Here is a 71312-nt window from a genome sequence, read left to right on the forward strand (position 1 = left end):
ACCTGGGCAACCATCCTCTCCCTGCATCCTCTGCACAGATTTTTATGAAAAAAATAAGTCATTTTGTATTTTTGCCTCTTCAGAAATGGCAGTAAAACTCACCCTTAGCAAATGTGTGTTCTCTGTCAGGCTGGGTACTAGGTAATCTGACGCTTAGTGGATCATTGAAAAGTCTCAGAAGCTCAGCCAGTGACAGGAGGCGAGATGCCAGCAGGGAGACATCTGGTCCCAGTTCTGTGAGACTGGAGTGCAGGGCATCAAAAATGTTTGTGCAGAAGGGATCTGACAGAGCAGCAGCCCACTGCCATCTGCCCACCGAACTTTCCAGGACCCCAAAGACAGAACGACTAAGCCCCGGGCTCACCTCCAGTGACCCTCCTCTCCACTAGTCAACTTCCAAGTTAGCAACATGATCACAAAACAGCATCTTCTTTTTTCCATCTTGTAGAGGAAGATGAAATACCCTCAGGTATCTACCGCTTGCTTCTTCTAAACACTTACTAAGCACCCGTTATATGCCAGGCTGCACCTGTTTGCTTTCACTGCGTAACAGTTCACCCCCAAACAGAAGCATGTAGTATTTCTCAGGATTCTGCAGGCCCAGGTGAAAATTGAGGATCCTGATGAAAGGACAGTGGGAGGCACAGAGATGGGAGTGGCCATTTCTTCCTGCTCAGGGAAGGCTCTGAAAAGAGAAGCACTTGATGGAGGCCTCAGACCTCAGCTCTGACATGGGGTAGAAGCTCATCAGATGAAAGGGTGAGGGGAAGAGAGGTCATTGGAAGAAAGAGAAATAGCAGGTAAAGTCAGAGCAGCATGAAACAGCAGGGTGAGATGGGGGAACCATCCAGAAATCAGTGTGAGTAGAACCCAGGGTGAGGCAAGGGAGGGAGGAGATGGCAGGAGAGGTTGGAAAAGTCAGACCTAGAAGGATGGTCAGCAGCACCAGGGTTGTCTTTGCTGAACCAAGGGAAAGGCAGTGGAGAAGAGGAGATATTTCCGAAAGCTATTTTGAAGTAGCTTGAAAATTGGATGTAAAAGTCATCCCAGAGAGAGTCAATCTCAAGAGAGAAAGAATGGCGAGTGCCAGGCTTTGGCCCGTGTGAGCGGGTGGACAGCAGTACCAGCAGGACCAGGACTGGGGAGGGGACTCTAGAAGGACGACAGGAGTAATGATGATGATCTTGTGCCTCAGCGACACCAGGGAACGCCTGTGCGGCGGGTGGTTGTAAACATTGGTTTGGACTCAAAAAGAGGGTTCTGGGCTGGAGAATTCAATTTGCAAGCTGTCAGCATATGCAGCGCTCTGGGATCTGATATTAAAAAGAATACATCTTAAACATGGCTCATCCCAGCTGGAAAAAAAGGAAAAGAAAAGAAATTTCTTTTAAAAAAAAAAAAAAAAAGGACAATCATTTTCAAATTCTTTTCTCTCCCAACAAAGGAATCAGCTAAGGGTTTGTTTCAAAACCAAACAAAAACGGTGAAGTGATGGGCTTGCTACATGAACGCAATGGGTAATTCACGAGGCTCTGAAAAATACAGCTGCAGTTTTGCCAATCGTTTCCTGTGCCTGTGTAAACAGTACCATATTCTCTGAAGCTTTCTCCCCTCCTTCAAAAAGGTAAACTGTGCTTTGCCAATAAGTAGGGGCAGAACAAGTATTCAGTCTCCAAACTCTTTCTGGTAAGACTGTTCTTTCAGAAGAGTTTTCAGGTAGTAAACAGATGGTGTCCCACTTTGGTTACTGCTAAGCTGCGGAACTCGTTAGGAACATGGGAAGTCCAAGGGGCCAAGTGTAGTTAGCTGTTACCACTTACGTAGCTGAGGAAGACCGAAGAGCAGAAGGAAGATGGATCTGGCGACAGAGTTCATGCGGTGGCATGGCTCTGCCTGGTAGGAACTGGGTGCTGCTGTTTGGGGAGCATTTTGCTACAACATCAAAAAGAAAAACAAAAATAACCTGCTGTCCTGTAAATTTAGGGAGTACTGGACACTGAATCAATCCCCTTGTAGAGAACCACAATAGTGAAGAAACTTAGTTACCTTTATTTTGTCAGTGTTTCCCCAAGTTTATTTGGCCAAGGAAACTTGGTTTCACGGAGCTCTTAATATGATCTGACGATCTTAATGAAACATGAAAATGCATCTTAGGAAACCCCATCTCCAGGGCCTCCTGCCACTGGCTCTGCAGAGTCCCCCAAGCTTCCCACTCCGTCTTCCTACCAAAGCAGACATAGATTTGTACCAAGAGGCGGCGCCTTCTCCCATCCTCATAAACCCGGGGACAGCATCTCAGCTCCCAGCGTCTCTCTCAATTTAAATTCTGCATTTGAGTGGTCAAAACAGCTGCCTCCCCTCCCCCAAACCTGCCCAGCTCTGGGAGGGATCCCTCTCGAAGAGGAAATCCACCATTTCCTGTCCAAGCAGCGCCTCTGGCAAAGTGGGCCTTTGACCTGCTGAACTGGGGGGTCTGTCTTTGGGATTTTTCCAGGACAGAGGTAAAACTCCTCTTAGAAAAGGTTCTTTGTCCTGGAGCAGCGCGCCTTGAGGGACAAATCAAAAACAGTCAGATTTTTGTAGCCTTTTTATTTTTCTATTTTATTCTATATATTAGGTCAATAAGAAGTGCTCTTTTAAAAACGAAATCTAGTTCAGGAAAAGGAAGAATGTTTATGACAGCTTCTTTTCTTTCAGATATTATATCCTATTTTAGATCAGGAAATGCAACATCTGCATCTACTCTTAAGGGTTCTCTTTTTATTTCCTCATCACCAGAGATTTTCTTCTTTGGCTAAAATGTCAGACGCTATAAATTTGAATGCACCTTTGAACTAACTTTGTGTAAGATGAGACCGGGGTGCTGAGGGAAAGTACTTAAGAAAAATGAGAAAGATGGAGGAATTGAAAAGGGGGTATAAATTGGCATCAGTTCAGCTATGACAAATAAACAAAGAAATTAGCAAATAAACCATTGCATTGACCTCATTAGGAGATTCCAGGTGCTGGAGAAGTAGGAAGAAAGAGGGGTGTCTGAGTGAATCAGAGAATGGGTCCGATGGGGTGCAGGGTCCTGCAAATACTATGTATTAAATACTATCTGAAGAGCTGACTTTGCACTTTCATTCAAAACATATAAGATAGTTAGACTGCAGCATTCTCATTGCATCATTTCCCCCATGTGTGTAGTGGAGGCTGAGAAATCACCTTCAATCTTTCTTCTTAGGTCTTTGACTTATTCCTTCTTCCTACACTATATCATCCATCCTGTGCTCAGACCCAAAGGCTTCCTCCCAGGCCTGCATGGATGTCCCAACCCATGGGAGACCCCAGGTGCCATGGTGGAGGAAGGAAGTTGACTGAGTTATTCAATGGAGGAAGACTTTCTCAAGGCATATACAAGTGCATAGGGTTTATATCAATCAGTTAGTATTGCTCTGGACTGCAAGTAACCAATCAGGTGCCTTGAATAAATAAGAAACCTAGAGGGAGGCGGCTGTTGGTTTTGGTCTAGTACCTTAACCAAGTTCAAGTTGATGTCTGCAATTTTTATAAGCTTTCCCCAGTGATCATAAGATGATTGCTGTGCTCTAGACATCACATCTACATTCAATCTTTCTTTTAGTATCTAAGAAAGAGAAAGAAGTGGGTCTGGTGATGTCTTTCCTTTTTACCAGGAAGGAGAAATGCTTCTCAGCAGCTCCCAGCAAGCTTTGACTTATAACTCAGTAGCCAAAACATGTGACGTAGCTTCAAGGGGGCCTGGAAAGGGGGTATTGAGGTTTCCCAGCCTCTAGAATGGAGGCAACAAGAAGATTGAGTAGGTCTATGAGCTCAACCAATGATAAGCATCTGCCACAGGATTATTATCCATTCATTTTATTATTACTGGATGCTTATTCCTGCAATAGATCAAGCACCCATCATGAAGCTAGTAAGGCCACATTCTGCTCATCACTTGACCACTTACAGTTGAGCTATGGTGTGAGTGAGGTAACAGTAGGCAATAACTTTGCTCCCATTTAAAATAAAAGCTTTTAAATTAGCTGGAAAAAAAAATTTTAGGACCACTCATGTCTTCCAAAAACTCTCAAGTTTCTTTGGTTTACATCAAAGTCCTATCTAATTTGCTCCCAAGAGGAAACCTACCACAATAGTAAAGTTGTATATTTCCACAGGGATTTTCCCTAAACTGTTAATGAGTTGTGACTTCCTTATATGTGCATGCAGACGAGACTGGTGCTCTCCAAGCAGGTAGACAGAATTTGAACCAGATGGTTCAAGGAAAGGAAACTGGATTAGCAGATCATTTCAAACACCTCCATGTGTTGACTGAAATCCATAAGGGGAATGACAAAACATGTACCTTATTTTCTCAACAAACTGTGCACCATATTGAATGTTAAAGATTAAATTGAGGGAGGGGTAGAGCAAGCTCTGGTTTTTCTTTCTTTGTCACTAGAACCGTAAGCCTGGTTTTGCCTGATTAATGTATCCGGAGGGGGCAGGGAAGAAAAAGAAACGCATGGCTGGTTCATAAACTCTTACCACTGAGGGACCCTGTGGTAATCCTATAGCAAGAGCCTTTGAGTAAATCGGAGGTGGCAAGGGTGCGTCTAATTTCCATGAGTTCCTGTATGGAAAGCAAATCCCATTTTGCTTGATTTTCCAGTTTAAACAATAAACCATGAAAGTCTCTCATCCCCACCCTTAAGCCAACTTCATTGAAACAGGGGTTGATGCAAATTAAGGCACTTTCCAGTATTCAGGCTCCCAGTTTAATTAAAGCCCAATTTGGTCAAGGAGTAAACTGGTATTTATACATCAGGAGAAAATCTGGTTCCAGTAATTAAAGGGATTTTCTAAATCTTGTCCCCCATGTTCGAACACCCTTTTTAATAGTTAATTAAAGACTCCTTAACCATCCTTTGAAGGAAATTTGAAAAAAGAAAAGATTAGGGACCTGCCACAAAGACATTACTGAAAACAAGGACTGAAATTCTTTGTTAGTCCCTTTAAGGGAAACTAAGGTCTTCATTTACCTAAAATACTGTATGTGGACTTTTTTTTTCTTTTAACAAGAGGAGGTACTTAGTTACCTCTGTAAATAAGTACAAGCTGGGTAGCCACGTGAATTTCACGGCTGTTCCACAAGCATAAGCCAGTTTGCAAGTCACCTGCACACCACCGCAGTGAGGGTAGGTTGGGAGCACAGATGTCTTCTTCCTCTGGTTTCCTAAGGTATGACTGGTGCCAAAATGGCAAATGCCATAGACAAGCCCCCCACTCCCACCCAGTTGCAGGAAAGGCCAACATCCTCCCTTGGCAATTCTGCGTGCTGTCCCTATTCAAAATGCATTTAAACTAGTTAGCTAGATCATTCAGTGAACATTTAACCAGCCCCGTGCTAGGTGCTGGGAGGTACACAGTTGAATGCAATATAGTTCTTGCTGCTCAGAGACTGGACCCTGATTAAGAAGACAAACACTTGTCCAGGTAATGCTAATCCAAGTCGTACAGACATGGAAGATGTACTAGAGGTACAAACGAAGGACATCGTGATAATGGGGCAAAGGGAGAGAGACACTGAATGGCAACCCCTCCTGGAGGGTATTAAGCACTCCCCTGACAGGTAGGAGAAGCAGATACCTGGAGAATAATATTCCCAGACAGAGAGAACAAGGATGCAGTGGCAGGAAGGAGCAATGCACAGTCAAGAAAGAGCGTGGAGACCCCTGGGGCTGGAGCAAAGGGCTCCCGGTGTCGGGGGCTGGCAGGAGGGAAGACATGAGGTCAGCAAAGGCCAGATTGTAGAGGGGCTTTCCTACCTGGCCAAGAAGTTCATTTCATTCTGTACAAAAGCGGGTAGAGGGGATGGAAGTAACTGGGTCGAAGACAAAAAGAGACTTAGGCAAGAAACTGGTTCAGTTGTTTTCACTCAAGTCTATGGCAGCAGCGCCCAATAGTGCGCTCAAAGGCAAGAGGTCTTCAGAAAGGGGTACTTACATCCCTAAGGATCCACAAAGGCTTTCCAGGCGGTACATATACTAACTGGATTATTTGAAGGGAATCGATTTCTAGATCCTCAACTCCTATATTTTTCCTAAAACTGCCTGATAACCAGAATCACACTTGAAAAAAAAAAAAAAAGTCATGCCCCTGCCTATGCCAGATCTTCCAGTGGTGGGCTAAGATTCATCAAGGCACCTTAAACGTATAGGCTTCCTGTCTTTCCTTGTCCTCTTGGTTCTTTCTGTTAAGGATGAAACTTGACCCTTGAGGGAGGTTCTGAATTCAGAATGATCAATGCAGTATAGATTAGGGACATTGATCATTCAAATGTTCTTAGAATCTCCTCTAGAATTATCAACCTTTTAAAGATAAAACCCACAGGTTTAAATTCTTTCCAATTCAAACAGCATTTCAGGAAGTTACTTAAAATTTCTTTCATCAAAGCTGTCATAAAACATTTATTTTAATTACAGTAAGTTCTCATCTTATTTCATATCATAATATGCTTAACATTTTCTACCTCCTGCCAACAAGGTGGGAACTTTTTAAATCCAGGATGAAAAAGTTTAGATGTTAATGTAAATGTTTCCAAGAGAGTACCTAGTTTTTGAAAAACCTTTTGGGTGTACCCAGAAAAATGAGTTTTAAGAAACCCAATTTCCCCGGGATGTCAATACAAGTTGGGAAGGGAAACCAAGCTAGGGGGGAGGTTGGTCTCTGTGGTAAATGAAGTTTGAGAGGTGCTGAGTTACAGGGGAACAGGCCTCAGAAACTTTTAACAGGCTAATAGTGCTAGGATTCTCTCGAGAAAGAGCTATAGTGTTCAGTTTTTCCCAAGCTCTGACCGTAGGAGAGACGCAGCAGCAAGGGGTAACTTGAGAGCATTTTACACCTCATCCCAATGATCTCCATCTCTCCAGCTTCCCCCAGCTATGCCCCATAACACATAAACTAAGTAAATACAGCATCTTACTAGAAACACGAGCTTCAGGCAACAGTGTGCTGGAGCCTGTTAGCATGGGCTCACACCAGCAGTTTGGGCATAATTGGCAACACAAATGTCCTCCGAGAAAAAAGATCCAGAGCAGTAGGTCCAGAAGTAAACAACTGAAGCAACTGTGGAGATAACGCCAGACCTCTAAGACGTCTATGTACTTCCCTTATGAGATCCAGATGTGCAAGTCAGATATTTATCTACTGAATTATCTGCAAACTTGCTTCAGCTCTTAACATCGTTTCGTATGAATCTGTTCATAGAATACTTAGATCATTCCTGATTGGGACCTTACTAGTGACAGATTTCTCCTACCACAAAGTGTGCAGAAAGAAACCAGTTAGCTAGAGGCATGGACCAGAAGTGGAGACAGACCAGGATAGAGGACATCAACCTATATCATCAATTCATGCTAGAGATCAAATCCAGTCCTCTGTGTCTAATTCCATGGTATGTCTTTCCAGAATGCTAACAAATACTGTCTTTGCTCGTCTTAGACAAGACTCAAAAAGTGTAGTTGGTTGTCCATCAAACACCCCCCAAACACCTCCAATTTAGTTTATTCACTGGATAAAAAGGTGTCTTTTCAATTCCAAGATTAATAAAATTTCTTGTTGATATCAGTTCGACAAGATTAACCTATTGATTGACTGAATCTTCGACCTTTAAACTGAGTATTTTGCCTTTGTGTCTGATGATGACATGTCAGTGTGCCAAATGGACAGGCCATCTGGCAAGAGCTGCCCTGCGAGATAAGGAAGAAAGGCAGGCTCCTTACAGCAGGGGTGCTCAGTGTCAAACTGCGTTGAATGCCGTGACAATGAAAGCTTCTCCAACAAAAAGTGTCCTTCAGATGCCAGCTTCATATCTCCCCGTCACATCTGTGCTGTCTCTGTGCGAGGACGAGTGATTCTGACCTGGCCTCCCCTCACCCTCAGAGTCCCCACAGCACAGTGCAAAGGATGTGGGTAATTCTCTAATACAGGGCCAGCAACACCGAATTTGAGAGATAAAGTGAAGGCCCTTTCCAACCTCCAGTCATAAAAATAAATAAGCAACAGCGATGTAATAGACAGCATGAGAAAAATGGTCAAGAACATTGCAATAACTCTGTATGGGGACAGACGGTTACTAGACTTACCACGGTGATCATTTCACAACGTCTACAAATGTCAAATCACGGCTTAGTACACCGGAAACCAACATGTCAACTATTTTTCAATTTTAAAAAGATGCAATTGTCTCTGAACTTTCTTTTCTCACAACATATCTTTACATTACTTTGTAGTTTGTATTGTCCAAGCCATCTGTTCTGTCTGCCTGACCAAGAGCTCCTTGAGAGCATGTGCTATGTGGCCTTTCTTCCAGCTGTATCCTCCAAGCCAGCTCTGGGCCAGACACAAAGTGGGCACTGAATGAATGCTTGTTAATGAATAAGTGGAAGGTGGAATGAACGAATAATGAAGGTGGGGAAGGAATTTGAGATTTCATTCCCTGTCTTCTGGATGAAGCCAACTGTTAAATCAAAGAACCATCCTAACAGCATCTTTTGGTCACACTGGCTATGATGACCTGTCTGCACCACAGCATGACAAGCAATGACTGACATTTCTAGGTCTTAGAAACTTGTTCTGCTCTACATTCTCTGAATAATTGGACTGAAATGTATAGCCCATTCAAATATTGAGCTATTCTAGGCTTAGCTGCACTTTGTATATTTTGACATTTAACCTCCCTTCCTTCCAGATACTAAATACTGTTAAGTCTCGTCTGATGATCTCTGCTTTCCTTAAATGAGCATCTCTCCCCTCTTTATCTTCTCTGTCGCTTCTTGAATGCACAAATACTTCCTATCTTTACAGCCTGATATTGTTCTAATTCAATTCCTTCTTTGGAAAAAATTTTATCTTTTTGGTTTCCTTTATTTTCTATAATTTGTTTCCCAAGGCCTCAGGTCTAAGAGCTGTCCTTGACCCCTGAACTTACACTGAGTTCCCACCACCACCTCCTCAGCTGGCCGTCCTGGTCCTATCTCTAAAACATTCCTAGAGTTGCTCCTTGCTGAGAAGGAAACCCATGTGCACACCTAATCTCAACTTATCTTGGAGGTTCCATTTTTTCCATATATGGTCCACATACCTCCCTATTGTCTGCCAGTCTGCAGATGAAGATCCTGTGTCTGTTCCAAGTCCAAGACGTGCACACATCACTTTCCTGATTGTCCTCATCTCCTCGGACATTTGGGACTTGTCTAGGCGAGCGTCCATCTTCAAATCTGAGACCGCTCAAATCATTTCTTTAGAACCAGGGATCCCATGTGGAGACTCGTGTTTTGTTTGGTTTTCCCCCTCCGGCTCTGCTACTGACATGATAAAAAGCTAGAGACAAGGTATAGTACTTGGCTCTCTCAGGGAGTATAAAGCAGGGATTTAAGATACTTGGCATTCATCCACTTTGGAGCATAGCGCTAAGGACAGATGAATGAGCCTATAACCACAGTGAAGAATTTATTGTAATGGATCTCGATTAGCAGTGCTCTAACTTTACTGGTGATGTGAATGGAGCTCATGATTATATCAGAAATGCATCAGCAGGCGTGGGAGCCCAGGAAGGCTCTACTGTCACTTGCTTTAAGAATTATCTGCCTGCTGTGCTCCCTCCCTTATCTAAACCCCGCAGAGTTTTTTTTTAGCAAGTATCAAACTGCCCAGCGATCAGTTTTTATCTTGCCATTTTCTGTGGATTAGCTTTGTCCCAATGAGATGATAAAATCCATGTTTGGTCTTTCTCCTGAAACTCTGCAATACCAGCTTCAGGACAGGACATGTAAATTCTCAGTAACACTTTTTGATTGGCAGTATAATTTCATCCTGATTATTCTCTTTATCACAGTGAATAAAGGACAGCTTATGACTTCTAATGAGGTTGAAAAACTACTATGTTCAATGCCTTTTTAAAAATATATCTCTGAAAAAGGAGATGTTCCACGCCCTCCCAAATCCCGGAACACCGTCCCCAACCATCCTTGGTACTCACAGCCGAATTTCCCCAGAGATTTCCCTGCTCCAGCCTGACTCCTGCTCTCAGGAGTTGATGCTGAGTGGGAGCGCCTCTCTTTTCAACTCATCCACGTTTCCCGGTCACATTCCTCTCCAGCCTCCTCCGTTTTATAGGTAAACCCTGAAAATGCCACATTTATCAGAGATGATAGGCCAGGAGCCAAAATACTCCCCCAGCCCCAGTCCCAGCCCCAGCCCCAAGTATAGCTATAGTGGCCTGGTGGTCTCGCTTCCCTTGTCTGCTACTAAAGAAAAGGAGGAATTCGCATTCACAGAGCACCTGTGTGGGTCAGGGACTCCTCTACTACAGGTGGGGAAGTGATGACAAATGTGTAACGACCCGTCTGGTGGAGGGAGCCCTGATTTGAAGCACTGGCTGATGGTCCTGGTGTAATTAACAGCACGTTAGCCAATTTCAAGCTATGAACATGACACCACTGAAAGTAAAAGAGGTGTGCGCGTCTGCTCTGGCGAGCAGGGGAGAGCAATACGGGGAAGGGTGTAAGGAATAAGGGTAAGTTGCTCTGCCACTCAAAACGGTCTTTCCCAGCGTGTCTGTGAAACCACCTCACAGAGACAAAAAAGCTTTGGCTTTTTTTTTTTTTTGGTATCTCATTTTTAAAATTTGCCTTGGCTCCCTTGTTATACACAGAAGACCAACTATTTACCCAGAAGGGTAGCAAAATATGCTGGCCCAAAATATGCCACCCTCCAGCCAGGTTCATTACAGAAGGAGGGCTGCCCCAGCTTGCAAAAGACATTTTTCTCCAATTTCCACAATGCAAAGCATGCAGGGTAGTTTTAATAAAAGGCACTTAATAAAAAATAAATAATACCTTAAGACCATTCATGCAGACACTTCCTGACAATCCCTGGAAGTGCCTGCCGACTAGCCCGTAAGCTAATTATCCTGTAAATTTCCTTTTCTTCCCCATTGTGGAGGTGAGATCTAATTTGAAAGATTAAAATCTTTGCATGATTACGGTATCTGGTAATTGTTAAGCTCTGTAGTTACATGCTCAGTAGCTACCAACTCAGTGCAGAGAATTACAAGGCGATTTGTGCCTGTGAGATAAGTTCCAAGAATTTTGCTTTTACAGAAGGCAAGGACGTCGAGGTGGCAGAATAACAGACATACTAAATGGAGTAATTTATTGTGAACTTCAGGAAAGAGGGACTTAGGGATCTCTGATTCATAGACAGGCCAAGTCGCAGAATGCCTTCCTGTGCGTGCATTTCTGAGGTTGTGCTGAACTTTACTTACATAAAAGCACAGCTCAAATGGGTAAAGTTATCCGAGGAGTATTGAGTCTAATCTTCTGGAGGGCTTCCAAATGTCTGCTAGCCTCATAGCAGAGGAACCAAGCAAACCACTATTTATCCCTTCCAAGCACAAAAAGCCAAGACCAAACTTTTCGAACTCAATACTAGAGTGATAACAGGAGATTGTGTATATGTGTGCATATTGTAAAATCAGAATTTTAAAGAAAAAGAAGAGAAAAGAATAAGGCTCTTAGTGTTTATCTTTCCAACCTCACCACTATTTGATTTTGTGCCAACCATTCTTTCTCTGCTTTAGTAGATCACACCGGAAAATTCATTCATTAAGCAAATATTTATTCAGCACCTGGTGCATACCAAGCTCCTGTTCTTGGCACCGGGGGCATGCTGATAATAAAACAGATAAGGACTCTGCTCTCATGGACTCAGTCCAGCAGGAAAGAAAGATTTACTAATACGTGCAAGTATTCGTTTCAATTACTTATCCTTACAGGCAATACTCAGAAGTCCTGGGAGAGAAAGGGGCAGCCCACCATGGAATGTGCAGGGTCTCTCGAGCCTAGCTTGGGGGTTAAGGAAAGCAGCTGTGAGGAAGTGGTGCTTAACGTGAGACCTTAAGGACGAGTAGGCATTATTAGCTTGGAGAAAGGGGAAGGGCAGAGACAATCTTTTCTCCCGTCAAGTAACGTATAGGGAACTTTCAAACCCATTGTCTTTGAAAGTCTTTCTCTCTCCAAACCTTCAAGATCCCCAACCCAGTTTGTTTGTTGTAGGTAAGATTTTTAAAGATTTTTTGACTTTTAACTGGTGATGTTACTGATAGCTGCAGGCATAATTCTAAAAGAACCGGAAATATCAGATGTGACGAAACCGGGCCTTTATGTAGACAGGCAGTAGTGAGTCAGTAGATATTAACTCCAAATGGCCCGGGAGTGGCCTGCTCTAGCATCCATTCTGTGGAGTATCCAGCAGTCAGGCTTCGCTCGTAAAGAGAAAGGGACAGACACAGGGACAGCCAAAGAAGGAGGGGCTGGCGGACAGGGGCAGAGTCAAGCTGAGCTCACACAGGACAGGCTGAATGATGGCTCACGGCTTGGTCCACAGGACTATCTCTGGCAACCAAAAAGAAAAACACAGAATAAAATCCTTTCCTTGGAGGCTCACATGTGCAGAACGATAAACCTAACGTGATGACTGTCAACTTTATGCCTCATGTTTTATCATAATGTGTCAGCTTAGCCCATGTCAACGTCTAGAATTTTTTGAAAATGCACCCAACTTCCTTTAAAGGTAGAATTTTTCATCTGATACCAGAATAGGAGCCTCACCATTTACTTCTTTTGGTCTATAGTCGTAACCTGTTACTATTGATGGTTTTTATATTTATAGCCTTGGATGTTGTTTCTGGTTTTTAAAGAAAATGAGAAAAGTTGAAAAAAAGGAAATGCATGCTCCATCACTCAAATCATCATTCAAATAAAAATCATAGTTTACATTTGGGTATTTCTTTCCAATCTTTTTTCTCTTACATCATTTTTGGGTGGTACTTTTTCTTCTCGTTAATATAATCAAGCTAATGTCCCACGTATGACTCTGAGAACTGCTTAATTTTTATTTAGCATTCTATCATAAACATTTTCCTCTGTTATGACCTAACTTTTATAAACATGAGGTGTAATGGTTGCACAACGTTCCATCGAGTGGATGTACCACTGTTTCATTCACCAGTCTCCTCCTGTTGGGCGTTCAGGGCTTCCATAAGCCTTTTAACCTCACACTTTTTCAATAAGGAGGATTACTTCCATAGCAAGGGCCCTTTGGGTGTGTCATAATTGGCTCAAAGTTATAAACTTCTAAAGATCCCTAAAATTTATAGTCCAGACTGCATCTTTAATGATGTCGTTTTATCCTCCCACTGACCATGTATGAAGGCACTGTCCTGTGCTTGTCAGTTTTCTCTCTCTCTCTCTCTTAAATTTTACTAATTTGTTAGGCAAAAAAAAAAAGAAAAGAAAAGAAAAGAAATCATGCATGACCTCTTGCCTTAATTTGCATCTCTGTGTTTGGACATTTTCCCATATTTTGTATTAGTTGTAGTTTTCTCTTTGATAGGTTGTCCATTTGTGGTTTTTGTCCACTTTCAATTAGCCCTTTTTTATGCTTTGTGGGGAAAAAAACTGCTCAGTTTTTGCCTTAAGTATTTTTAACATATAGAACCTTTTCATTTTTGTGATGCTGTTTCTCAACTATGACCATAACAGAAAATGCAATTTTCATTTGTGGTACTATTTAAACACAGTTCACTTTTTTTTTTTTTTTTCAAATTAATCCAACTACTCTGAGACTGATTCTAGAATGTATCTTTTTACTAGGCTTATGTCTTTTCTTGCTTATGTTCTTATAGCCTGCCTCTTTACTTTTTTTTAAGTTTTTTGGGGGGCAGGAGTGGTAATTAGGTTTATCTATTTTTAATTTAAAGGAAGTACTGGGAATTGAACCCAGGGCCTCATACATGGTAAGCATGTGCTCTACCACTGAGCTATACCCTCCCCACATCCTTACTTTAATGTATACATGTACTCACATACACATAATGTGCAGGCAGAGATAAAAAAAAGAGGAGATAAACTATAATTTGCTCTTTTTTTGTTTTAGTCATCAGCCCAATAAGATATTTGGCTAAGGTTAAAAGTCAATTATAAATGATATTCCTGTCCTTAGAAGCACAGAAAATTGAGAATTGAATGCAGAAAAAAATTAAGTACTGAGAACCTTTTATTTTTAAAATAAAGCAAGCATGTAATTTATTTTTAGAAAAATAACTATTTGAAAAAAAATCACTTTTTTTTTAGAATCCTTGTTTGAAATTACCTTCAGATTAGTTTCTGAGCCTCCTTTGTTTTTATTGCAAATGATATTACCCAGATTGATTACAATTCTTTTGACTTAACCTACTTTGGGAGGGTTCCAATGGTAAAGTCTCCCTCATCTCCAGGACTAGAGAGGTCCCACAATGCCTCTGTCCACATCAGTCCATGTTTCTAAGAATCTAAGTGCAAATCTGAAAACCAAAGTAGGGAGGAGGTCTTGGGTAATGAAATGTCCTTGGAATCAGCATAATGCACTTAATGGTGCCTCCTATGAAGGAGTCTGGGTCCACCTGCACGTGCTGGTTGTGGTTGGGGTCTCCAAGAGCAGTTGTGCTGTGCACAAACTGTACTGCTGAATGTGATGTCCCTGCTTCTCAAGAGGGCATTTGAAAAATCCATTTTGCTTCCTTACCTGAAGCTCAAATACTCAGAATTGCTTTTATTATTTTTTTCAAAAACTAAGAAACGTTGCATAAAATCGAGCTCAAATTGAAATGAGAAAGGCGGCACCATATCAGATTTAACAATCAACTGTGTGCAAGTAATTTTGAGCACTGCTTTTTCTGATGAGATGTGAACGAGTCAAGCCTACAAAGGTGCAATAGCACAATTTAGAACATTACCACTCTGTGATCCTTGGAGTGTAGGACGGGGCTTATGTCAACATACTCTTGTTCGAAAATTCCTCAGACGCTCACTTTCAGAGGCAGAATCAGCAATGTGGTCGATTATCCATTTAAAAAACACCCTTGGGCATCTCAGCAACAATGAACTAACGTCTTTGGTAGATCAACAATTGTTCAGTCTAATTACAAGAAGAAACCCAGCGCAACAGAAAAGTTATCAGCAAAAACATAAAAAGATACATGCCAGCTGTTTCTGGCAGCCCGTTGAAGAGGGGACAGAGCAAGCAATAAGAAATGTTTGCCATATGTTGGGAGATGAGTGGTAATGGAAAATATTCATAAACAAATGACTAACACTTGTCTGTATGTTACTCAGGTGCGCAGATAAAACACATCCCTCACCTTGCCTGGACTCTTCTGGATGCAAGTTACCCTAAGGTTCAGGCAGTCATTTCCAGAGTCTTGTAATTCCTTATGCTGACGGCGCCATCACTGGTGTCAGCAGTTTTGCTGTATAAGCACGTTAAGTTTAAACCTTAACATCGGAATTAGCATAAAACATCCTGTGAGAAATAATTCACGTTAGAGACTTTCCTTTTCAATTTCAACTGGAGTTGCTATTGTCTTGTACTTCAGATCAACTTAGAAATCTTTCCTCTTCTCTCTAATCCCATTTCCTTGGTCCTTGGCCTGACGTTCCTCATCCTCCCCTCCAGGCAGGCTGCTTCCGCTGTGTTTGCTGGGCCGGCTGTTTGGTGTAGGACGAAAGGAAGAATCAGAGTCTGCCCCAGTAAGGGTCAAATCCAGCACATGGGAAAATAACCATTTCCCTGGCTTGTATTTAAGCCGGCATGATAGATTTATTTCTCCTGAAATTCACCTTTCCCACAGCAAGAGGCAGGTGAGCAGCCACGGCAGGCAATACAAAATCCAGCTAAGGGATGGGAGCCCGCGACGCACACAGCCCTTCCTGGATGTTAGCCATCCGTAAACCAGATTGTGGCTTTGACCATCTACTGGGGGTTCAAACACTTGAGAGCTGCATCCCCAAGCTTTGTGGGAGAGCCCAGGCGGTCAGCACTCAAGGCTGTGGGAGCCCAGGAGTGACTCTGGTTTTGCCCATGTGAGCACATAGCCATGCTCTGTAATTTGGACGACTTTGCTGAAATAGGGACCCCCCCCCACCCAGAAGCTGCCACATCTCTTGCTGACAAAATCTTGAGAAAACAGGTATATTTAGGCTAGAAGCAGAAGGTTGACCAACTTAGTTTTCAAAGGAAGGGATAGTACCCTTTGGGGAAGTTTGGAAATGTGTGGGAGTATTTTTGATTATTGCAGTGATTGGGAGGCACCACTAGCATTTAAGTGGGTGGAACCAGAGGTGGTAAACACCTTGCTGAGTGTGAGACATGGTCCACGTGACAGAGAATTTTCCCATACCCCACCCTAAATTTCATATGAATGTCCAATTATATAAGTGAAAAACTTGATAAAGATCTGACTCCATATAACACATAAACACAAACTATTTCTTCACAGACTTAATATACATTGAATTTTTCTAGACTGTAACCACCATGTGCAAATACCTGTTTTGCTTGGAATTTTACCAAGAACTGATCACCCTTTCAGTACGTCTGTGATGACGATGTATCAGCCTGCATATGTAACTGCTGCATTCAAGTATAGATCCAAATACACTTACTGGGACCTTATTTCAAAATGCCAAATACAAAGCTGGCAATACTCAGCTGAGTATTCTTTTCTCTTAAACCCCAACTAATTCATTAGAAATAGTTGTCTCATGGTTACCAAAGGGGAAAGGGTGGGAGGATAAATTAGGAGCTTGGGATTAACAGATATGCACTGCTATATATAAAATAGATAAACAACAAGGAGTTACTGTATAGTACAGGGAATTCAGTATCTTGTAATAACCTATAATGGAAAAGAATCTGAAAAAAATATGTGTATAACTGAATCACTTTGCTGTACCCCTGAAGCTAACACAACTTTGTAAAGCAACTATACATCAATTTAAAAAAAAAAAAAAAAAAAAAAAAAACCTCACTAAGGTGAGGGTATAGCTCAGCGGTGGAGCACATGCCTAGCGTGCACAAGGTTCTGGGTTCAATCCCCAGTACCTCTGTTTAAAAATATAAACAAATAAACCTAAAATTACCTCCCCACATTGAGGGAAAAAAGAAAACAATTTTTGAAAACTGAGTAGTTGATAAACAACAGTTGGAAAGATAAGATTAAAAAAAGAAGTAGTTGTAAGTATGGAATTACTTCAGAGTATCTTTTAGTCTAGTTATGCCAAAAATACATACGCTTTTATTATAAGTTACTTTCCTATTTTTTTCCTTCTTATTACAGGATGCACTAGACCCTGTGTGCCCCACCCCAGCCCCCGTTCCAGGGTTTCTTCTGCTGCAGGAGTGTGGACTGCTGCCAGCCCACTGCTGAGCGCCCCTACCCTCTCCCTGCAACCCTCCCATATCCAGAGGGCTGCCAATGCCAAGGTCCCACCCTGTGGCTCCTGCGGAGGAGCTGTCTGCGTCCACTGACTGGTCGCTGGGGGGTAACAAGGCTCTGCTTTGGTGCAGTTCTGCAGGGTCACCCCAGCTCCAGAGCTCCCATGGGATTTCCTCAACACACACACACACACACACACACACACACACACACACACACACAGCCCAATGTCTGTCTCTGCCCAACCCTGCTGCCTTCTCTGTCCCACCCGGGCTGTTTCTGGGAGCGTGTCCCACATACCTCCCGCCCTCTGCTGCTGTCTCAGGTTCTTTGCTGGGGATCTGAACTGTGACACAGCCCCAACACTACAGTGGTACTAGGACATGTGGTGGTAGGTCATCTGGCAAGTTTTAGACAGTAAAGGGGGAAATGACAAAATATTTGTAATGAGGAAAAAAAGAAGCACTGAGTCTGATGGACAGGAGAACCTCTGGACTAGGTCATCTCTTCAGGGTCCCTCTGAGACAGGAGGGAAAGGGGCAGGGCACAACCAACAAAGGAATGACACAGCAATTGAAATTAGGACAAAAACTGGTTAAAACCCAACTGGGCCCAAGATGGCGGGAGCGCTGGCTCCCCCAGTAGACCTTGAGCCTCATTACGCTCACTGTGATACATCAGCATGCTAAGTGGCACTCCCACAGGCACCATGACAGTTTCCAGGCCGACCACAAAAGGCCAGAAAGTGGGCAGTGGCCCAGTTCCTGGGAGTCCCTGCCCCTTCTCCCAAGTACCCGGAATAACCCTCCCACTTGTTAGCATACGAAGTTACTGAGCCTACAAAAACCATCAACCCCGCACCTCGGGGTCGCCCTCTCTCTCGCCTTCTGAGAGGCCTGCACTCTGTCTGCAGAGTGTGTATCTACTTTTACTTTAAACCAAACACTTCCCTGTGCATCGTGGCCTCTCTGACCTTCTCAGACAGCCTGCACTGTCTGCGGAGTGTGTATCTCTCTGAATAAATCTACTTTCACTTCACTATGTCTCACTCTTGAACACTTTACTGTGCAAAGCCAAGGACCCTCACTTGATGGGGTGCGTCCCAGGGACTCGCCCAAGACCTGGGACACGGCCATCCCCTCTCGCCTGGTTTTCCTACACCTCCACCTTAAGACCCACTCCTTTAGGGCAGGAACACAGCTTGCCCCAAATGGGCTGCAAGTAACCAAGACTCAGAATGATGCCGTATGTAACCCTTTCTCACACACTTGAATTAAGTAAGTGGTCCTGTGCAGCATCACTTCACATTAGCACTTTTCTTCCCCAGGTTACCCACCTAACAGGCCCTGTATCTCTCGGTGAGCACTCGCTGTCCATGATGTGACCAGCAGACCCCAGCCGCGCGTGCCCTTCCCGCATTCCTGAGGCCTCACGTGCCCGTGGCCAAGGGCCTCTTTGGCTCTAGGACAGACCCTAGGCGCCTCAGGAAATAATAAACTGGCTCAGTAGCAACAGGCGCTTTGTCCTCTGAGGCTTTTTTAGAAGAAATACAGTTTTAATTTAATTCTTAATATCCTAGTATTGTAGTTCTCCTTTACCTGTCAACTGAAAAAGAGTCACAGAGCCAGAGGAGAGCTGGAGGGCGTGCGTGTGTGTGTGTGCATGTCTGCGGATGCTCTGCGTCTGCATGGGAGACAGTGCCTGCTGGCCTCGGGGGCGGAGGGGAGGCCAGTCCAAGAGCAAGACCACTGAGCTCTACGTCTGCTCTTCTGGTCTAATTTACCCATCAGGCTGCCCCAAACCAACAATTCAAAATCCTTTGAAAGAACTAAATTTTTCCTCGTGTCACACAAGTATTCCTTTATAATCAGTCAAGCCAGAATGAAGCTAATTTACCCGGTTCTGAGACTCCATTCACATCGCCTGCTGACACAATACCTCAGGAGCCACAGGGTCACTGACTGTCTCAGTGGCTGGACGTTCCACACAGAAACACAGCCCCGTGTTCCTCAATGCTGGCGTGCTGCCTGCGGGCTGTCTGGGTGTGGGGGCCATCTAGTCGCTCAGTATGTCTTCCTTACCTCCTTCACCTGTAGTACTGGACTGCGGGTCAGAGCTTCCACCTCAGGTTCCTCTCAGGGGTGTGGCGATGATTAAAGCAGTAATGGTTTTCAAGTGCAGAGACATTCCAGATGCAAGACCGGCATCATGAGACCCACGCGGCTCCTAGTGACCTAGGCTGATGCCATTGCAAGCTAGGAAAATACGATGAAGCCAGGCTTCCCTATTACAGCAGCAATGCCACTGTGCCTTAGGGCCTGCCTCAATATAAAAAGAAGCCCTAGTGCCCACGGAAGAAGGCATCAGAGGGAGAAAGAAACACTTTCATTTACTCAACTTCCATTTCATCAGTCAACAAATGTGTACAATTCTATTCTAGTCATTTATCCCAAGGCTAAAAGTAGTTAAAAAAATAAATGGCACATCTATTTGTTCATCATGTCGTCTATACTTCAGAGAGAGCATCTATTAAAATATCCATGTTGCTGTTAAAGACAGGAAGATGGCGTAAGGTCCGCCAATTAACCTGGGTAAATGCTTTGCACATTCATCATCTCCTCTTGCATTTACGATCGGCAGACCATGCTGTTACACGTCTGCTCTGCTTCCCAGTCCATCAGCTCTTAGCTGAACATCTTACATCCTGTGACAATATTGATTGACATAGATCCCAGCACATGACGGTAAGAGGTTCCGCAGGGCCAAAGCGACAGACCACAATGGGGTATTAAATGCACTGCAAAGAGATCAAGGAAAGTCGTTCGGAGGTCTGAGCTGTTGGCCAACAGACTATACTTCTGCAAAGTAATGCTGATGAGAGATTGTATTAAGAAGTTCTGTCCATAGCCAAGCCACTGAGAATGTATGTTCTGATTCCATTCATTCAAAATGCTTGAAGTTCCAGGTCTAAACTGGCAAAGGAAACCCAGAAAGAACAGTTAGAAGTGAAGTACAAGTGCTTATTAGGCAGCTTGGACTGAGGAGGCCTGCAGCACGTGAAAGAGAAAAGAATAAGGTCTCAGCCAGAAAGAGAAACAAAAATGCCATATGGTATCACCTATATGTAGAATCTAACAACAACAACAAAACCACAAATGAACTTATTTACAAAACAGAAACAGACCCACAGAGATAGACAACAAACTTATGGTCACCAGGGGGAAAATGAGGTGGGAAGGAATAAATTGCGAGTTTGAGATTTGCAGAGACTAACTACTATACATAAAACAGATAAATGACAAGTTTCTACTGTAGCACAGGGAACTATATTCAGTATCTTGCAGTAACCTATAATGGAAAAGAATATGAAAATGAATATATGTCTGTATATGTATGACTGAAACATTATGCTGTGCACCAGAAACTGACACAATGTTGTAAACTGACCATACTTCAATAAAAAGAAAAAAAAAAAAGAACAGAACAGAACAAGTCCTGTTTCTGGTTGGACATGTCTGCTGATTGAATGATATGGAGAGCTCAGCCAGGGTGTCTACAATGGTCCTAATGTCCTGATGCCCAACCAGCTTCCAGAGGAAAAGAGAACAAGATTAGAAAAATATTCCCATGGAAAGAACTCAATGACATATTAAAAGAAAAATGCAGGGAGCAGATTAATTCACATGACTGCATATGATTGATCCTCCCGGCTCCACCCCCATGACCAAATTCATCAGAATCCAAGCAAGAACGGGATTATGGGTCAGCTACATTTGGGCCACAAAACTTCAGGGGCCATCATGGGAAGTCTCCCCATCAAGGATAACACCTTCTCTGTGAAAAGGTGTGTCCCAGATGCCAAACAATTCTTGCTTATTAGCTTTTACCCTAGTCATTCTCAAAGGCTTTCAAAATTGTGTTACACAATGGCTTAACTGAGGCTCTTCCTTGATTCATCTTTCTCAAAAGCGGAATGGTTTTAAAAAATCACTTCCCAGTAGCAAGCTAGCATGTTTTCATCATCTTTCATCCAGGCCTTCGGTGCACCTCTGTGGACCCTTGCACCCACCACAGGAGCCACAGAAAGCCCCACATCTCACCTCCAAAAATATTTTTCTCAAATTCCCTGGGAAATATTCCCATCTGGAACTATGACGATCAGGTTAAATAACAAGCTGAATCTTTATTACTATTTAAATCAGTCTAGTGTGAGGCATCGCACCCTACCTGGGACAGCCTAGATTACTTAGATATTTTCATTTTGGTCAGAAGTTTGAGATCGTTTTCGTCAGTTCTCCGGGCAACTTTCTCTAGTTTTAAAAAACGTAGTCTTCATCATCTGTCATTTCTCCTTCAGTTAAACTCAAAGGAAGAACTGGCGACAAGGCCTGTGGCTGCCGGGGATCCTGTTTTGTCCCCTCGATGGCATTTCCAGAGGGTGAAGGACAGCATGCGGAGGGGACTCAGCTTCCTCTCCTGCTGTTAACATTTCAGCAGAAGGGGCTTTTCTCAGTGGAAGTCATTCAAGGACTCTCCAATTACAAATAAGTTTACTACGGAAACAGGGAGGCCCCAACCTTTTTTTTCCCTGTGACTAATATAGTTTCCTCTCCTCCTTCCTTAAGACTTTGAAGTGAATCACAGAGACGAACTGAAGGCTAAAAACAATGTGTCAGCTTTTTCATGAGCTTTAATTGTCACCGCAGAAAATTAAGCACAGGCCGCGAGTCGGGATTCCAGGTTGACTAGAAACCCCAGACTGGTAATAGCTCTGATCCCAGGCTATTGTGAAAGCTTTGCCTTTGGAGTAAAGAGAGAAAACCCACATAGAGCCCTGAAAGGGAACTTTCAGCTTTTGGGTGGAGCCCCATTTGAGACCACCTTCATTCACCCCTACCCTGTCCAGTTTGCCCCAGGCGCCCTGAGGCGGGACAGGAACGCAGCTCACACCACCTGTGTCTCCAGCTGTCCTCAGGCCTGGCCGGTGGCATCGAGATACCTGCATCCATCAGTGGTCCTTTGGTTGTCTCCCAATTCTATGCATCAGCACTGGAAAACTGACCTTGAAGAAAGACACTTGCTAGGGGGTCAGGGTGTTTCGTAAACTGAAGGTGACCGGCGTGGGCTTCCTGCTGCTTCCTAAGCTGGAAGGTCCTTGCAGGCACATTCCATCAACCTGCTGTTCCTGAGGAACATTCTAGTAATTTGAGGGGAAAAAAATAGGAGGAGAAATAACTGTGGAACTCAGTGTGCTGGGCATCTATTTCATAACAATGCTCAAAGGTCTCTGGTGGAAAATCTTGAATAGACAGAATAGGCCTGCTTTTAAAACCCATCAGAAGGGAGTGGGCCATGGTGCAGTTATAGCACATTCGATGGCTCTCAAATCCTTTTATTTAACACCCCCAGATAAAAGGAGTAGTTTCTTCTCCAAGAAACCAAGGCTGCTTCTTCCTCAGAGAATAAGCTCTTAGAGCTGGTAGGACATTAGCAAATGGCCCATCTGAGCTAGAAGGAAAATAATGGTTTGGTTTTGTTAAATGGAGACGTGCCATTACCTTGAAGGCTTTGCTGTTGACGGCCCCTGGATGATGGCTGCTGTTACTAACCAGAGTGTTCTAATTGGACATTAGCTCACTTACGGGGCAGAGTGAGGAAGAGTGTTTGCCCAGGTGACTTGTAACAAAATGAAATAAGCAGATGTTATGCATCCTGCAACTACCGCCCAGTTTCCAGGAGTTGTTAGATGCGGAGATGCTCTGTAGATCCTGCCTAAAATTGCAGCTTCGTTGTGAGCAGAGCACTCGTATCACTCTGCTCAGGCAGCTCGTTGCCAAATGCTACGATGGTTTCAAAAACATTCAGGCATCTCCCCAAAAATGAAAGAGTAAGTGAAGAAGCTACCCCTCTGGAAGTGAGATACCAAAAGCTGGGCCACTGGGGTGATCTCGCCCCTTTTCGAAAGCTTCCCTCACCTGCTCCTAGGCCTGCCTGGCCCACACGCAATCCCAGGGCCCCGGGGTGAGAGAACAGGGAGGGGTGATTTCAGTCTTAGTCTTCAGCTGTAACCCTCCTGAGACAGTCGGGTCCTCCAAGAAGCAGACGTCAAGACGGGATGAGACCAGCAGGAGATGTACAGGAGCAAGGCCTCTGTACCAGAGGAGGCAGGGAGAGCCTTCAGACCACATATCAGGTCTGACCCCTGTGAAGCACGGCAGGAAGAAGAGAAAACGCTTTTCTAAACACACATTTCCCACTGATGGTGGGGCTCCTGTGTTGGGCACCAGCTTCTCTGTCTACTCATCTCTCTTTCCTTTCTGGCAGGCTCTGTCCAGTGCCATAGGTTACGCAGACGGGTGCTATGCCCATCACGGACTCACTGACGCCCCTCCAGGCCCACCTGTGAACTAGGGTGTCCATGTGTGACCCAAACCCCAGGAGGGGGGGATGGACAGCTCTTCTCCACTCTCTGGTTCTCCCACTCTGCTCTCTACCGAGGGCTCCTGCCTGGCCCCTGGTTTCTAGGTGCAGTTACAGCCACCCCTTCCGACCTCGAGGTTCTAAAGAGCACCTGCAAGCTTTCTCCAAGATGCAAAGGGAGGAGTCCTGCTCATCCCCTGTTCTCAGAGGCGGGAAAGGATCGGCTAACGACAGCTCACCACCCAGCCTGAGTAACTCACTGAATGTTGAAGGTCTGAGCACAGGAAGTGCCAATCCGAAGCCTCAGGATTCTGCCCTTGGAGGCAGTTGTGTTAGAGCAGGCAGGTAGCTAGATATGAGCATAGAAAGGGGGGTACAGGCCAAATACAGGAAACCCCACATCCTGTGAACAACGGGGTTCCTTGGGCAGACAGAGAAAAAGGCAAGAACCTCCAGATTGATAAGAAATCACACATTTTTGGATGACAAGTGTCCTGGAAGCAGGCAAAGAAAGGTGGGAAAAGGCAGGAATCTCCAGTGTAACCTTTTGCTCAGTGTGCCCTCATTACAATGGAATTAGCCTTGCAGATTACAAGTACCCATCATGCAATGACACGTACTTCTGACACTTCCGATCCAGACTGAATAAGGACAAAAATCCCTCCTCCCTTCGGGAAGGTGGAGCTGGGACAGAGATCAGGGAATACAACCCCGAACCTTTCCCTCCCTAATGAATATTCTGCCCATTCATTTTTACACCGAATGCAACCAACTTGCCATAGAAACTCAGGGCAGCTGCTCACTTGAAGCTGCCTGCTCTCCCCTTGAGAGCATCCTATCTATAGCTTAATAAATGTCACTTTACTTTCTTGACCTCTGTGTCTCCTCTCTAAATTCTTTCTGCGATGAGACAAGAACCTAATTACCCGTTACTTGCCTCCATCATGCCTCAGTACCCCCACCCCATTCTCCACACCCAGGGACCCCCAGGCTCCAAAGTGCCTCCTCACAGAGACCTTGAAGAGCCCGGCCCTAGCGCAGGCCAGCAAGGCCAGCCTAGTGTCACCCGAGAGAGGAGCAGTCTGCTTCCCCCCGGCTATCTTCAATCAGCTCTACTAGAGCTTTTTTAAAGAGCCATTGTTTTTACCAAATGGTCTGGTTTATCTCTGAACATTTCTACATTTCCACCTGGGATTATTATCCCTCCCTTCTCTGTTTTTGAAAAAAATTTTTTCCAGCAAATAAACCAATGAATGATGAAATGAATTTCTAGTCCTATGGGCATTTGTACACCCATACTGTCATTTACAAAGTTACTTTCTGCTCCAGAGAAATACCTGAAAATGGAAATTAAAATATGTTACAGCACTTAAATTTCAAACACGAGGTCTTGTGGAGAAAAAAAAAACTAGCAGAAAAAAAAAATCTCTGAATCAGCATTGACACTGTGAGTAGAGGTATTCACGTGTAGATATTTGCCAAAATACACACTGTCATTAACCTGTGATTGCGTCGGTTCTGACAGTGTGGATTGTAAGTTCGCAGCTAGAACAGGGGACGTATCCTCCCAGCGGCGATATTATAATTGATGGTTAGTTCCGTGGTTACCCATCATGGCTCGTTTCCTGATCCTCCACTGGGCCAGCCTTACCCTGAGTCCTGGGACAATGAACGCAAGCATGGGAGGAAGAGCTTTCTCTCTTTCCCGTGCATGGCGTCCACCCATGGTAACAGTTTTATATATATATAAACAGTTTTTATATATATATATATATATATATATATATATATATATGCACACATTATACTTGATTAGATTAAACAATTTATTTGATATCCTTAAAAGACTCCTTTTGTTTCTTTTTATTTGGGAGTATTTAATGAACTTTATTTTTTTAGAGCAATTGTAGGTTCCCAGCAAACTTGGGTACAAAATGCAGAGTTCCCACAGACACGCTGACCCTCACACAACACACCATCTCCCCTCTATCAGCATCTCCACGAGAGTGGTCCATTAATTACAACCTGTGCCTGTTAGGAACGTACATTGACACACCATTATCACCCGAAGTCCACAGTTTGTGTTCGAATTCACTCAGTGTATGTTCTATGGATTTGGACAAACGTCTAATGACACGTATCGACCATCATAGCATCATATGGAATAGTTTCGGGACCCTAAAACTCTTCTGTGCTCTGCCCGTTCATCTCTCCTTCCCTCCTAACTATAACATTTTGAAGTAAAATATTACCTTTCTCATTCTTCTCCCACTCCCACTGGCTGCTAGCACACCCCCAGGCCTCCCAGCTCCCGTGTTCCCCAGGGAATGTCGTGGTACGAGCCCCACTCAGGCAAGCACCCTTCCAGGGTTCCCTGAGGAAGCTTCTCAGCACTCCCAACCCCTGCCCACCCTTCAGCAGGGCCTGATTCATACAAAGGGTTGAATGACTAACAGCTCCCAAAATGGAGCTTAGGTCTTTCCATTTTGAAAAAGGGTGCTGACTGACCCCCATCTCTTGAATAGATGCACCCTCACAAAGTACCAGGAAGGGATGTGAGGTGGCCCAGCATCCACCAGAGACCTCTCTCCAGGGCTATCTTCTGCTTTTTCCTCTTTCTCCCTTCCTTCCTTTCAGAGCAGACACATGATCGCAAAATTCCAAGATCTGTTCTCTCAAAATGGTACTCCTGGCAGCAATGCCTTGGCCAGAACTCCGTGTTTGCAATTTAGAGCTTGTAAATATACTAGTCAGACCCTAGTCAGAGAGAGAGACATTTGAGTTCTCACTTTGCAAGTGCCTAGTTTGTGTCTACTGATTTCATCTTCTTTGTAGTTACAATATTAGCATGTCTCGTGAAGAAAAAAGTACTCTCAGCATTTCTAGGATCTCCCGTAAACACTCCCAGCACCATCTCAAAACGGTGTAAAAGCACTTTTCGTAACACGCCCAATCATCTGATAACACAAGAAAGGGATTTGTGACAGACTTTGCTGAACTTCCAACTGCCTTTCCTCGATGCAGTCGCCCATCTTTGTGCAGATAAAGATTATGGTTGCCAAGGAAACGGGAGCAAAGAGAGAAAGACAGAAACTTTGTCTCATTTGGTTTCCCTCAGACTCACAAAGCAAGCTGGGCTGTAAGCAGAGCTGGACGAGATTATGGTAGATTTATAATTTACTTAGTCAAATTGCTTTTAATTCGTAGTCATGCCTCAATGTACATTTTTTTTCTCCTCTGAAAGTTAGGTCTCTGCACTTAGTTGTCCAACGTCTGGCAAATAACAGAGCTTTGAAATTCATTGTCTATGATTAAACTCAAATGCAGGACAGATGGCTTGTCTGAGTATGTGTCAGACAGGCAAAGCACTTAAGATTTGTGACAGGCAAGACCAGGAATTAACTGCTAAGTTTTTGCATTTATTCATACATTCATGTGCACCATGAATACAGCTATAAAACTTACTTAAGGGTTCTCACTTTATTCAAAATATTCCCAAACAAAGCAATTGCTCTCCTTTGGCAAACCAGACGCCCTAATCTCAACCCCATTAACTCAAAATCCATTTCTCTCCTACTCCATGTATTGTGTACCCTTCAGTTTGCTCTGAAATTCAAGCATGAAAATAACACCCAACTTGCCCAGAACCCAAACTCTTTGTTCCCACTTCATTTGTATGAAACTTTTAATTGAAATACTGTATTTTTTTTTTATTGGACGAACATTTGTCTGTCAAAATAAACAAAGACTGAGCCAATGAGAACAGGCAAGGGCTGTTTGGTCAGAGCTTGCTCTAGCGGAGGAGCTGCTGCTGTCACGTGCGTTTTGACAGAGACGCCAAGGCAGGCACAGAAGTGGGAAAGTTTTAGAGAGGAGAAAAGGGAAGGTTTCGGATATTCCCTCATCAGAGGCTGGTAGCCTGGGGAAGCTGGAGGCTGGATAACCAGAAGCAGGCATCCCAGGTGATGGTTAGCAGGGGCTTACTTGATTTTTTTGGGGTGGTTCTAAACTGGAAGCAGGAACAAAACTTAAGGAAGCTGGAAGTTGTTAATCAAATCTTGACTGTTTGGGCCAATTGTCACACAGGTTATTGTTTGGCTTCCAGGACCAGTTGCTAGAGATAGTGATCTGACTTCCTGCAAATATGACTTGTAGATTGCAGGCTGACATCCTGGGCTGCTTGCTGCAGATTGTGGACCAGAGTTCTATTTTCATTATGCTCCAGCCATTGTCCATTTGTATATTCAATTGCTCAGGCCATAAACATCGGAGGAGCAAGAAAGGACACAGAGAAAAGGAGACAGCTTAGTGAATTCTCAAGTGTAACAAGCACCCAGGGGCCCCATTTATTTTAAAATTCTCCACAGTCACAATTTCAGAACCCTGTGGTCAAGGATCGTTTTGAGTTGCTGTGGAGTTTCGTTCCCTGCACTCCTTTGGTCCTTGTGTCCAGGGCTGGGACTCACAGCTGAACCTCCTCAGCCCTTCTCAAGAAGTCAAGTCTCCCCAGATGCGGTGGACATGGGCAGCTGTGGGTTCCCCACAGTCAGGCTCAGCCCTGAGGATCACCTTCCTCCCCATTCCTGGACAGGTCGGAGAATATGCCTTGAAATCCAGGCTTCACCACTCCCTTGGGCAAATTAGAGAATCTCGCAAAACCTGCTTCATCTACAAAATGAGGCTAATAATGGTGCCTCTTCTCACAGGGTTGATGGGTGGATGAATTAAGGCAGTGGACAGGTAAGCCTTCAACATGAGCCCTCACACAGAATAGGCACTCCCATTTAGATTTACTGGATGTTTAAAATGTTAGAAAATGACAGCTAAAAGTCAGTGAGAACCTACTATGTGCCAGGCACAGGGCTCATTGCTTAAATGTATGGTATTATGCAATGTTTCTATTAGAGACAATCATCCTTATTTTAGAGAAGGAACTGAGGCTTAGAGATATTAGAAACTCTCTGTTCTCACCTGCATTTGTCATGAGAGCTAAGAGATTAAAGCATGTGCAGCATGTCCTCTGCGCAGGGCTCAGCTCATCGTAATCACTCAGTCAGTGGGGCTCCTACTGAAGATGACCCTTGGATAATCCACTGCAGCAGACCCTCAGTAGCAATCACCCATCCAAAGTCTGCTCTCCTTTTCATCCTTACTAACATCACATTTTTGTGCAGAGTGGCATCATGCTTGATAAAAGTACTCCTCTTATCAGGCTCCCTTATTACTTTGGAAGTTCATGTGACCTAATTCTGGCCAATGAGAGATAAGTGTAAGTGTCCTAGGTGGCCTTTTGGGAAAATGATTACTGTCCCAAGAAAAAGGAGGTCTCATCTGACACATACGTTTTCCCCTTGTCTGTCCCCATCTTTGCTGCCTAGGAAGCATATGTAAGGTCATGAGGTACAGCTGCCATCCTGTACGCGTGAGGACCAAAGGTCCATGCCCAGGACGGCAAGGCAGAAAGAAGAGCCCCAGACCCCTGATGGCCTTGTAGGGATAATGTCCCAGCCTCCAAATGGTTCCACCACTGTGGTTAAGCCAGCATGGACAGATTTCTGTTACCATGCAGCGGAAGGCCATCTCAGTTAATACAGCCACCGTTTGGAGTGCTGTGAATGTCTGAATGAACTGCAATTTCCAAACGAATGAAAACAAAGAATTTGAAGTGTCTTCTTTAATCTGTTTCCACATCCCAACTGAGAGGACAAAGAAAAAGAACTCCAGAGAATGGAACGTTGGTTTCCAGTCCTCTCTACATGAATTATCCTCAACCCTTCTGAGCATGGACACCAAGGCTTTTTCCTCAACATCCAACTCCCATGTGTCCGCTCCCAACTGCTAAGTCTCCCCTCTTCCCTGTCACCTGGTGTCATATATGGTGTCACCAGGAGGGTTTCCACAGGTCATTGGCACCGTGCGCTCAGAGACCCGAGGACATTCACCAGTCATTTGTCCTCAAGGCTTGGCTCTGGACCAGCCTCACCCAGCACGGGACTGAATAATCCTTCTGTAAAACCTGAGGCATCTGCTCTGGCATTCTAGTCAAGGTCTAAGGGCAGAAATTGCATTCTGCCTAGTTGTCAGCTCTCCTAGAGTTCTAATTAGGTAGGACTTACTTTCTCTCCAAGGAAGGTGATGCCCACATGGCTCTGCACATTAAAACAAGGGGTCCAACCCAAGTGATAGAGGAGCGTTGCATTGTGACAGGAAGCCATCATGAGGTGAGGGTGAGCGGCTTCCCCTGGCCCCGCGATGAGCCAGCTGGGATGGCGGCTTTCAGCTTGGGAGCAGCTGAGTGTACCGGAGGGGTTAAGCTTGTGGTTTCCTGTGCCATTTCAGAGAAATAACATGCATGTATTTCCACTTACTTTCAAGGATTTCTAAGGTGATGTCAGACGAGAAGAGGACTGAACTCCAGCCCCTTCTCTCACAGCTTTCCCATCAAAATATAGCCCACATGAGGAACACAAAAACTCAATTCCTGCTGTATATTACATACGCTGTCTCAACACTGCATGGGACATGACTGTTCATATTCTAAGCCATCAATAACCCTCATGGAAGTACTTTGCTTTGCTTAAATATTCTAAAAGGCCAAAATTTTAAATGATTTAATGTGCAAAATTGCCTTCATAAAAGTGTGGGACTAAATGGTGAAGCAGAGGACATCCAGAAAAATCTGAAATGATCCTCCTTTTGATTAAACTAGAAAAAGCACAAGTTTTCAACACGTAAAATCAGGTTTTAGTCAAATAAAGACCCGGACACACGATGAAGAGAAAATCTCTAATAATTTATTTGACCTTCAGTTTCACATTGTGAAAAAAAAAATAACAGTTTTACAAAACCTCAAAAACATAGTAGCAAACAAGTACATATGAACACGAACACTTCACTTCTTCAACTTACACAGAGGTTTGTACGTGAACCACATACTCAATAGCCAAGAGAAGGATGTTATTCAGCTCTAATCATTCTCATTCAGACAGGTGTCAAGCCCAGAGAAAAGGGGGCTACACAATTATACCAGAAGTGGAAGGCTGCCCTTTGTTGTCCGTTTCCACGGCAACCAGTCCACAGAATAAGAAGAACCTTCTCTGTCTTATGCCAAGGTTTTTTGTGTGCACTGTGCTGTGAATTGTATTTGCTTCAAAGTGTGGGACGTTTCACAGGGTGAGAATGGTCAAGTAGTGAGCCCAAATGCCTACATCAATTCAAAGAGCAGGAGTCCAGAAAGTTCCCTGCAGGCTGGGGGCCCACCCTGACCACAGCTCCCTCTAGCTCACACACAGCAATTAATAGAGGATTCAAGGACAGACCACAACTTTGAAACAGCTGCAGAAAATTCACCCTGCTTTCAGAAGCCACCCAGTGACACCCCCATCCTGGCAGATTTGCATCATAAACTACACAAAGCTGTAACTGCTCCAATACGGCGACACCGACTATGCCACCAGGGTACGATCAGACATTTGCATTGCTTAGAACACATCTAGGAGCAAGGGACTGACTGCTGGAAAGTATTGTGATTTTTTGATTCCAACGGCTTATTTATTTTGGTCCAACTATAGCCCATTTATGCATGGCACAGACGAATGCTTACAATTAATTGAAAGTATTCAGGTGAAGAGAAATGTGAAGGATCTATCTGTCGTAAGACACTGCAAACACACGATGTAAAAGGTTACTGGTCTTAAACTCTATTTTCTAAAATACAGTAATGTGAGAAACAGCAACAAAAGCAGCGCGAGTTGCAAATTCTGGGCTTCCCCAGACACCTTAGAGGAATAACCTATTTGATTCTACCACTAATGCCTACCACAGCACATGTTTAGTAAACAAGCACTCGAAGGAGCAAAGAATGTATTCACAACTCTCCCGGAAAGCCTCTCAGCAGGGGCCACTGCTTACAATTCTTTGGTGTTTAGGGGCCATACGTGTCACTTTTGTGCACCAAAGACTTCTTTTAGAGACTTACCTAAGGGGGAAGCACTAAAGTATACATTATACCAATGGGAATATTGCCTTGGAGAGCTTTTAGCACTTGCTAAATCGTACAGCAGGAATAGAGAACAACGAATCCAGGTCAAGCAAATCTGGTGAGTGAATTAATTTCCATCTGTGAGGGGTAACTGGTTATGGCAAAGCATTCTCATCGGGTAAATAAATAGATAAATAAATAAACTTTGAACAATGCCTTTACCTGTGCCCTATATACAGAACGATCCCATAGAATTTTCCAGGATTTCAGGATATTACACAAAGAAAAAAAAAGCTGCAAAATGATTTGGTCCTTTCCAAATTTCAGTAGCTGAGATTGAAGTAAGCGAATCAGACAGAAGGGAGAGGGCAGAAAGCACCCTTTCCTTGCCCCACGAGCCATCGGCATGACCAGAGCCCACGAAACCTCACTAAAAGTTGGTGAGTCTAAGAAAAATGACCTTCATGCTTTCTTTAACTCTAGGATGTAACTTAAGTTTCCGTCTTGTAATCCTTCCCTGTCTTGACATTTACAAAATCCCTCCCCCCAACCCACCGCCCTGCCCCACCCGCCCTCCAGTTATACTCCTAATTGTAACTCCAAAGTTTTCACTTTTGTGCAGCCAAGCACATCACAACAGCCACAAAATTGTGCAAAACGTACCACCGTTCACACGGGTCCAAACACACAAGGACGACTGTAAAGCACTGTTTCAGCATGCAGGCCTCGAACAATAAATAGCTAAACCTAGAACAGATTTCTTATCAGCCAAGGGAAAGTTGAAAGTCACTCATAAATAGCAAAGAACATCTACCGAACAGCTACCAACAATGTCCCCATTGTTCACGAACAGTCCTGGGGCCCCTCAGAGATCAGCGGCGAGTCCAGGGGTCCTCACTCTGCAGCAGCCCAGCCAGGTCCCCTCCTGGCCCCACAGCTGGGCTTTCAATCTCTAACAGCAGCTGGTGTGGAGGCTTGGAGCCTTGCTCCTCAAAGAGTGGTGACAACCATTTCAAATTTTAACACATAAATGGCGGAGCCCATGGACATCAGATGCTGAATATGCTACAGCGAGGGAAAAGGTCGGGCTTTTCTCTCCCTTGGAGGGGCTGATTAACGCTGACATTAATCCACAATTACAAGACAAGGACTAGATCACAGGTTCGTTCATTCATATTTAAACCCTGTGCTACTTGCACAGAAAACCCCTCCCCCCCCTCCCCTACCCCCATCCTTCATGTCCAGTTAGAGCATTTACAAGGTGCCGCGGATGGTACTCAAGAAGCAACTTCGTTTTCTTCTTCTTTTCTTTCTCTTCATTACATTTGGCCTCTCCAGAGTTGAAGTCTCACCTGGTCTCACTGAGGAATGGAGTCAGCTAAAATAGAGGAAAAGGAAAATTTTTTGTTAGCTGTCTCAGATCTAAAAAAAACAAAAAACGAACAAAAACAAACACTCATAACAGTCGATATTGCTTCTAAAGGTCTTAATTACATATCCTGTAGGTACCGTGCATAGATATTTAAAGGACTTGCCCTAAATGCACACACACATGCATTCACACATCCAGATGGCTCCACAAAAACAGTGGTATGCAAAGAAAGACCTTCACTTCTTTCCTAAACATGTATATGTTCAAATTCAAACCTATGCATCTAGTGTTGTTACGAGTTGCCATCTTCTGCCTCCAACATTCGTAATTTCTCTCCACGGTTAACCAGAGCCACTATAAAGTGATCACCAGAGTGTCACAAGAGATTCCTGTGCCAACCCCTCTTTTTTGGCCCCTTTACCATAAAGGATTCCAAATTAAATTTATTCACCATATAGAAGGCAGACATATTAATCCTCTTACTTAAATGCATCTCTGCTATTCATCTTGGCAGAAAATCAGTCTCGCTTCCTTTCACATGACAGCAGACCAGGCGTCATCAGCCCCAGGCTGGAGTTCATTCTCCAAGTTCATCGGTCCACACTTGGGAGACACCGGCTGGGGTGTGCAGTGCTTGTTAGCAATCGAATCTACTGACGTCCAACATGAAAATACATTCAAGGTGCCCACGTTTCATGGGAGCTGGCATTTCCTCACACTACCCAGCCTTTCCATTTGGTTAAGTCTAATTTTATAGAGGGATATTTTGCAGAGGGCTTTTGGCTTTCAAATACTCACCCTATCTGTTCTTGGAGCACATTTCCAGCCCTAGACTCTGCAGCCCCAATGCCTTAACTCTCAGTACAGACAAAGGGAATTCGGGAGGGGCCACCCATCACTTGCACTGAATTCCTCTTGCCCTAGTGTGTTCAGAAGTCTGATTCATTTCATTGGTTGTTTCTTTTGGCAGTTCCGTAACAGTGATTCAAGCTTTCAAGGCATTCCTTAGACTACCTTGTCACCCCTCACCCCCACCTCCTTGTAACCAATACATCAATATTAGGCCAGAAGAATGTATCTTGTAATAACATGAAATTTCAAGATGTTGCATATTCAAACAGGAAGAAAAAAAAGACCCAAAACAAAAAACACCTCTAAAAAGGGAGGAAACAAAGCAAACCAAAATCCAAATGGTGTCAGGCTGGGGCCACACAGCACCATGAAACTGGAGCGTAATCCAAACTAATTTCCTTTTTGTCCCTCCCGCCCACCAACAGAGCAGCAGGAGACACTTAAAACCTCCTTGGTGGATGAGCTTTTAGACCCAGGGAAGCTTCTTGTTAGCACTGTATTAACCCATTTAGCACCTACATTTGGAGAGCAAAGCGAAGTCTGCGGAGGTCTTTGCAGCTTACGACTGATACGCACACAGCACCTCTTAACTCACTCCGTCCAGCTTAAGAGTTTTAACACTATCTTGTGTATAAGAAACTTCAGAAATTTAAACCAGCATTTTCCCCATCGGAAACTGCAGGAGTGGCTCTGATCAGGCCCACCCCGCCTTTCAAAAAGGCGAACCTGGCCCGTGTCGAATTTCCTTGTTCTGTGCCTGGCTCTCGGGCCAATGGCACCAAGGGCAGAGAGGATGTTGTTTCGAATACAACCTAACACTTTTATTTGCTCCATTTCCGTGTGTGATTAGGTTCAAATACCCAGGAGAGGGTGAATTCAAGTGTTTGCGAACATACTCACTCTGGGCTGAAAAAGGAGGTACCAAAAATGATGTAGAAAGATAACAAGCAGATAATAGTCAAAGAAACCTCATTTTCCCATGACACACAAAGCTAATTCCACTGCAAGCGAAGGTCTAAATTGAAGGGAGAAGAGAAAACTAATACAAGCATTGAACACTTAATATGTGCCTGTCATGGATTAGGGGATCTCATTCCTTTCTTTTTTGTCCCCTCATTTATCAATTTACCCAAGTCTGAACTGGGACAGATCTGAAGGAAAGCATAACTCAAATCACTTATTTGACCAAGAAGAGCTCTCACGTGCAGAGTGGTCCAGATTCTACAGCTTAGCGCTACAACCAGAATGCACACATGGCGTCGTCACTCCTTCTGCCTCACGCTCCTTACCCGGCTCTAAGGATGCCAGCCAGGTACCACTGTGATGTACCGCCAGCATCACTGGCAATTTTTAAGGCTCTCCTATGCAAATATAGTCGGTTCTGGACTAACACCCAATTTAGTGTGCTGTTAATTGATGCTTTTGCCTGGAAGGTTCTTTAAACCTGCTTGAGAGTTGAGTAATGCATTCATATCGCAAATGAAATAAGCTCTTTCAGAGCATTTGTTTATTTAGGATTACTGAGATGCCAGCAAGGCTGCAAAAACCAGTTTGGCGTGGGACACTGTGAGCCCCACTTGCTCCCCAGAGGATGGTTCTGACAGTTCCTGCTCCTTTGCAGGAGTTTCATTCCAGGTAAACATTGCATTTCTAAGAGATGTACTAACTGGAAGAGGCTGGAAGAGGTAACTGAGGAAATGAAAGAAACATGTGAAAGGGAGGCCAGTTTTACTGGTGTTTCTAAATGAGCTGTAACAGAGGAGGAAAGAAAAGACAAATGAGTCAAAACCCCTCTTTGCTTAGCTTACAACGACCCCTAGGTTTCCTGTTTTCTCTTTGAAGGTGTGAAACATACTAGGGAACACAGAACCAAGTGTCTCCAAGCAATGGGTTAGTTTCATGGCTGTTCGTCCAAAGCAGATTTTTAAAAAATTTTTATTCAATTAGTAGTGAGCCCATGAATCACCAAAACAAATCAACCCATTCGGTGGGCTCTGTGCTACACTTAGACATGCTTAAGTGATTCTCAGGCCAACCCGAGAATGCTTTACCAGCAGCAAAGCGGCCATTAACTTCACAAACCCTGAACCATGCAGACCTATTAATTATTTGAGCCAAGAGTATTATACACTCTTATATACACAAGACAACCATTATGTACTCAGACATATGACACAGAAACACAGCTTTTGGGAGCCCTGACATTAGGGTCGGCCTGGCTAATTAACTCTGAAAAGCTGCCGTAGGGCGGTCTAGATGGCTCAGTGTGTCTTCACATCAGACAGGTTTATAACACGAAGGTTGCAACCTTTTACAAGGACAGACCTAGATTTCTCAAAAGTTAATACATGCCCTAAAGGGGGCTATTTTTTTTGAAGAAAAATATTTCAAGTAAGTGAATAAATAATTTTAGAGAGAATATACCAGGAATAACTTTAAGCATTCAATTTTTTTTAATTTTTTATTGGCGGGAGAAGGTAATTAGGTTTATTTATTTATTTTAACAGAAGTCCTGGGAATTGAAGCCAGGACCTCGTACATGCTAAGCACACACTCTACCACTGAGCTAAGCCCTCCCCACTAAGCATTCAATTTTTTAACTCCTACTTCATTCCAGAAGGGGGTTTGAGGAAGTTAAATGTGAATATCAACAACTATGTCCTGGGGCAAAACCAATGTGAAGTTTATTAAGTAGCAGCTGGGCATGAGGCTCACGTGCTTATACTCTGGAGCCAGCCGGCCAGGGCTGACGTCTGGACCATTGCTTCTGCCTGCTAAGCTCTACGGCCTTGGGCAACTTCGCTAACCCCCGTGTACATCAGGCGTTTTCATCTATAAAGTGCTCTAGTAATAATATCCCCCAGGGTTGTTGTGGGGACCAAATGAAACAATCCATGGGGAACACACAGCCCAGCGGCAGGCACTAGGGGAGGGCTGAGCAGACATCAGCTGGCGTTAACACAGGTCAGGGCTCCCAACCTGGCTGTGATTAGAGTCACTGAAAAACTTTCTTAAAGTGCTGATTCCTGGGCCCCACCCAGACCTATTAAAACTAGGATGGGCAGGTTTTAAGGAGCTCTTTAGGAGAGTCTAATGCTCAGTAAAGGCTGAAAACCAATGTCTTATGCTATAGGGTGGGTGGCCGCTGTGGTCAGCACAGGTGTTTAAGTTCTGGGGTGCATGTGCTTTTATCTGTATAGTTTGTGCGGTGCTTCCGGAGGATGGGCCATATGGAGCACGTCTCCCTCCACACACGAGCTCACACAGCTAGCTCAACCATATGGAGATCTACAGCTAAGCTGACTTCTTACCTGACCCTCGCCCTCTTTTGGATGCGCTGCATTTAAGAAGGCAGGTGTTTCCAGGTGCTGACAAACGCAGTAGGGATCAGCGAGTACGGGACCGTGGTGATGCTGTTCCACACATCTAACGTGGGATCGTAGCAGTCCAGCGTTTTGCATCGCTGAATGCCAAAGTAGCCTCCAACCACGTAGAGTTTGTTGCCGGAGGCCACTGCGTGGCAGCTCATGCGCTTTGCGGTCACGTCTCCCACCTTGGTCCACTGGTAAGTCTCACTGTTGAATTTATAAGCAGAGCAGGCTGAGAACTCGGTATCTCCCCCCATGATAAAAATCTGGTTCCCCAGCACAGCTGCTGCCGTGTAACGCCAGGGCTGGGGACAGGTGGCCGGGACGGTCCACCTGTTTTCACACTGATCATAACACTGAACCTTGGGGAGCTTGTCATGACTGACACTGGTACCTCCGAATGCAAACAGCTTGAGTTTGGCACTCACCACTGCGGCATTGCTCACCCCTTCCCGGAGGGGGGCCACCATGGTCCATTTGTTGGTTGTGGGGTCATAGTGTTCCACCTGCTTCAGAGAGACTGAGGGAGAGGCCGGGAGGCAGCCAGTGGCAGCAGTGTGCCCCCCGACCACGTACAGGCAATGCTTCAGTTCAGCAGAGCCATGGCCAAATCTGGCCACCAGCATGGGGGCAGCCTTGGACCACTCCTCATGCAGGGTATCATAAACCCAGACATCTTTTGAGACCCCATTTTCAGACCCTCGTCCCCCAGTAATGTACACCTTGCAGCCAATTGCACACGCACTGAACTCTTTTCTTGGGCTGGGGATGTCGGCCTTGGGAATGATTTCTTTGGCTTTCTGGTCAACCAGATACAGCTTGTCACACATGAAAGTCTGCCCTCCCAGGAGGAAGAGGGCATGGCCGGTTTTCCGGGGCCGGGCACAGAGGCTGGTTACCACGCCGTCGTTCTGCAGGATCTTCAGTTTGCATCTGATGGCCTCTTCCACAATCTCCTTGCTCTTTCTCTGCTTGGTGATGAGTTCCTCCATGGCCACGTTCTCCATGAGATAGATGGCCGGCAGGAGAGCCAGCCTCACGGTCTGCAGCAGCTCTGGGAGGTAGCAGTAGCGCTTCTTCAGGTCGTAGCTGATCCAGTTAATTGCAGACTCGTACACGAGCCTTTCATCTTCTGTCTCCAGCTCTTCGCTGGATAAGAGCTGCACTACCATGTCCTGGGGCAGCTGGAGGAAATCTTCATTCTTCCTGATGGTTTGGAAGTTGCTGAGACACATCCTCCAGGAGAGTTCGTACAGCTTGGTGCACTGGTGCGCATCAGAGAGGAGCAGCATCCCCAGGCAGTTGGTGGGGTGCAGGTTCTTCTCCAGGAACTCTGCGCATGCATCCCGGATGTCTTGAAACTCCAGCATGTCGCCGGCCTCCAGGAGAGATTCTGCATTTTCTTCATTGATGATGACCCGGGAGGAGTATGCATAGTCAAGAAGCAGCTCCAAGACTTCTGGGTGGATGGAGTTGTCGAAGTTGACTTCGCTGTCCTGGCTCTCTTTCAGGCCACCGCTGAACATGGCTTCAAAGTAGCGGCTGCACGCGGCCAGCACTGCCCGATGACAAGGGAAGGTCCTATTTCCGGCATGGAGCAGGACGTCAGTGAAGAGGCGCTGCTGGCGTAAAAGGTTCAGGTGAGTGAGGACGCTGTCGGCATAGGAGGACTTGTGGAACAGATAGATGTTAATGGAGCCACTGCTGGCCCTGGACTTGCGGTTCTCATGCACACTGACAGACATTTTGCTTCCACTCCTGAAAGACAAAACAAAAATGACTGAACGTGATGCTCTGGGTGTTCAGAACAGCCGGACCAAAGGAACCACAGCAACAATCGCTTTCGACAGAGAAAGTGGAACACTTCGCTGCTGGCCCGGCTGCCTGCTATTCTGAATAGCAAATGGCCAGGCCTATACAGAGACAATAACCTATGAGGAAAGACACTTACTATAATACTGTTGAGCTATTTAAACTGTACATTGTTTAAAAAAAAAAAAAAGTCACTGCTTAAGAGCAGGTTCATCTTGGAAAACCTGATTGCCAACTTTCAAGATACTGAAGTCCTTGAGACTGTAAGTCAGCGAAAGCCAAGAGGAGCGAGGTCTCCATCTCACAGCTCCCTGCCCTTGTCCAGCTGATTCATTGCTGGCCACTTGAAATGCCAGGCCTCCAGCTCTTGTAACGCTGGGATGGGCACAGGCTTTAATGCCCTATGCAACATAAAGCCACGTATAAAACAAATACCTACTAATTAATCCCATTAAGAATTCCTTTGGTAAGACCCAGTGTCCCTGCATATACAGTAAATGGGAAAGGTGACATTAAGATCACAGGCTCAGGCCAACTTCTGAAATGATCAGACTTTAAGTTAACATTACAAGTAATTTCTAACCAGACAGCGCTACCACTGCAGAGTCCTAAAAGAGCTGCAATATAAACATTACCATATATTGATCAGCAAGCTATCATGGAAACACAGAACAGATTCTGGCCACAAATCACCACCCACATTTCTTGCTCTGGACAGCTTCCAAAATGAGGATTTGGGCACATAAAAGGGAAAATACTTTGAATAGTACACTCATATGTTCTGTTTTTCTCTTCTTCCTGCTGTAGATCAATTCTTAGAAAACCAGTTGCAGAACAAAGGTTCTATCTACCCCTCTCTTTCGATTAAAGAGCTCATCATCAGGGCCATTCTTGTGCACCTGCAAACAGTGGCACCTGCGTACAGAAAGTTCAAAACACACACATCACTTCATCTAAGTCAGAAAATACACAAACACACACGTGTATATGTGTGTGCGTGGTGCCAGCCATTGTTAATTTAGGGCCGCTCTAGAATTTATTTGCCGATTGGAGTGCTTTCCTCAGCATCTAAATTGAAATGCTAGCAGACCCGAATGCTACCTTTGGCTTTGCTCAGTAAGTAAACTGTAGGCTACAGATGTAGGACATGCCTATCACCTAGTTTCAAAAATTCAATCGTATACTTTTCCTTTTTTCTCTCTTTTTAATCCTACCCCTCTGTTACTTCAGAGGAATCAAGGCTTCAAGAAGCTGCCTGTCAAAGGATACCTAAGGAAGCTGTTTATCCCAGGAGGGTAAACAGTGTGGTTACAGTATCTGTTCCAAACACAGAACAGCCAGTCCTCACAGCAGAGCTGAAACCCTCCTTGTTTCCTTGAACCATTCAGGTATTTATTTTTAAATGGATATCGCAGGAGTTATTAACAAATGCAAATGAGTGATTTTGTACAGATTTCACAGGCTGGATACTCAACTGCACTTCCCTGGCCAACGGAGGTGAAGCAGGCACAGAAAACAAGGGGCAGGTGCCTAACTTGTCTTTTGGCACAGGCCTCACGCTATTAGGGGTTGCAACTTGTTTTCTTTTATTCTGGGCATGTACTTTTCATTATGAGTAAACACAGCTTAGTGGAAGAAAGTGAACAACAAAGTCCCTGGACTCTGGTGTTAGGAAGACTTTACAAAGCCCCCGTTAGTCTCCCTGGTGACTTGGGCTGGGACAAATGGTGAGGAGGCAAGTATCACTCCAACCTCTAGCAAAGCTTCTCCAGTCAGGTCCATTTATTCAATGCCTAATGCTCAGGAGAACAGGGGACAGGATCCTACGTGAATGTACCAGGTTTTCCAATGTGTTACAATATGCATTAGCATCCCTGATGCTCTACCGCTGCAGTTATCATGTGAATTAGCACATTCAATCTGAAGTACTGTCAGGAAGATATTAAGCCCAAACCTCGGAGGGGATGAATATTCCTATGCCTTATTTTGAAACTCATAAAAATTCCAAATGAGTAGCTTTGCTTTTTTTTTTTTTTAAGCTAATGCTTCCAAAGCAACCTCAAAAGCTGCCTCCTTTCCAGCTAAGAGTGAATGCAGCTCTGAGTAAAGAATGAGGCTCCTGCACAAGGTGTGTAAGTACCAAAGTGCCAGCACATTGATCTGGAATCACACTTACAGGGCCCAGAACACGTTTCCCTGAGCAGTGTCAAAACCACATTTACAGCCAGGCTTACACTTAAGAAAACAATGTACAAGACCCTGGGATACAGGACCTGCATCTCGATACATTCTGTGTTTATGCTCCTGTATTTTTCACGTTGGCTCATTAAAGCTAGTGGGAAGACCCTAGCCTGTCATCTTGGATACCATCCAAATGGAGAAGTGGGTCACAGTCCAAATCCAACAATCATGGAGCAATATTTGACTATAAAATAAAAGGTAAATTTGAAGACCCAAGGGAAAAGACATGCTTTCCGGATTAAAATTATGCAAACATGAAAACATCCGCAAAAACCACGTATACAGTCACTAAACACACCTTCAACAGAAAAACTAATCACCATTCTTGCATTTTTTAAGTCCGCAGAGAAATATTTGCATGCCAAGTAAGGGGCCAAAAAATGCACACGTCTACTTAACCTGCCTCTACAAAGAAAGAGAAAAGGGCTGCTATTACTGTGAACATCAAAAGGGATTCTAGTTACAGTAACTTCAGTTCACTTAATACCCTTTAACCAGGCTCTCTGGCTCCAATACTTAGCGTCCAGTCACATTTCTTTGGGTTTTGAACCTGATCTCAATGCAGAGGAGAAACCAGGCAGATTTTCTCAGGCATTTACGTTATTAATAACAACGCAACATTATAAAGAGACTGTTACCAAGAAAAGCATTTTACCATTCAGTCCTCTATAATACTTGCAACGTTCTTCAACACTCTGGCCATGCCTGTGAGGGCGACCCCAAATACACGCCGACCAAGTTCAACGGTTCATCTCCATCCCGCCCACCAATTCCTATCCCTAGAAACTAATAACGTTAACACTAAAGGCCAAATATTTGCAAGAGAAGAAACTAATTTTCATTCATTTCCTACAGACATCTGGCCGCAGTGAACGTGCCCTCACGAGGAGTGTCTGCGCGTGGCCCAATGCTCCCCTTGCCAGGTAGGGCGCAACGCAAGCCAACCGTCCCGTACGATCGGAAAGCGCTCTTTCCGCGGAGCGGGTATTGAGAGAACCCAGGCTCTGCTCCTTGCTCCCCATTGGGTCGAGCTCTGCTCTGCGAGCTGTAGGCGGGCAGCCGCGGACACCGGGTCTCCGCCCCAAGAACAGCTCCCCACCGCCGCCTAAGTCGGAGCTCCGGGCTCCCGGGCGCGCACACACCCCTCGCGAGCACATCCCTGCAGGCCAGGCAGCCCCCGAAACCCGCGGCGCCCGCAACAGGTCCCGGGCAATAGGGGAAACTTACAGCAGTGGCGACCGGCCACAGAGCACAACCGGCTGCGTTCTCGCCTCGATCACCGGGCGGGGAGGCGACGAAGAGGACGTCTCAGCCCCGGGGAGCAACTGCGACTGCTCGGGCGAAAGGAGCGCGCATGGAAATCTGGCTCGCGAGCGGGTTACCGCGGGCGGATCGCCGCGGCCTCACGATCCCCACGCGGCGGCCTCTGCGACTGCCACCCGCGGAGCGGCTCCCGGAGTGCGCTCTGGAGCGGAGAGCCAGCCCGCGGCTGCAGGCGCCGCGGAAGGAGGCGGGTTGTGCACTTGGGGGAGGGAGCTGGAAAGCGCCGTGCGCGCCGGCGGCCGCCTGGCGTCTCGACTCGGTCGCTGCAGCGCCACCGCCGCGCCGCCTCCGCTCCGGCTGCCAGAGCAGTCTGCGCCCGGCCGCCCAGGGCCCGGCTATAAGCGGCGCGGCGGGGAGGGGAGGGAGGGGAGGAGAGAGGGCGCGTAGGCAAAGAGTGACACCAGGGGAGGGAGGGAGGAAGCGCGTGAATGCGGCCGGCGGCGGCGGAGGAGGAGGAGGAGGAGGAAAGGGAGGAGGAGAAGAAGAGCCAGAGGAGAGCGTGTCGGGGGAGTTAATCGGGAGAGGAAGCGGGGGAGGGGACTGCGGCGACTGGAGAGAGACAAAGCAGACGTGAAAATCTCAGCCCTGAGCAGCTGCAACATTGGGGGACCGCGAATAAGACAAGGTTTCTCTGGTCAGGGTGTCTGCGCCTCTCTCGCCAGCGCGATGCCTGGATAGCCCCAGAGCTGAGGGACCCTGTGCGCTCCGCGCTGCCGAATCCCGCCTGATACTCATGAAAGGGCGGCGGGGGGCAAGCGGGGTGTCCGCGGCACGCGCCCTGGGCACGCACAGCCCGCGCGCTGGGTGGGACACCCGCAGGGAGGACAGTGGCAAGTTTGGACACTAGTTTGGACACTCTAGGGGCTGTAGGGTTTCTCCCTGGCAGAGAACTAGATAGACTAGACTCGAGCTCCAGGCGTTTCTGCCGCGTTCTCCCTCCCTGCCCCGGGCGGGTGCGGCACCGGCGGCCGGACTCTGCCCCGCGCCGCCGTCGGTAACAGCAGCCCGGCGCTGTCCGGCCGGACGCGCACCACGTGCTTCGCAGCCAATCGCCGCGGCCGCTTGATTCAAAGCGAACTGCTCCAGGGAGCTGCCGCGCCGCCTCCTCTCCGTTGCGATAAAGCCTCAATCGCCCTCGGAGACCAGGTCCTTTCCTGTCTTTTATCGCTAGGTTGTGTTAGGAGTTCAGCAAAGAAATGGTTCAGCACACACGTTTGAAGCGCCGCGTGCCACGAGAAAGAAAGGTGGTTAGAAAAATAATCTCGCACGGCGATCACTATTTATGAAACCCATTTTTGATCTTTGTACCAAGGGCTTGCCTTTCGAAGGGGAACTGAAACGCCTGTTTATTTTGTTTTATGAGGTATTTGGAATAAAGTAAATGAATGAACTGTATAGATTACCGGTCCAGCTCCCTCGTTTTACAGGTCAGGAAACTGAGGCCCAGGGAGAATCGAATTGTCCAGCTCCAGGGCACACCGCCTCGATGGAGTTTTCTCTCCCCACTCCCCCACCTCCCAGGTTTCTTTCAAATATTAGACGCAGAAATGGTTTAAACCGGCCGGGGAGGTTCCACCTGGCGCGCCCAGGGACTGCCGAAACCAAGACTCCGTGGGTTCTTTATTCTAATTCCACTTTCTTTTAGCCCCGGTGCCTCCTGGTATTCGCACTGAGAAATTTCGCTCCTTGCAAACAAAGAAACACACTGCCCTCTGAAGTCCTTTGTTAGCATTAACTCGTCAGCTTCACGAGAGCCTTTACAAAGCTGTTTCCTATTTTGTTACGCAGTCTTCACAAAGCCGGAGAGGCCCGATCAGTTCCCGGTCTGACCCACGTGCAGGGGTTCTGCCAGCTGCGAGGTGAAGAGAGGCAGATCGCCGCAAGCTGATCCGGTTCCTGAAGACGTGGATAAAATCAGCCAAGACCAGACGGACAGAACCGCTGTAGACGCCAGAGATAGGTGCTGAAAAGCCGGGTGGTGGAAACCTGTAGCTATTGCGCATATGTCTTTTAAAGCATGTTTCTCTAGCCTGTGGCAAGGTGTGGGGGACGTTGATCGGGTGCAGCCTTTGAAGACACCTCCTCCAAGCGCTTTGTCTGTCTGGGTTGTGGGTCAAAAGCAAGTGCTCTGGTTCTGAAACAGCAGACTGGTCTTTCATGGGGTGATGGAGCTTAGGGGGTGTTCTGTATAAACTGAGATTAACACTTTTTCTCATTAGAGAGAAGTATTTCCTTCTTACTTCAGTTCCTTAAGCAAATCTACCTGGAATGGTACCTAGATGACCCTGCCCAGGAATGAAACTTGTCCTCAGTTCATTTCGTTGGCTGAGAATTTTGACACAGGAAGTCACCCAGCTAGGAACAGGCCATCTGTTTCTGTTGCCTCTTTATCACCAGGAAACTGCAGCGTGTCCTCAGCCAGGAGGGACAGCAAAGTTTATGTGTCATTGTCAATAGCTTTACCAAGCAGACAGCGCTGAGAAAGGAATGAACTTCTCTGGCCACGTTTCTGTGTCTGTTCTACACAATGTTGCCACCTTTCTAAGCTTCAAGAAAAGAGAAAGGAAAAAAGTCATAGACTAGAAAATCTTGAAAGCGTCCAGTGAACATACACATTTGCTTCATCTGCCTCAGGCAGATAAGCAACTTGGAGGCAGGGAAAAGAAATTGCTTATCATCTGGGTTATAAAAACTGGAAGACATTCCTGCTGAGAGACAGGAATGACATTTGCTTTTCTAGGGCAAACGTGCATGCTTGAGCCCATATATGAAACAGTTTTCAGGCCCTTGGGCAGTGTCTACTGTTTATTTCACAGCTGAAAGGGATTCGTGAGTCAGCGTATTTAGGATCACAGCAGCTCAGACTGTTACTCCTCCAGCATCTCTTAGCCAATCCTAATGGTAATTCTTATCACTTCACTTACAGCGAAGAAAAGGTAAGTCTTGCATCTGTACAGGAGGAACTCTCTAGACAGACTTGTGTCCGGATAGATACTGTAGATAGGCGTCACAAACATCTCGGGAAATACTGCAGACATCGTGTTGTACATTGGCCACCGCCTCCCTCAAGATGCTGGGCCAGTCCCCTGGGCGCTGGTCTTCGCCTCTGCCTTGTGACACCAAACCGAGGTCTTGTTTTTAATGCTATTAAGAAGCTGTGCCCAAGGCTTTGGCCTCGTTATCTCCCTTAACAACATTATTTTGTTAGGCTGCAAAATAAGCAGCATGGGGTTAAATGTATTAGCTGCCTTCGAACCTAATTTATCTTCATTCCTTCCTAATTTACACTCAGGCTGAATTAATGAGAATGATTTAATTAACACGGTGCGACCATAGTACCAGGGACAGGACAACTCCAGGGATTAGACCAAACAGTGAGCCAAGCAGCTGCCGTCCTGCCCCCCGTGGTCCCCCGAAGCCCCACCCGAATCTCAGACACATTCCCTGCCAGTCTTCCAAACGTGTCCTCTTTGTTCTTTGCACCTCTTCCTGGATCTCTGTGAGGAAGATGGCGTGGCTTTGCCTCCTTGTGTTATTTGTGACATGGGCCTCAAGGTGGTGGCCTGCACAGCCCAAGTGGCTGAGGGCTCAACGCCCATCAAAGACCTGTGCTCTTCCTCTCCTGGTGTCAAGTCCCTACAGGGAAAAGAACACCCAGCCAGGATCGACAGCCCCCACCCCTGCCCCCTGCCCTTACATCTTGGGGTCAACACCTGTGGAAGGAAAGAGAGGGAAGCCAGAAGGGCAAGGGAGAAGTCCAGCTGGGATGCATCTCAGTCAAGGCCTCAGTCTACCCCAGGCGGAGCTCAAGAGTGGAAATGACCCTGCAGAATCGTCCTCAGGTAAGGCCAGAAGGCCAGGCTTTAGATGGCTGCATTACCTGTTGCCAAATGCCCACTCCCGGGAAAGGGGCCATGGCCATGGTCATGTTCCACAGACTCCATTCTGAGGAGGGCCTGCTGCTGCCAGCACCCCCGGGGGCCAGGAGAGAAGTCCTTAATTCTTGAAGGAGATTCTGAGGCACTTAATCCAGTGCCCACTTCAACACTTCACCCTAACCCAGAGATAAAAACTGAGGATAATGAGGCCTCAGTTCCTCCCAGCAATCCTCTTTCAAAAAGGGGAGAATTTTTTTAAGCTGGCTATTTATTAAAAATACAAGGGTGGGGAGGGTATAGCTCAGTGGTAGAGCGTGTGCTTAGCATGCGTGGGGTCCTGGGTTTAACCCCCAGTACCTCCCTTAAATTTTTTTAAGTAAATTATTAAAAAATAAAAATACAAGGATAAGGAAAAAGATCATCAATACAAGAAGTCATTGGTGTTGTCTAGGTCAGTTTTTTGTCTCTCTGAGCACAAACAAGAGGTCTAAACTGATACTCAGTTGTCCAGATTTTGGTTTGCTACCTTCTGCGTTTATGTCTTTTTAACTGTGTATGTTTGAAGTATGTTATGAGAAACTTTGAGGGTGTTCTTAAAATTGTGTCCAAATTGGCATGGTCATATTTTTAAATTTCAGTTGCTTCCTAAATCTGTTGTATGTACTACCACCGTACATGTATTTTGTGAATTGAATTGGATTATAGTGTGACTTTTTAATTTCCAATTTCCAACTGCTCCTGGCTGGTACGTACAAGTACAGTGGACTTCTGGATAGTGCCATTTAGTGGAAAGCTGTGTGTAAAAAAGTATTTGTGTCCTTTGAGTGCTGGGCACCAGCGTCGGGCTGAACTCCTCTATTCTGGGTGATTAGAACTGGGAATTCATTCATCCTTTGTGATCCTGTCACTTTCCACGGCCCCAGGTGACATTGCAAGTGGCAGATAGTTTATTGGCAAATGTGACCACAGCGGGACACATTTGAGGCACTTTTCCTTGGCATTCCTCGAATTAGTAAATCAAGCCATTTTAGCCTGCTTTGGTCATTTCTACCCCAGGGCTCTTCAAAACAATGATCTTCACAGCCTGTGGCAGGTTACATAGATTTTAGGGTCAGGCTTTTAAAGCCACATTTATTATTTTCTCTCTGATTACAAAAGCCATGCATGGTAGAAAGTTGGGGGGGGGCGGGGACAGAAAAGTAAAAGAAAAAACTAACCATAAACCCACCAGTTAGAGATAATAACACTTTGCATTTAGATTCTAGTCTTTCTGTATCCACCTAGTATTTTATTTTTAGTGGTTAGGTGGTTAAGGGCAGAGAGAGACCCCAGCTGGAATTCCTGCTTTGACATTGCCTGGCTAAGTCTTTGAGGGGGGCAAATATTATAATGTCTGCGTGCCTTAGCTTCCCAGTTGGCTATATCAGATAATAACCTGGCTCAGAGGATGCACTGGCTCTTTAGTAAATTAGCATATATGAAGCACGTAGACCAGCGCCTGGCTAGTGGTAAGTGCTGTATGATGTCTCCTTTTATGATTCTGTCTTAAGCTGTTGAAGGAGAATGATATTCCTGCAACTCCACAGCCACTTCCTAGACAGGCTCCTAAATGAAAGTGACCTGAATTTTTATCAAAGTTGCTATTTCCACGAGCTGCCCAATAGTACTGGGTTAAGGAGCGCTTCCTGTCTTCAATGAATTCACATACTCTTTTGGAGGGTTTATCTGAGGCTCTGCTTGTCTCAAACGCAGGAAGTTGACAGCTTGTGCAGTAAAAGCTCAAATTCATGGGAACTCCCTTGGCTTCCTTCCACCTCCTACTGACACTGTCTTGGCTTTGTTCTGGGACCTTCGTTCTTCAGTTGATGATGGAGAAACAATTCTTTACTCTCCATCACCTTAAAAACTAAGCTGCTGAATGGGAGGTGTATTTAAGAAATCACATTAAAAAAAAAAAAAAAAGGCAGCTAGTTGTATTGAGAAGGCAACAGGCCAAAACAGTGAACATGGAATACAGGCCCCTGCCTCCCCCTGCCCTGAAGACCTTGTAGAGGGCACTGGGTAAAAAGCTCACTCTTATCTCTCAGAATCACACCAGGCCTCTGTGGGGTGTGGCCTTTCACAGCCCAGAGGCATCTTAAACCATTTCCCCCCTCTTTTCCATAGTTTTTGAGTGCCCCAAGGCCCCTGGACCTAAACTCTTAATTTGTTCTAAGTAATTACATTAAAGAATTGACCGTTGTTCCAAGCAGTGAGAATGAAGGTTTTGTTTGGCCTATAGGCTTTGCTTCCAGGGCATGATGCCAAGTCTGAGCACGTCTGGGCACGAAGAAGGGACCAGAAGAAGGGACCTTTGTGGTCCAAGGGCTGGTACCTTTGAATGAATGAATATTCAAAGGATTGCATGGCACCCTGTGAGCAAACACTTCACTCACTGTGTAGAGCCCCGCTCAGGCAGGAGTCAGAAACCAGGAAGCTGAAAGTTAATGTTACCAGAATGAAGAGAGAATGAAAAAGAGAAAAATGCTGGTGAGTGTGTTGTCTTAAAGTTCCCGTAACTGTTTCTCTACATAGTTTAAAAAAACCCAGCCTGAGGAAGGATATAAAGTCACAAGCATTTTATGGGTCACAAATTTCTCTTAGCCTCATAAGTGACTTCTGAGAGCAGGCACTATAAAATCCCAGATAAAGTCAGAGGACTTAACTATTTCTTTATTGGAGGATATTTAGAAATATTGAACTATCAGGAAGAAACGGTAACTTTGGAAACTTGTATATTCAAGTAGCTATAAATCAGTTCTTATACCCACTATTATCTGAGAAGTTGTGGTTTCATTCATTCATTCATTTGTCCACTCATTCATTCAGCCTGTCCTTCATCCAGCAAATATTTGCTTACCGGCATCATATTAGCACTTAAGGCGGGGGTATCCCCCAGTTCCATTAGGTCCCTTCCAGCCTTCCACGGTGATTTTATAGCATAGGCTTGGCTTGCCACCAGCATACTCGTGTTTGTGTTTCGAATGTGTCTCCTTCCAACTCTGAAACCACGGAAAGAAGTCACATAGAGAAACGTGAGAGGAATGAAGGGGGGAAGAACATAAACACAGGCAGAAAAGGAGCTCGACCTCTGTCACCCTTATTAGACCATTAGCCTAGAGGAGAACATGAGCACGCAGACCGCCTGGGTTGTGAAATGATGTTCTTCCATTGCCATTTTTCACCCAAGGATTATAAATTAAGTCATTACGGCCTCATTAAAAACTGGCCCGTTAAAATTGGTACAGGGGCTCAGAATGGCACTGGCCAAGAAAGGAAAAGGGAAACCTCCTAGGCGGGAGGTGAGAGTCAACATCGCACCTCCTTGCTTTTCACAAAGACTTCTGTTTCCAAGAGGCTCTGAGTTTTGCCCCCATGCCAGAAAACATCCCAGGGTTCCCATCAATTTCTTCTGCACCTTTTCTGGCTCACTTGTGGTGCCCAAAAGGAGCAGGAACAGCGAGCCACACTCTGAGTTTTCAGACAGTGCTGGTGTTCCAGGCAGATCCTTGATCAGCTTCGTCAGCATGCATATTCTCTGTCTCACCTGTGTATTTTTAAAATGCCATACACAATTTTGCATAACTTAAAAAATATTTTAAAAGTCTCAGTATTTGTTTCTATATATTTTCTTTCTTCAGACAAAAAGTTGGGGTTTCCCCCCTTGCTTTTTACCTAAGAAAGGAAACTGTCACCTGGGACAAAGCCAGGAATGGGACACTAGTGCAGGCCGTAGAGGCGGGAACCACTGTGCAGAATTTGGGTGAAGCAACAGTGCCCTCTTCTGGCTACAATGAAGAACGAATTATAAAAGAATCTGCCCAAATTCAGGATGTCTTAGAGGTCAACTGTACAGCGTAGTGACCATAATTAACAATATTGTCTTGTATACTTGAAATTCTGCCAGGAGGGTAGGTCTAATGTTAAGTATTCTTATCACAAAGTTCTAGTAATAAACAAAGAGGGTGGGAGGAAACTTGGAGGTGATGGATATGTTTATGGCCTAGATTGTGGTGAAAACATGATTATATACATACCCCCAAACTCATCAAGTTGTATATATTAAAAATGCACCAAAATATACAGCTTTTTCTATGTCAATCATACCTCAATGACATACTTTTTTAAGTTAAAAAAAAAAGAAGAAGAAAGCAAAGATACTGGAAAAGAAAAAGGGAACGTGGCATGGAGCCTTCTGAGCAGCTGCATAGCCCTGAAGTTTATGCCTCAGATGAGCAATGCCAAGTGTAACCGGGGGGCCGGCCAGTCTGTGACAGTGTGATGCCACTCCTGTGCTCTATAGACTGGCAAGCAGAGGGCCCAGCCGGGCCACCTGTCTCCTCGGCACAGACGGGGCAGTTCCTACTGGCGTATCCAGTGCCACTGTCCCCTCTGCATACACTGCTAATGTAAGTTGTCCTCAAGGCTTCTGGACAGGGACCCATTTGCCCCCTGGGACGCTCTTGGAGCTAATAAGAATGACTAGAATCCCTAACATTTATTTTGTCTTATCAAGTGAGCACGAGATATGCCCGTCTCGTTTAATCCCCACAGAAACCCTAAAAGACTGAAGGTTTCAGTGGGTGAAGCCGGAACCCAAAGTGGGCTTTATCCCACTAGAGTTGAGTTCCTAACGACTGACCCACCCTGCCTCCTCTGCTCTCCTGATCAGCTGGGGCCCCCACTCTTCCATCCCCGGGAAGGCCAGCTTTGCACACCTGGCACATCTGCAGTGAATTTACAAGAGGAGGAGGAGGAGAAGTGAATTGCTTGGTTTGCTTTGCGCTACATTGACAGGTCTGATAATGATGTGAAAAATGAGAATCTGGAATCAACTAAAATTACCTGTTTTTTTTTAAAATTCATTTCTACCCTTTAACCATAGTTGACTAAACATCTTACCAGATCATTCTTTCATTCTGTTACACTATATCCACTAGAGATTGGTACATCAATTCACAAGCAAAAGAATGTCCTAATCAATTTTTTTTAAAGTTTAGTTCAGGCATAGTTTGTTAACTATGGAATGAAGCACTGTTTCCCCAGCAATGATTAAAGACCAAATATTGAGAGCTACATCTCTGCCCGCTTCAACATCAGCAGTCCAAATATCTGGGGGAGCTCTGTGTGTCCTCCTGGAAGGATCTGGAAAGAAAATGAAATGGAAGATAAAGGAAGCATTTAACGTCTTGGCTATATCCAACAGCTGTGACATTATGGTTAAAAAACTAAGATACGCAGGTTATGCTAAAGTGTGAAGTCTTTATATTGGAAAATGGTTTATGAATGGGAAGAATGCTGTCAGTGAGGAAGCATGGAGCCTCCTTGAGAATGTTATGGTGCTTTGCATTCCTTGAAGAAGCCAAACACAATAAAAACCCCCAATTGTCTAGAAGTCAACTCACTAGAATGATTAATAAAACATTTTCCTATACTGAACCTTTAGAGGAAAGATGCTAAACACAAGAAAATATGTCCCTGTTGGAGCTTTCCTTTAAAAGCAAGAAACATCTACCCAAACAACAAATCAATAAGAAGTATCTCAAACTGAGAAATAAGAACAAACAGTATAAAGGCAATATTGACAGATGTGGGGTACAACTGAAGAACAGAAAACAGAAACCACTCCCCATGACGGTGCCTGCAGAGTGGGCTGCAGTTGGCAGGAGTGGGGACAAGGGACGGCTGCCTTTCCTCTCGTCCTTCTGTGCTGATCATGCAGCCACATGCTCTTACTACTTCAGTTAGTGTTAAGAATGTTTAAAAGTCAGCAACAAAAATTAAACTGTTATTTTTTTTTTAAATACCCATTTATTATCTCACAGTGGCTCAGAAGTGCCAGCACAGCATGGCTTCACTGGGTCCTCTACTCAGGGCCTCCCCAGGCTGCAGTCGTGGTTCAGCCAGCCTGGGCTCTTATGCAGAGGCTCTGAGGAAGAGTCGGCTTCCAAACTCAATTCAGGCTGTTGACAGAATTCAGTTCCTTGAGGTTGTAGGACTGTGATTTCAGTTTCCTTGACACATGACACTCTTCATCTTCAAGCCAATGATGGTGCATTGAATCCTCCTGCTGTTTCGAATCTCCAGCCCCCCCCCCCTTTCTGCTGAATCTATCTGTTTCTCTCCTTTGTCTGCCTTTTCTGCTTTTAAGAGCTCATGTAATTACACTGGGCCCATTTGGATAATATAAGATAATCTCCCTTTCATAAGGCCAGCTGATTAGTAACTGTGATTATACCTGCAATTTCCCTTTTGCTACATAATATAACATGACCACAGGCATGACAAGGGAGGGCTGAGACCTTGGGGGCCAAAATTCTGCCTGTCACACAAGCTTAAATATTGAGATAAAATCAACATTCTTGGATACAATTGAAGGAACAATAATTGTATTATTCTCCCTTGAAGACAGATGCACGTGAAGAGAATTTACCGCCCAATATCAGGTACCAGGCTCCTGTTATTTGTCAGCTCGTGTCATGAGATGTTTTGTAGGCTTGGCAAGTAACCATGAGTATGGGAACTGGACCAGAACAAGAGTGGCCTGAGCTTTAGTCCCAGCTCTGTGGGTTGTTAAAAGAAGACAATAGGCCTAAAATGGAATCATTTATGCTAAGCCTCACATCACCAAACTGAGACTTAATTATAGCTTCAGCTCTCCCAGAAACGCAATCTTAAACCAGTCCATCAGGAACTGCCTGATCAGCACTGGTTAGGTCATCTGCCTCATAGACCTACCAGTCCCTAAAGGAAAGTAACCTTGCAATCACCAAGCTGCTTTCTGCCTAGTACAGTTTGCTTGTCCTCACTCCCTTCTGCCTGCAAGTCCTTCATTCTGTACAGCTCCTTAGAGCTCCTTTCTGTCTGCTAGATTGGATGCTGCTCAATTCAAATCGATTTTTGCCCGAACAAATTTTTTTAATATCCTTCAGTTCATCTTTTAACAGGGTCTTTTAGGAACTCAATCCACCTCTTGAGGCACTGGGTTCCTAATTTGTAAAAGAAAGGAATTGACCCAGATAGTGTCTCCGAAAGAAATTTTTCATACACTAAAGAATCAAAACAGAAATGGCTTTTTCTTTTTCAATGATCTAATGTTTGGACCATTTAGAGTGATATTTATAAAGCAATGCAAGGTTCTCAGGCATCTAAACAGCAAGGTCCTACTGTATAACACAGAAAGCTATATTCAATACCTTGTAATAACCTATCATGAAAAAGAATGTGAAAAGGAAGATACATATGTGTGTATAACTAAATCACTAGGCTGTACACCAGAAAGTAATACAACATGGGGGGTGGGTATAGCTCAGTGGTAGAGCATATGCTTAGCATGCATAAGGTCCTGAGTTCAATCCCCAATACCTCCATTAAAAAAAAAAAAAAGGAAAAGAAATTAATAGAACACGGTAAACAGACTATACTTAAATTTTTAAAAATTTTAATCAAAAAAATCAAATTAAAATAAAAAGATTCCCAGGCATCAAATAACATGACCATTCACAGAGAACAGCAGTTTTTAGAGAGTTTCATGCTTTCTGATCCTCAAATGCCCTTGACAAGCTAGATATTATAGTTCCTGGGGCCCATTTTCCTGATGAGAAACTGAGTCTGAGAGAAGAAATACCTTGCCTGGGATCAGACAGTTGCTAAGTGATGGTGTTGCAGCCTGCACACTGGTTTCTTTTGGCCTCCGCTACACTATTAAATGACCTTTTTTTGTTCCACCATGTGTCTAGCCCCTAGCCCATTATGCAGTAGTAAAACAATAACTATTTGTAGAATGACTAAAGGAGTGGTTTAACAAGTGAATGAATGACTCTTCCAGCTGGCTCAAAAAGAAATATCCAAGTATGCTCATTGCTCCATACTTGCCAAGTCAATAAAGTCTACCAAAACATTTAAAAGAGATGTTCGACCCAGATGATTTGCCTTACATTACCCGGAAAACTCCATTTCCAGAATATTTCACTTAGTCAGTGAATCACTGGATGCCTCAAGAAATAGGACCACATTCAGAGCCCTGAATTAGAAGAAAGTCCCCCCCCTCCCGATCTCCAAAGAAGGGCCATCATCAGCCTGTGCCGAATGAACTTTCGCAGATAACTTGGGTTTTCCTTGGAAGCGTGACCCATTCCAACTGCAACCTAACTAGCATCTCTGTGCTCTTCCTCTCGAGGTAAGTGTTAAGTCACGCAAAGAGCAAGTCACCCAAAGAGGAGGGAATTTATTTCTGCTCCCTGGTGATTAATTGGTCCGTACTCCTTGGTGCAAGAAATAAGACTTAGGTAATGGAAAACCAGAGCCTATCTCCCAGTGGGAAAGCTTCCCAGTAAGCAGTGGGTTGTTAATTCTGACATGCCAGCACAAAGCCTCCCAACCTATGGTCTGGCAGGTACATCTGTTCACCAGCTCTATGTAATACTACCTTTATGTCAGATAAACTCGGAATTCCCTTAAAAGTCTAACCCTAAATTATTTTGCTCAGTCTAGTACTTAAGTCTGGATCGAGGAGCCGACACAGACATCAAATTAATGCTCATTTTTAAGTCCACAGGTAATACAATATACACGGATCATCTGTAAATAATAATTCACGTCCATTTATAGGCACACCACTAACACAGAGTGTGTTGAATGCTCTTAGTCATCTTGTGAGGTAGATACTATTTCTACCCCTGTTTTGTTAATGAGAAAACAGGAGTAACAATGTATTTTAACTTGCCCAAGAGCCTACAGTTAGTAAATGGCAAACAGCAGACCCCAGGCTTTCTTACGCAGAACATGGGTTCTTCCTGGTTTGTGTGCCTACTGATCAGTGAGTCCCCTTGTGCAACAGACAAGCAGCTTCCCAAATACAGAGTGGCTTTTTGGACACAAAAAATCACAGCAGATCTCAAGGTTGGGGACGACCTGCAAAATTTTTTTACTTTGAAAGGGGTTCTCATACTTGGGTAGTAATTATGCATCTTAGTACACAAGCTTAGAAATTTAAGAAAGATAATTTTATTTTTCTAGAATAAAACTTGATTTTTACTCTAAGCCCCTCATCTGCTGGTTTGGTGCAAAGGAAATATGAGTGATTTAGGGATTTCCTCCCTCACCACCCTCTGCCCCCCACTTTTCCCCCAGGGTTGTGCTGTCGAGGAGCCAAAAGGTCAAGAATAGAGGTCCTCTCCACCATCTGTTCACGGCACCACCACCAGGACGACCATCACCCCTTCTGAGCTTCATTAGTCACTAAATCACCCCAGCTTCCCTGCCCCTCCCAGTTACCCTGTGTTGTGTCGCTGCCCTGTTCATGCTGGAAACCCTGCTAGGGGGTCTAAGGCCCTTTCAGTGCAAACACACGTCACAGCCTGCTCCCTCTGATGTCACGCCACCGTCCCAGGCCCAGTCCAGAAGGAGCAACGGGGAAAAGCCTCCTTCTCAGGGAAATACCCACATCTACACCAGTGACATGCTGTCTCTTTTCATGTCAGTCATTTTTAGTGCCCCCTTTGCCTTCATGAAATGGAATTTTTAGAGAATATAACCTACCAAATAGAACTCAAAAAAAAACTCAGTAAAATTCCTGAACTGTGATACAGAGGAGAAACAAATGGAAAATTATAATAAAATCACATGCACTTAAACATGTGAATGCCCTAGCACTGATGTTCTAAAGGATGCTACAAAGAGTCAGACGGCCACACACACTCGCAGAATCGTTGTGAATACAGGTCTCCACATGGAGCCTGAAACTGGGCACTATATTGCCCATTCAGGTACCATGACTCACATTAGCAACGTGACTTAACAAAATGATGGTCAGCTCTTGCTAAAGTCTCTAACGAAACAAAGAGCTGTTTCAGTTTTCACAGTATTCTCCCTCCTGGATAATTCAGTACAAATTAAAACACCACAAAAGTACTGTGTGTTTATAAGTAGAGTGGGTAACTTCCACTTCTGGCCAGAATGGGACCGGATTTACCTTCCCACCTGAAACAACTAAACCAGACAAAGTATAGGAAACAAGGGCCCTCAAGACATTGGGTCATCAGGCAATGGAGGCCAACCTTACAGGCCAAGGTCCAACCATTGGGTCACACTTCTTCCCGCAGGACCTCCATTAAGTATCTCCCCTCCCTTGCTTGAATGAACAGACATATTTACAGCTGACTGCGTAAGGCTTCCACAGGAGGTGTAGTGATGTTGGTGTTGTAGATAATTTTGGCTAAAAGCCCTGAGAAAGCCCCTGGAATTCAATTGTGATTGAGCTGTTTCTGATAAAATTGGCAGGACTGTGCACTGTGATGGCCTGAGAGGCATGAGAAGGCACCATGTGCATCACTGAAGCCAACATCTGACCATCAGCATTTCTGGAGCCCCCACTATGTGTCTGGTTGGGGGGGATCCGAGGATACACCTTCAGGGAGCTCAAAGACTAGTAGTGGGGGTTCTAGTCTAAGGGCTCTAAGTCAGCCACAAGGCCACCTCACGCCAAACATGGCGATTTCCTATGCAACAAGATAAAGATGTCACATATCCTGTGGACACCGGCCAGGGGGCTCCGGATGTAGACGGTGAGCCCGCCCAGCTCTCCACTGGTGAGGCGGCCTTCGCTCCCTTTGCCCCACGCAGGCGCGTGCCTGTGGACCCAGGTGTAGCCAGCTGACCCTAGCGCCCAGCGTGAGGAGCCAACACGACTCTGGAATCTGGCCCATTTCAAACATCTGTCCCCAGAAATTAGCAGGTGTTGTAGACTTTGTATTTAACCCTCACAGCAACACTTCTCAAATGGATGTGCATACAAATCACCTGGGGATCTTGTTCAACTGCAGGTTCTGACTCAGAAGGTCTGGGGCAGGAACAGAGATTCCTAACAAGCTCTAACAGGGTTTTCTAACAAGCTCCCAGGCGATGCCCATGAAGCTGGGGTGTGGGCCACACCTGAGCAACGACGCCTTGCAAGCTACGTCGCTACGGAAGCCGTCTGCAACCACAGGAGCGCACAAAGACGTTCCCGCGAGTTACGTGAGCAGCTCTTCAATCCCCTGGGTCTACGGCTCCTTGGAGATGAGGTTAGTTTTCGTTCCTTAGTTAAGCGGATCCGACCCATAAATAAATACGTTGCACAGAATGTAAGGGGAATGACCGACGCTCTGGGGAGGTAAGGGGAGGCTTCCGGGGACTCTGAGCTGGGTGTGTAAAGATGGGAGTTCGGTGTCTAGAGAGAAGGGACAGGCACAGAGGGGTGAGTCCCTGCAAGGCACACACAGCCACACTGAAAGGTTAAACTGGAGACGCATCATCGACATGTGTTTTAGAGAGAGCGCTCCTGCTGCGCAGGGAGTCAGCTAGAGGGGAGGAAGGCCAGCGCCAGGGGAGATAACTGTCTAATGCAAGAGACAGCCAAGCTCTGGGCTCAGCCTAGAGAGCAGGGAAGCGGGAAGCTAAAATTCACACCCTGTGGATTTTAGGCCTTGCGCCTTTTACCGCGACAGTTGGGGGACTGGGAAGTAGGGGGCGCTGCTGCGCAGTGGCTGAAACCCGGGGCAGGATTGGGGGGCGGGGTGCAGTTGAATGTCCCGGAGATGGACACCAACTATCTGAAGCTGGTGTCTCTCTAGGATGCTGGATCTAGAGCCGCATGCATGTGAGTGGTGGCAGAGCGTGGTGCTGCTCCTCCCAGGGAGGGTGCAGGGATGGTGAGACACTGCGAAAGCCACACGAAGTGGTTCTTTGGCTCTGGGCGCGCTTTCCCATTTCAACAGTACCAAGTATCTATTAAGATAAGGATATAAAATGACAAGGTTGTTTACGCCGGGAGCTAATAAGGGCTGTGATAAAAACGTCAATGTTCTTTTAAGAATGTTCTAACCGATATCCAGATAAGCATGGAGATACAAATCCTTAAAGTGCTGAACTTTTTTTTAAAAACTTTGGATAATTTTAGACCATTGACTGTTGATCTCTCAGAATCTCTAAGAATCTGCGTTCGTTACTGTGGCAAAGCCAGCCAGAACCAGCCGTCCATCAGTCTTTATGCTAATTCACACAATTTTTCCACTATCTTTTTGAGGGATTTTTTTAAAAAACATTTTATTATGGCATGATTCCTGTACGGTAAACTACACAAACCAGATGTACAATTTGATGACTTTTGAAAGATGTGTGTACCATGAAACCACCACCACAATCAAGATAGCTAACATTTCCATCACTCCCCAAGAGGTGCAAATTTCAAATTCCCAATTTATCCCTTCCCAACCTCTTTAACCCCTGGTAACCATAAGTTCTCTATCTCTATGAGTCTGTTTCTGTTTTGAAGGTACATTCATTTGTGTCCTTTTTAGAGTCCACATATAAGCCATATCATATAGTATTTTTTCTTTCTCTTTTTGACTTACTTCACTTAGAATGACAATCTCCAGGTCCATCCATGTTGCTGCAGATGGCATTATTTTATCCTTTTTATGGCTGAGTAACATTCCATTGTATGTATATACCACATCTTCTTTATGTAGTCATCTGTCAATGGACATTTAGGTTGTTGCCGTGTCTTGGCTATTGTAAATAGTGCTGCTGTGAACATTGGGGTGCATGTGTCTTTTCAAATTATGTTTTCCTCCAGATATATGCTCAGGAGTGGGATTGCTGGATCATGTAAGTCTATTTTTAGTTTTTTGAGGAATCTCCATACTGTCCTCCATAGTGGCTGCACCAATTTATATTCCCACCAACAGTGCAGGAAGATTCCTTTTTCTCACAGCCTCTCCAGCATTTATCATTTGTGGACCTTTTTAATGATGGCCATTCTGACGGGTGTGAGGTGATACCTCGTTGTAGTTTTGACTTGCATTTCTCTAACAATTAGTGATGTTGAGCATCTTTTCATCTGCTTGTTGGCCATCTGGATGTCTTCTTTGGAAAGATGTCTGTTTAGGTCTTCTGCCCATTTTTTGATTCGGTTGCTTGTGTTTTTGATAAGTAAGCGGTATGAGCTGTTTGTATATTTTGGAAATTAGTCCCATGTCGGTTGCATTATTTGCAAATATTTTCTCCCATTCTGTAGGTTGTCTTTTTGTTTTGTTGATGGTGTCCTTAGCTGTGCAAAAGCTCTTAAGTTTACTTAGGTCCCATTTGTTTATTATTGCTTTTGTTTCCATTACTCTAGGAGCTGGTTCGAAAAAAATATTGCTGTGATTTAGGTCCAAGAGTGTTCTGCCTATGTTTTCATCTAGGAGTTTTATAGTATCTGGTCTCATATTTAGGTCTTTAATCCATTTTGAGTTTATTTTGTATACGGTGTTAGAGAATGTTCTAACTTCAGTCTTTTATAGGTAGCTGTCCAGTTTTCTCAGCAATACTTATTGAAGAGACTGTCTTTTCTCCACTGTATATTCTTGCCTCCTTTGTTGTAGATTAATTGACCATCAGTGCTTGGGTTTATTTCTGGACTTTCTATCCTGTTCCATTGATCTGTGTGTTGAGGGCTTTTTTTTTTTTTTTTTTTTGCTTTCTTTTTTTATTGAAGTGTAGTCAGTTTACAATGTTGTGTCAATTTCTCGTGTACAGCACATTGCTTCAGTCATACATATACATACATACATTCCTTTTCGTATTCTTTTTCATTATAAGTTACTACAAGATACTGAATGTGGTTCCTTGTGCTATAGAAGAGAAATTTGTTTTTTATCTATTTTTATAAATAGTAGTTAATATTTGCAAATCTCGAATTCCCAATCTCTCTCTTCCCACGCCCTTCCCCCCAGGTAACCATAAGACTATTTACTCTGTCTGTGAGTCTGTTTCTGTTTTGCAGATGAGTTCATTAGTGTCTTCTTTTTTTCTTTTTTTAGATTCCACATATGAGTGATATCATATGGTATTTTGCACTATTATTAAGTACAAATGACTTGAAGTGATAAAAACAATCAGAATTTATTATTTTTAAGGGAGCCAGCTCTCCTTTTCACAGCAAAACTGGTTTTGTATCATTGATTATTCTTGCAGTTTTATGTGTTATTTTCCAGAACTTGTACATAATAGGTTTTTTCCATATGGATTTGCGTATCTTACTGGTGTTTATTTTTAAGTTATAATTTCAATAATCATTGTGTAACTTGAGATATATCAGTTATAGTTTGGAAGAATTTATTTTGATTATTAATAAGGAAGATTTATTCTCAGGATTGCAGCCTCTAAAAAATGACAGAAGCAACATTTTCTATATCTTTCTTGACCTATGTGGGATAAAGAAGAGGTTCCAGTAATTTGATAAAATTACTGTACTCAGAGGCACATTTTCTCTCTTCTGACCAAATCAATCTACCACTGGTATTTATGCACAATTAAGTTGACAACATACAGAATCATTCATTTTAATTATTTCTTAAATTTATTTCACATATAGTGAGTGCATGAGTTTCCAAATTGGTAATTAAAAGAAAAGTGACCAGTTAAAATGACAACTGCCATTTGTGTTATTTTTTATATATACAGTATCATTTAATTCTTGAGATTTTGTTCAGAAACTTTTAAAAATGATTTTCCATTTACTGATAAGACTACTGGCGCTTAGAGGGATCAGTTGACTTCCCTGAAATAGCATGGCCTCCCTGGCAAACGTGACACTCAGCCGAGGTTACCTGTTGCGTGATGACAGCTGCATAAATATTCTCATGACACCAAGGGGTTTTTTTTCCAATTGTTCAAGGAATAAGAAAATATTTCAAGTTTACTAGAAAAGGCTATTAAATAGCTAGTTCATCCATCACTGCACGGATGCTGTAAACAGAAATGAAACCTGAATGAAATTGGGCCACTTTGGGGCTAATCTTGGCAGAGTGCTGTGTCCAAAAGAAACACAAATCCAGCTGGGAATAAGCCTTGCAACATCAAATAATGTAAGGCGTCTGTAAGAGGAGCAGCAGGACACACGGGGGAACCTTCTAAAGTCTTTTTTCCAAAGTCTCCCTCATCTCAGTACTTGCTCCCCCTAACATTGCTCTTCCCCGAAAGACTTCCTTCCACCTCTGTCCTCTTGCTGCCCCTTTGCCCGCCACCCCCACCCCCACCCCAGCCTTCCAGAATCCATTTCTTCCTACGGTCACGCCATATCCTTTCTAAGATCAATCAGTTTAACCTCTCAGCTCCTCTAAGGCTCTTCCACAGTTATCTCTGGTCAAGGCAACAATGGGGCCAGGAGGCAACCCAGAACGCAGGCTGAGGATGAGGAGGGGGAGGGGGGTGTGTATGTGGGTGTGTGTTATGTGAACCTTTGTTGTCCCCGTCACAGAAACGAACAGTTTACAGCCTCCAGTGGCTTCTGTCTCCATTCCGCAACCACAGGGCTTTATTCATCTCGCCTCATCTCCGCTTCAGCCACACTGGCCACCTAGTTCATCGCCAACCACTCTCCAGCCTCAAGACCTTTGCACTTACTGTCCTTCTGCCGAGAGCACTTTTCCACAGATACCCATATGACCAGGTCCCTCCTTTCACTCAGATCTCTGCTCACATCTCTCCTTCCCTGGTTAGCGAGGCCCTCCCTGAGCTCCCAATCTAGAGAATAAGCCACTCTCTCTCCATTCCTTCACCTGCTTTATTTTTCTTCAGCATACTTATCACCACCGTGAGATCTATATCTATTTATTATTTATATCTCTTGTTAGGAAGCAAAGGCAAGCTCTGTGAGGCGAGGGTCTTTGTTTTGCCCTCTGCTGAATCCTTAGCACCTGGAACAGTGCGCGGTAATGGTCAATGCTCAGTGAATGCTTGGTGAGTGACTAGATAGCGGTTATTCATCAGAATCTTATTAAAAGGCTAGGAAATCCTTTACTTAATGAAGACTGTATTTTCTTTTGGAAACTTGACACTGACTGTGTGTGCAGTCATGTGTTTTCTAAGGCGTCTCCGGGTCCCACATGCTCCTTTGGCTTCTGTAGTTGCTCTGTGCCTCACGTGTGGTGTGCTGCCCTCCACCCCCCAGCCTGCCTCGCCCATCTGCTGTATATAAAATGCAGGTTTTCCTGCCAGTTTCCAACTCAAGCTGCTCGGTCTCTTTGAATCCCCTAAGCCTTTGTGCCCCTAAATCGCCCGTTCAGGTGCTCACATACTCTGACCTAGTTAGAGCAGGTGGTTAGCTGCCAGAAATATCAACCATCTGTGAGTCCCCAGGGCATCGGTGTCTTGAAACACAGACTCCAGAGCACCTCTGACGTCCGTGAGCTGTGGAAGGTGGTAGCGGTAGCACCTAGGTATCTGGGACACAGGGCCTCCGGCATCGTGAAGGCATTTCTGGTGAGGAAGACAATGGGCCCAAAGCAACTGTGTGTGAATGCCAGCGCCACCATAAAACTGCTGCCTGCAGGAGGCTCCCCGAAGCCCCTCTCGCTGTGCACTTTCCTGGAGGTACCACCATGAGGCCAGTGACGAGTAAGAAGCAAAGCATCCCACTAGTATAGAATTTGGCTTTGCCCAAAGAGAAGTCTGGTTGACCTCGGCTTCCGGGAGGTGATCCACGTCATTCCTGATAGAAGTGTCTTCGTTTAGGGCAGAGCCTGGATACAGCAGGTCTTCGGAGGGGACTAGCCACACCCCATGGTTTTAGGGTGGGAGCTAGCCAGGCCAGAAAGACCAACCTCGTGGCTTAGGGTGGGAGCTTTGTGTCACACCGTGTTGTAGATCTGGAGGCCGAGATCAGCTCACGGGCAGTTGGTCAGTCAACCATGCCTGCGTTATGGAGCCTCAATAAAACCTCCAAATGGTGAGGCGCAGGTAAGCTTCCCTGGTTGGTAATATTCTGTGTGTTTTGTCACACACGGATGCCAGGGTGGGAACGTGTCCCAAAGGCAGAAGCTTTGCTCTCCGTACCCTCTTTGCCCTCAGACTCTGTTTTACATGTTTCTTCCTTTGGCTAATTTTAATTCGTATCCTTTTCCTGTGATATTCCTTAGCTGTGAGGGTAACAGCTTTCAGCGGGTTCTGTAAATCCTTCCTTCTAGTGAACCATCAGAACTGAGGATGGTTTGGGGAACTTCCTCCCACAAACTCACAGCTGGTGTCACAAATGAGGACAGTCTTGGGGACTCTGCCTCCAAACCTCGCAGTTTGGCTAACTCTGGGTCCGTCCCGGTCCCATATGGGGATTGATGCTTCTGCTCCAAGGTGCTTTAGTTCAATACAACATGCATCCTCCTTTTTCCATTTAGCTGTAATTTTATATTAATTTTTTCCTTTTTTGGTGGGGGGTGTAATCAGGTTTATTTATTTAATTTTTTTAAGTGGTGGTACTGGGGCCTGAACCCAGGACCTCATGCATGCTAGGCACACACTCCACACTGAACTATATACCATCCCCCCAGTTCCCATAACTTTTATATTTCTTTGTGTCATAGTTAAAAGCTTTCACAGAGGAAAGGGTCTTTTGAAATAGAAGAAAGACATATCTGATACTTATGTAATATTTGCATCAGTAAGTCCCAAGATACTCTAATTTTCCAGCATAATTCAGTCACCGGCCTAAGACCTCTTAGCACCCATAGCAAAACTGAGAACAAAAAGTGAAATGCCTAATTTCCCTCTGCCCAGCAGACCATGGTTAAGACCAAGGACACATTAACCTTAGAACACCCTGGCAGGCACGTGGCCCCCAGTGCCGGGCAGGTGAAGAGGCTGAGCCAGAAAGATGGGAAGGAACTTTGCCTCAGGAAAAACACAGAAAGGCTGAAGGGGAGGCTGCAGGCATTTCTGAACTCAGAGAGATCACCAAGTCATATGCGAGGTCCCCAGCAGCAGGTGATAAGAAAGCAGAAAGAAGGCGTGAATGTTGGGCCTACTGACTCCTTCAAAGTCCAACAACCCCCATTTCTAGGCTCTCAGATGTCTGCCTGTGATCCCTCAACAGATAAAGTACATTCTTTGCTGGACATGTTTGCCCTAATAAATGAATAGCCCTAGGTACTAATCTCAATAGCTCAGGCTGGCTTGTTCCAGCCTGTCTTATCAGGGTCATAAACCCACTGCCCTTCATGGACCCTAAACCTCTTACCTCACCTACAACCAGTCAGAGCCTTGTGCACAAGCCAATCAGACACCTTGTGACCCTTCCTTATAAAACACCCCAACAACTAGCCCCTAGGGCTCACACAGGCACCGCTCGTCTGTGTGGCCCACTGTTGTCTGTGCCAGCGCGCCCCAGTAAACTCCTTTCTATTCCCAGACTCTACCTCTGGTAAATTCTTTTACCAACCTGCATGCCACCATGTCCCCATTTGGGCCGCCTCGTTGTGCCCACAGCAGTGAAGGAAGACAGAGGCACGTAGTAGGCACGAACGCAAAGAGAAAGTGGGGTGGGCGGCCTCGGGCTGAGGTGTAAGCACCAAGAACAGGGGAGTAAGCCCAGCTCGTCCCTGTTCTGGGAAGAACCAAGGATTGTGCTCAATTCTTTCTCCCTTTATCTTTTCAATCGGCCAACACTGAACACTGGGGGCTTTTAGCAAAAACTAGCATTGCCTTATTGTCAACTGAGCAGGCATGCCCTTTCTCAACCCAGGAAATCGCGTTCAGATGAGAATAAGTGAAATTCAAACTTTAAAAGCTTGATAAATACTTGGAATTTAGTATCATACCTCTAAAGGTAAAGAAGGCTCTGACCTTAGAAATAATGTTCTTTGCCACCCTAGGCGGTGAATGGCGAGGGGAATAACACCCTGTCTGTAACCGATGGAGTGGAGGAGGAGGTGAGGAGCCCGAAGGCAGAGAGGCGGTCGCCGTATTACCTGAGCATGAAGCACAAGGAGAGGAGAGGCTCTGTGCTTTGTCAGGAAACCAGGGTCCTGTGGGAAGGAAACCAGAGGAAAGGCACGCGTGGTGCAGATGCTCGGCTTGGCTGGTCCCACACATCATACCCAGCAGCCATCCTATTCCAAAGAGTGTGTCCGGCTCTAAGTTATGAATGGCGATTGGTCTTAGCCAGTTGTAGCAACCCTGTTCCTCTTACCAAGTAGCTGGTTTTCCCAGCCTCTCTCTAGCTAGGGGAGCTGTGTGACTCGGTTGGTGCCAATGAAATATATGAGAAGGGCTGCTAGGAGGCTTCTGGAAATATTTTGCTTTTCTGTGAAAAGAGACCAGTGTGGCGGATGTCTTGTCCTCTTGTCCTCTTTTTCCTGCCTCCACCGAACACTGTGGTACCTGGGGCTGCAGCAGCCAATGTGCAGCTCTGCGGGACAGGGAAGGAGAGTCACAGAGACACCAGCCTTGACCTCATTAAGCCACTGAATTGGACCAGTAGCTGCCCACCTCTGGACTTCCTGGGAGGTGAGAAAAACTAGAGCTTGTTTGTTTAAGCTACCCCTGGTGGTGCCCTCTCTTCCCAGCAACACTAAATGCAGTCTCAATACAAACGTCTTATTCCAAGGAAATGCCTTTCCATGTTGAAGTCTTGCCTTTTAACCGGTAAAACCACAGTTTACATTACATGGGGAGAAGCCTTACAATATTTTTTTGAAGTTTTGTCTTAGAGCTCATGAAATCCATCAAACAGGCCTCTGATCCTCAGGGCTTCACACCCTCCAGTTTGAGAACTGAACCAAGCGTGGTGCCATGACAGCGAGGGTAAGAAAGATGAGGTGTTGACTGGAGGAGAGGGGACAGTTCAGGAAAGCATGAACATGGGCCCACCCAGCATCCCTCTGGCCGAGGGAAAATGATAGTAAGAAATCCACTTCATCTGGGCCTCCAGCCTTCATGCCAGACAGCAGCGGACTGAGCCTGGGGGAGCCGTGTCTCTTGGTGTTGATGGGGAAAGTCGCCGAGCAATCGGCCCATCTCGGGCTCCCTACGTGACAGGCCCAGAGCTTGAGCAGAGGCCAGCAGCACTGGTACACTCATTAGATTCCCAGAGTGTTCCAGAAGTCAAACCTAAATTGAAGTTTTCAGTCCATGACCCCAAGAGTTAGCCTCTGAATGAGAATGAGAATAAAAATAAGGCAAAATCAACAGAGGTGCAGGGAGGTAGAAATGAAAGCCAGGAAAGGAACAGATGCTAGACAACCCAGCCGAGGGCCATGTCTTCCTCTAGCTTAAGAAGGCTTTTCTCTTTTAATATTGACTGTATTTTGAAATTGATATATTTTGAAACTGAGTTCTACTGATAGGAAATTCAACACATCAAAATCCAAATCTATAGAACAAATCGAAAGATCATTCACATTGCAGATGGAGAGTTCATTTTACATACTACAGAGGTTCTTCATAAAACGCACCTTCATACACCTTTGCTCCAAGATTTGAATTCAGCAGCACGTCCCTGTACAGTCATACAGCTTCGCGCTGTACACGTGTCCGAACATGTCCTCCTGACAGTTCCATTTAACACTTATGACAACACTAAGGATTTTCCTAAAGGAAAATCTGTTCCTTTCATAATCGTATGTTGTTTGTTCCAAAGAACAAATGTGCATTTAAAAAATAAGTTTACTTTTAGCTGAGTATAAAATTTAGGTGTTCATTGCAAAAAAAAATGGAAAATATAGAAAAGAGGAAAGAAGGGGAAAAATTCTCCCTACCCCAAAGAAAACCACCATGATTTTATGCTTTTGGTTTTTTTTTAAATTATTCTATTGAAATATAATTAGCATTATGTTACTTTCAGGTATACAACGTAACAATTCAATGCTTGTATATATTGCAAAATGATCATCACACTAAATCTAGTTAACATCTGTCACCATCCATAGTTAGAATATTTTTTCTTGTGATGAAAACTTTTAAGATCTACTCTCTTAGCAAGTCTCAAATATATGATACAGTATTGTTAACCATTGTCACCATGCTGCACTTTATGTCCCGTTAAGTTTTTCTTTTAGTCTTTGCACTGTGCACGGTATTTTTACATAGGCGTGATAATATTGACTAGACAATTTTATTTTCTGCTTTTTTTCTTTAACATTATAACGTGAGCATTTTCTCAGGATATTGTTACTAAATATCTCTTATTAAATGTCATTTTTTAATGATTGCACACTAGAATTCACTTACTTCTGATAAAGAAATACTTTACTAAAATACTTATTTTGTTTTGAATTACCCTGTCAGTATCATTTAAGCAAAACTCTAAATGAATTAGCCATTGTAAAATCTACCAAGCTAATCACTCTCCCTACAACTGAAGATTTTCCTGGTATGTCACTCTTCAGTTGAATCTTTATGTAGAAATCTTTTCCTCTATCTTGGGTGAATTTCTTTTAGAACTAGAGGTGGAACTCCTGATCCAAAAGGAATGAAGGTTTTAAAGTGTTTGATTGCAAAGTTGCTTCCCAAAAGGACTGTAGCATCAATAGTCCCAAAGTATCCATTGAACCATATCCTCACAGCACTGAGCAGGTCTCTTAAAAACTATTTCCTTATCAGTAGAAAATCATATCTCATTTTTCTCTAATTTTCATGTCTTCGATTAACATTAAAGTTGGTACATCTTTCCAGAAATCTATTAACTAGCTACATTTTATCTTTCGTGAAGGATTTGGTCCTGGATCAGAAACAAATCTCATCTTACTGCCGGCAGGGGTGGAAATTCTAGCGGAAATTAAACCATTTCCCCAAGGCTACACAACCATTAACATGGGTAAGTGAAGAGTACAGTGTGGGCATTCTGAGGCACACTTAAGTATTTTCCCCTCCCGCCACTGCCGTGTTTTAAAAATTCCTCAACCCTGTTTGCAATATTTCATAAAATAAGTACATTTTAAAGTACGCATTTCAAGGTCATAGCTTCTCTGTGGGTTTACAGTTGAGTAAACTGAAGTCCACAGCATCACATGGGCATCTCTTGCAGACCTAGAGTTGACTGTCTTGTTAGAATGACAACCTGTTTGTAATACTGGGCTCTGTGACTTCTCTTAGGTTTAAGGCTGTAAATACTTATGCATCAGAGATATATATTATGTTGGAATATAATAGTCAAGCTGGGATCAAAACTGAGAAGAATTCATTTCTAACCGGAATTGTTAGGAATCGTGGGTTTCAAAGTCAGGGAGAGCTGTGGTTTGCAATCAGCAAAAATAGATAAATCCCATTTTCAGGCAGAGATATTGACTAAGGGAAAACTTAAATAACCGTGAATTATCTGTGAGAGTAAATACATTTAAGAAAGACCAAGACAGAAAAATAACACAACCTCTGCTTTTAATTTTTTTAATGAATTATTTTAAAACAGAATATTGAATTAACGGTGCTGATATAATGTGTTAACCCTTTGGAAGAGAATTCTCAGCTCCCCTACTTCATGCAATATGCCAACATTAGTCCTGGGTAGATGGCTGTTAAATATAAAAAGGAAACTATTAAAGAACTAGAAAAACACAAATGTGGGAAAAGCCTAAATCTAGATTCTGATTTCAAGGTGGGAAAGCTTAAAAGCCAAGGAAGACTCCATAAAGGAAAAGACTGAGAGGAAAGACGTTTCAAACTTCTAAAAAAGGAGGGAGGGACAGAAAAAGACCTGGCAAAACAAGTGAGAATTTCCAGCTCATCATCCAAGTTAAAAGGCAAATATCAACCTAGGGAAACAATGGCAACTTACACAGCAGACAGAGGACTCATCTTTACTGTGGTAACTGTTACTAATAGGAAGACCTAGCGTGCATGGAACCGGGAGCGCTCGTGCTCTCGCGGTGGGCGTGTACGGCATACATCATTACACACTTTCTGAAGAACACTTGGGACAGCATGTATTAAAGCCTTAAAAATAAAAGCTCATACCCTTTGATCCAGCAGTTCTGCTTCTAGGAAAGAATAAGAGATTGATGATAAGATTTTTACATAAAGATATTTATCATAGACTGTTGAGAGTAGTAAACACTTCTAAAAATTCTTAATGTCCCCAAATAAACTAGTTCAATAAAAACAGCCTTTCCATCAAGACTCTTATTTTAAAAGAACGCTTAACAGAAGGAAAAATGTTTGTGGGATTTAAAATGACCAAAGAGCACATAGAGCATCATTATAATTTTATAAAATAAAAAACACTTCCTATATAAACTAGAGTAATAACTGGTAACAGACCATCTTTTTGGTGGTGTGGGGCTTGGGGAGGTTTTGGAGCGGTAGCCCAGTGGACAGGGTTCTAAGTACCTCTGTTCCCCTCCCCCCATACACACACATGTTAAAAACATCTTGTTGGAACCCCACAGAGGACTATAAAATGGAGACTACACAGGTGGGTTACCAGCTAAGCTTTCTTAATGAGAAATTGGGAAGAAGTGAACAGCAAGTTTGATGAAATCCTTTTTTTTTTCATAAAGCTGTAAATATTACAGAAGACAGATAAGACCATAAACAACCGCCAGATCAAAGGCTACAGAACAAATCCACTAGGAGAGAAGGTAAAATTTATAGACTGAATTCTTTTTCTTAAGCCAGTTCCCTGCGAGTGTCCAGTTTAATGACTGTTTAAATTATATCTGCAATTTTCTGAGCGGTTCGCTTACTTTTCAAGTTTGTAAACCAACACATCAGCAATTCCCAATCAATGGGATAGCGTTTCTCCAGGGAGCTATGAAAATATACCTTGCATTTAAATGCAATAAAAGGCAGGACTAAACATGCCTCTGTTCTTCATAACACAGAAGTACCACATCTGGTCATTAAAAAAAGTGCACTATACAGAGTTGTAAGGATGCCAGATACTTATTACAGAGAACTGTTTTATCCATTTAGCCCAATTTTCCAGATGTTTTATTACTTGGAGACAGGACAATTGTTGAAACTGATGATTGAAGCCCATTTATTTCAAGGGGCTCTTCTACAAGCCCTAGGAGGCATTTGAGGGACAAGTAATTTATGACAGGCCATAAGGCAATGCTTGAAGAGGGCTGTCATCTCATTGGGTCACAAGTAATCCCAACAAAGGACACACTACCCTATTTTGTTAACACCCAGCTTCATTTGCAAAAATTGCCTCTCAGGCAAGCATTTAGTTGTCATTTCACATGCAAATGTTATGCACATAATTGGAGCAATTTCCGTAATAGTAGGTCAAGTTGGCAGTGACATGAAAATGGCCCAGGTTGGCTGTGATGGGAGGCCTGCGTCTTATTGTCTACAGGCAACTAAATTCTCGCTTGGACCAGTTGGAAGTCTTGTCCTCATAAAGACCGCAGGATCAGATTCTACGGGAGCAGGTGTCGCTTCCTCACCCCTTCCCCAACCAGGTGTCCCCCTCTACCCCATCCCCTTCCTCCCCGCTTCCCCGCCTACCTTCCCCCTCCCCGCCCCCCGTAGTCAGAACCTGCAGAGCACCGGCCTTGGGACACTAGCCAAATTGGCCCAGGCGGCCACAGCCAGCTAATTAGAAGGCACCTCACTGTGGTCAGTTCTCTCCACCTGTCAATCAAAGTAGGGATTTGCGTGTTGGAGGGAAATCTTTTTTAGCTTCACAGCTCTGAAGTTAGTATCTGTGTCTTTGCTTCACACACATACATAGGAGATCTCAGGGCATCGAGGAAATGTGTTTCCAGGCTTAAAGGGCCATGTTGCAAACTGTATTCACAAGGGAGTGAGTGTTGGTCAATTTATTTGTTGTTGTTTTTGTTATTCTTGCAAATTCCTGTAGCCTCTGGCACTAGAGACAGTGGTCCTGTACTCCTCTCCCTGACAATTTGCTCCCAGGTTGTTTATTGCCAAGAAAGGGAATCAGAGACCAAATTCTGCTAAATGT

The 71312-nt window shown here is 44.6% G+C and overlaps 1 protein-coding gene and 1 non-coding gene across 2 annotated transcripts; both read right to left on the minus strand.

The window, feature by feature from the left end:
• Window positions 1-13823: 13823 nt before the first annotated feature.
• Window positions 13824-13896, minus strand: TRNAG-ACC (transfer RNA glycine (anticodon ACC)). Its single transcript has one exon. It is a non-coding gene; the product is annotated as a tRNA-Gly (tRNA).
• Window positions 13897-30512: 16616 nt separating this feature from the next.
• ENC1 (ectodermal-neural cortex 1) lies at window positions 30513-42998 on the minus strand. The gene is made up of 3 exons (XM_010949294.3): window positions 42594-42998; window positions 37257-39071; window positions 30513-33099 (listed from the first exon to the last, which is right to left on the minus strand). Exon 2 carries the CDS (start codon window positions 39056-39058, stop codon window positions 37289-37291), a length of 1770 nt encoding a protein of 589 aa, XP_010947596.1. The 5' UTR covers window positions 39059-39071; window positions 42594-42998; the 3' UTR covers window positions 30513-33099; window positions 37257-37288.
• Between the last annotated feature and the right edge of the window lie 28314 nt (window positions 42999-71312).

This window comes from Camelus bactrianus, chromosome 3, assembly GCF_048773025.1.
Source record: "Camelus bactrianus isolate YW-2024 breed Bactrian camel chromosome 3, ASM4877302v1, whole genome shotgun sequence".
Taxonomy (NCBI): domain Eukaryota; kingdom Metazoa; phylum Chordata; class Mammalia; order Artiodactyla; family Camelidae; genus Camelus; species Camelus bactrianus.

What these genes read in the sequence shown, in the direction of transcription:
- ENC1 (XM_010949294.3), bottom strand. Translation starts at nt 39,058, where the DNA reads ATGTCTGTCAGTGTGCATGAGAACCGCAAGTCCAGGGCCAGCAGTGGC.